This window comes from Natrix helvetica (genome assembly GCF_964273705.1).
Source record: "Natrix helvetica genome assembly, chromosome: 7".
Classification (NCBI taxonomy): domain Eukaryota; kingdom Metazoa; phylum Chordata; class Lepidosauria; order Squamata; family Natricidae; genus Natrix; species Natrix helvetica.
The window spans coordinates 20,680,112-20,752,200 of NC_138558.1; the positions used below are offsets into that span (position 1 = coordinate 20,680,112).

The 72,089-nt window shown below is 39.2% G+C and overlaps 3 protein-coding genes across 3 annotated transcripts in view; all 3 read right to left on the minus strand.

Annotated features, from left to right (window-relative positions):
• Positions 1–5,104: 5,104 nt before the first annotated feature.
• On the minus strand, positions 5,105–21,768 carry DNAJB14 (DnaJ heat shock protein family (Hsp40) member B14). Its single transcript, XM_081959598.1, has 8 exons — positions 21,280–21,768; positions 13,211–13,379; positions 11,155–11,300; positions 10,363–10,545; positions 9,689–9,783; positions 8,651–8,760; positions 7,165–7,337; positions 5,105–5,672 (listed from the first exon to the last, which is right to left on the minus strand). Exons 1-8 carry the CDS (start codon positions 21,410–21,412, stop codon positions 5,548–5,550), a joined length of 1,134 nt encoding a protein of 377 aa, XP_081815724.1. The 5' UTR covers positions 21,413–21,768; the 3' UTR covers positions 5,105–5,547.
• Positions 21,769–23,117: 1,349 nt separating this feature from the next.
• H2AZ1 (H2A.Z variant histone 1) lies at positions 23,118–26,503 on the minus strand. Its single transcript, XM_081959091.1, has 5 exons — positions 26,312–26,503; positions 25,680–25,757; positions 25,201–25,314; positions 23,973–24,102; positions 23,118–23,873 (listed from the first exon to the last, which is right to left on the minus strand). The coding sequence occupies exons 1-5, from the start codon at positions 26,312–26,314 to the stop codon at positions 23,812–23,814; spliced, it is 387 nt and encodes a 128-aa protein (XP_081815217.1). The 5' UTR covers positions 26,315–26,503; the 3' UTR covers positions 23,118–23,811.
• Positions 26,504–69,228: 42,725 nt separating this feature from the next.
• DDIT4L (DNA damage inducible transcript 4 like) overlaps positions 69,229–72,089 on the minus strand; it is a gene marked incomplete at its 5' end in the record, with an annotated part of 4,374 nt that continues 1,513 nt past the window's right edge. The window contains one exon of the mRNA XM_081960289.1: positions 69,229–72,089. This exon is cut by the window's right edge and continues 63 nt beyond it. Within this exon, the coding sequence (XP_081816415.1) occupies positions 71,668–72,089 (422 nt within the window).

Genomic DNA, 72,089 nt, shown 5'->3' on the forward strand with positions numbered 1-72,089 from the left:
AATCCCATTAGATAAAAGGAATCTGATTAGAAGAATAAGGCTTGTTTGCCCAACAGATTAAACTGTATTTGACAAACACGCTTATATTGACATAGTATGCCAAAACAAGCCACGTTAACTTGATGGGTTAAGACTTAGTTTTGGTTTAAACATTATGACTTGTAAATTCTGATTTAGGATTTAAGAGAATTTTACAAACAGAGTCTCTGTGCTGTTGCTTCCATGTACTGTGCTTTGTTCGGCTGAATAATTAGATACAATCTATTCACACTGAAAATAGTTTATTTTGATATAAGTCTGATATTAGGTACATTACAAATTAAAATTTTATTATCTTTATTCCTAACCATAAATGTACAGATAAATAAGATCTCTTTTGAAAGATGCCATTCTAATTTTTAAAGGATTTTTGTTACTGGGCATCTTTGACAGATTTTTAAAGCTTGATTTGAAAACATTATCAGGTCTTCCAAGAATTAACACTGAAGTTCATTTAGATTTTTAAAGCAGACAAAACAGGTCAAACAAATTCTAAACGTATTTACTTGAAAATAAATGTATTTATACTCACGAAGTACCTCTGCCAACTGAAACTTGCATATTTAATCAAGTTTTATAAAACCTTATGAACAAACTGCAGATTGTCAGACTGTTATGTGAAAGGTTAGCAAACAGTTAAGAAATGTCTTGTTAGTAAGACATCTCTATTATTTCACTTTATTCAAATGGAAAAATAAGTATAGCTTTTAGAAAAAAGCAAATCTACACAGGTTTAATTAATGGTAGATTCTGTAAGTACTACAAGAGAGTGAAATCCAAAGTTTCATGAGCAAAGGTTTGCTCATATGATCAAACTGTTTTCTTCCTGTGTTACATGAATATCTCCTTCAAAAAGTTTGTCTAGAGCAGATTTTGAGAGAAATTTAGGAGGAAAAGATAATTGACTTGCTCTTAGTTCTGATTGTTCTTCATCCAGAATGTCCTCCCATACACAAACATACAGACATTTGAATATATCTGAAAAACCTGAACTAGCACTAGAATTGGCTAATTACATGTTATGAAGCCACAGATAGAGGTTCTTATTGCAAACTATCATTATGAGCATAAGGAAATATTTACTGATGGATTTGCACACAACCTTTGCACTGAGCAATCCACCATTAAGGCAGTTTCGCTTTTTCTATTTTCTTTTTGCAAGTGATCAAATTTTTTTTTGCTCGTCTCCTTATATGCATTATATGGGAGCAAAGACATAAGCCAATACAGTTTCATTGCAGTGAAGGTTCAGACCTCACCTCTCAGGTAATCATATGTATCCTAACTGAAAGTGGGCAAGATTATCAAGGAAAGAAAAGGCAACTTCCAGGCAATTTTTGTTTCTCATGACATCCAAATCCCTACTACTTGTGCTATTCTCTGCACATATTTAGTCATACAATATTATATAATAATCACAAGTTGGAGGTATGATGCTAGGAAATACAGCAATACACAGATGCATACATACCTAGTCATTTATAAGAGCAGCAGTTCCCAAACCAAAAGACTTTGGTGCAGTGAAAAGAAATAAAGAAAACATATATGCTAACAAAAATAAATAAATATAAATATGCAACCTTAACATAATCCTTAATGTAAGGCATATTATTTTTAAATCAAAATTCTAACAAAGCTGGCATATGATCTAGAGACGTCCTGTTATTCTGCAAATCAGAAAAGCTGTTGTAATATTAGTAATACATGGGTTACAGATAATCTAAACCTTTGGGGCCCTAATTTATTAGGCACTTAGAATGGCCTATATTAATTCCCATGGGACTGATTTGGAAAAGCCCATCCAGAAAACTCAGCAGTTTCACAAAAAGTAATCATCCATGTTTTAGCACACGCTTAAACTTTCATGTAAGGTTGCTATTAATATAATTTTTATTCCTGTAAATGATTCTTGTACTGCAAGATCTGCCTATAATATCAAATATGATTGTCCCTCAATTCCATCAATTGCTCCATTTATTTTGATGGATTATTTCTTGACGTATTAGAAGAGAGATTTTAATATTTGTTTTAAATTATTTTGAAATAAGAATATTTTGTATTTTTTAATAGCGGAAGTCAAGTTTGGTTCTGCTAAGGATTATGGCTAGCTAAATGATAACATTGTCTGGTGCAGATTGTAATACATCCAACTGACATTCTAAAGAAAGAAAAAAACAGCTTGCAACTGTTCTTTTTTAATACAACAAAGCAACTTAAAAGAAGGCAGTAACCCTTCCATTCATGAAACATTTAGGTCAAAGGAATAAAAAAATGCCTTAACTAACTCTAAAGTCACCTGTAATATGGAAAACAGAACTGGACAAATTTGCAAGAGAACTATAAACATATCTTCAAACTTTTTGTTCATTCAAAAGAAGTTCATCTTTAGCTGGGATGGTGAAAGATTTTTTAAAATAATTTTTCCTTTGTTCTTTAACTTATCTAAACCGCTTTGTTTCTTCCAAAACTAAAGAAAAAGAAACGATTTGGTAATAAAATGAAATTAGGGTCTTCATGGAAATGATTTAATACTTTTGTACCTGGTAAAATTCTGTCATCAAATTTATAGTCCTTGTGGCTATTTTCAAGTAAAATTAAAAGGTATAAGGCAATTAGGTCGCAGCCCAATTAAATTGGTGCATTAAAGAACAGACTTCTTTAAATAATGAAGATAAAACTTTTAGTTATATCATCATAAATCCTGATTAAAATTATAGTTGAAAGCTATGTTTAAAGTGAAATACTGTCCATGTTTTCAGTTATTACTAATGCTATTAATATGCTTTCCACTTATTAATCCTAGAGGTATCTTCCTCTAGGATTAACAAGTGGAAAGCATATTAATAACTGAAGCTTAATTATATATCAATTTCAAGTATAGCAACTATTACCCCAATGCTAGAAACATAAAGGAAAGTATAATGCAAATAATCAACATAATTTTCTACATCCTTAACCCTGACCAGAGGGATAAATTAATGCAATTTGTAAGTATAAGCATTCTAGTATATCGTCTGCACGTACACTAATAGGGCTAATTAGTCTGTTATGAACTAGTAGTTCACCCTTGGAGATCCAAATCTCATATATTATTTCAGAAGAAGTTCCATTAATGTGTCTTATATACATTCAGCTGACTGGTTAAACTGCAGGCTTTCAAAGCTTTCTCTATCAATCAACCCTCACCCCCAGGTTTCTCAAGTTTGAACTTCAGTTTATCCCAGTTCAGGCTGTGGTTTCCTGGCCAGAGACTTATACAAATATAAAATGCTCCTAGAGCACCCTGACTTTCTCAATAGCTGCATATGCCCAAAGAGAGCTGCATTATTAAGTTCTCAATCATCAATCTCTGTGCAGAATCTGTTAAATTCCAGTACCATGAACACATTTAACTTTGGATTACTTGAAGATTTGTCCAAGTTTGCTTCATGATTTTTTAACATGTTATTCCAATATCAGCGAAATTCAAATGAAAATAATCATGTGTGGAAGTTATAAAACTGTATCTACACTTGTAATTATGAATTTATAGAAAATATTGAATTCATTATAACACATTTACTTGGAATTAAGTTAAGGAGCACTTCTCCTTCCTCATTCTGTGAGGAACAGAGACCAAGGGCGGTGCGTTCATATGGAATGTAAGGTTATATTGATAGCTGTAATTTCAGCACAAAATAAATAATAATAATAATAATAATAATAATAATAATAATAATAATAATAATAATTTTGCAACTCCTAAAGCCTGTGTGATCTTCAAAATAAGCTGAATTCATTAATGATATAGATAACTAAAATTACAGGGAATCTGTATTGTTTATTCCTCTATAAAACTGAAGACATAACTAAAATAGTTTGACAGAATCTTACATATACTATTTGTCCAACAATTTGATTGCAGATGAATGAAAATAGATTACAGTAGGCTTGCGTTTTTCAGCGAAGTTTGTAACTGAATTTCATTTTTAAACTAATTCAGAACAACGAAGAAACTTGCTATCTAAAAAAATGTTCTGATGGTAGTGTTCCCGGAATGCTTTTTTTTTAAACCCAAAACTCATTTCACATTTTTCTCTTGTTACAAAAATGTTGAAGTACTATTAAAATAGCAATTCTGAAGTAATGTGGCTTTATAATTTATCTGTTTAAAAGAAAAGCCGCTCACATATTGGTTAGGCTTTTGTTCCATAGCAGTAATAAAACTATTCATGTGACCTTATGAGTCAGTACTAAGAAATTTAAGTGCCACCTATGAAAAAGTACAAGTTTTCAAAGCTAAACATTATAGGCAGAAGACCACAATGCAAGTTGTTTCACTGAAATAAGTCTGAAGTACTATCTTTCAGTTAAAAATGGCATCTTTATATTACAATGATGTGCTGATTCACGTGAAAGCTACTTTCTAATCTATCCCACATTGGCTGCCCTTAGAACAAAGTATACAAATCAATAAAAAATAAATATTTTTCCATATTAGTTATATGGTAGCTTAGAAACATATAAATTCAGTTCTTATCTTCAGTTCTTCCAAAATCACATTACATTTAAACTGGCAAAAGTGATTATAGCAATATGTCATAAATGATCTTTAGAAGCAGATCACTTTTTTCGTTAGTGCTACCCTTCATATACATATGGCCTGAAGTTGCTACATTATGACTTTAATTAACATCCTTAAACAAGACCATGGCTTCTATTAATATTGATGACAACAATTCAGAAATAAGATGAACCAACTAACCACAAAACAAAGGCACAAGGCTGAACTTTAAGAACAATTTTCTTAACTGACAGCAAAATAGAAATTGGAGCTCCAAAATTATTGAATGATTATTTTTTAAATAAAAGTGAAATAAAAATCAAACTAAGGAGGAGTCTGAAAAGCAGCATTTGCTTAACTGATTTCTTTTGGAACACCAAAATATTCTGCTATTAGCAACTCAAGTACATTCAATATACAACATTTCTCTTTTCCAGCACAGATCTTAATTTTGTTAATGAGAAAAGAAAAAAGAAACATAAAACCTCCATTTTCTTTAGTTCCACATACCTGACATCTGAATAAGTAATAATGTAGTCATATTATTTATTCCACCTATTAAGATTGAAACTTTTAATATTCTAAATGCCTTCAGATGTCCATAACATTTTTATATACATATAAGTAATTGTCTCACATATATTTACATGGCAAGTATTTTAATAAGAGAACCACTTCATCTACATTTCTAGTGGAGCAGCTTGTCCAAAATGCTTTCTTTCTTGTGGAAAAGTTCACAGAGGTTTTGGGAGTAAAATATAAAGGACAATTCAATAATGTAAACAATCTTTGTCCTATGTTTCAGACTACATAAAGAGGCTATTAAATGATATTGAAACTTCAGGGTAAGGTTTTTGGAAATAGCTAGAGTGAATTTTTTACATCTCTCCTTTTCAGTTGTCATGATGAAACAGTATTTTTCTTAGAAAGCATGTACTTCAAGCAGTATAGGTCAAAAATTTAGCTCATCCTCCCCGATAGAGGGTGGTTAATCGTTCTAGCTCTTTGCAGTTGTCCATGGAAATAGCTTCTGCTTTCTTTCGTAGGCGATCATCCCGATAAACTTTTGCCGCGTAGAGTAAATCGGTTTCTTTAAAAATAAATGAAAAAAATGTCAGAAAATCAAATTTAAACAGCTTCTCCCTCAGTCTAGATTCTTCCACATATTGCCAAGTAACAAAAGGATCTCTTCTACTTCATAATCTATAATCTATTTATTTTTTAAAGTGAAATATTTTTATATCTGTTTTCATTAAAAATAGAAATGGAGGAAGGAAACATTATAATTCCATTAAATATAGCTTTTACGGAATTTGACAGAGAAAAAGATGCCCATCCAAATTATGGATAATGGAAACGTTGCTTTGATCTTAATCTTCTACATGTTGCTTTAAAGATGTTTTCACTACTTTTCTAATAAGACGCAAATTTACATATAGGTTTCTGTAGATCTATCAGAATCAGTTATTCAACTGAATACAGAAATTATCCATTTGCTTGGGCTGAACTTCAGTTTATATCTCCATCAACTCAAGCATATTAAGCACCAAAAAATTAGGGTTAGGTGTTATATGAAACCTCTGGTTGACCTTATTCAATAGTTTTATGTAATTATTAAAATGTGAATTTTAATATGTGATAGAATTCTGCAAACAAAATATAAATAAATGCAGGGAAATTGGTAGATGTTTTCGCTGGCAGAGGCACCACAGGGCGGTCCTTTTCTGTTTCCAGGGTGGCCCTGCGGGCCAGTTCTAAGCATCCCCCGGGCCGGATTTGGCCCCCGGGCCTTGAGTTTGACATTCCTGGTATACAAAGACAGAAAATAGAATTGCCAAACCAAAAGTGGCTAGTAAGGTTTCGCCAAGCATCTTGACTATACTTTTCAATCTAGAAGAAAAATGTCATTCATCAAATAAAATACCAAATGGGATTCTGTACAACTCTTTTCTTCATCATCAATCACTATGTTCTTCAAACGGTGACAAATGCTAGTAAAAAATAGCACCGAACTCTTACAATGACCAAAATGTTAAATACTAATCTGCTTGGAAGAAGTTAATAGATGACTGCAAGGATGCAATAGCAGTGAGGAAAAATGTTTCTTGGCCACCAATGCTGCTATGTTACAATGCTTCAGAGGAACTTGTATGACCTTCCCAAGTGTTTTACTCCATTACTCCATACTCTAGTGCTTTCAAAGAACCAAATTAATAAAATTAATAGAAGGCAGTTCTACACAAATTAACAATATACATAAAAGCTACCAATAGTAGTCCAACATTTTTATCCTCGTATTTTTTTTAAAAAAAAAAGGGGGGGGGAAATCAAGAGAATCATAAAGTAATCATGACTGAGGTAAAATACAACTGGAAATTTTGTAAATGATACATGGAAGTTATGTAACCCCTAGTTTTATATAAAATGCCAAAAAGGTAGTGATGGAAGAATTCCGCTGGTGTAATCTCTGAGAATTCTGGATTTTTCCTCCCGCAGTCCGGCCAACATTGCTCAGGAAATTCCCCACTCCCTCTTTATAGCTGTATTTGAGAAAGTGTCCAATGTCAGTTGTTAAAACTTACTTTGTTGTCTTTCCTTCCAACAGTTATTTCGAATATTTGAAACATAGTCTTCTTCTACACTCTTTTCCACCTTTTGCAAATTTGGACCTTTATATTCATTTTTAAAGTCCTTGCTGACATAATAAACAACACCCAGATTTTCTGTCTGCATCTGGATAGTCTGCCCTGAACTCCTGTAAAGAGATTCCATATCCATTGTCAGCATGGGTGCATATTTCAAAATCTGCACTTAGTAAAGAAAAGCAAGACAACTTTCAAATCTATAATGCAAGTTATTCATTTATTATTTAATTTCCAAGAAAACAATTATTGCTGCAAATCCAGAAATCCAGTAATATTGCCTTAGTTATTCACTGCCTCAATAATTATGAGGCCAGAGGCACTATCCCAGCATGCTACTGGAATTTAGTTTTTAATACAGCAACATTTGCCAATTACTGCTATATACCATTACATTAATCAAGTAGTACACACACTATCAGAAATAGCTACAAAAACATTGTTTAAAACAATCCAAATGAACAAGTTGGTTATTTCTCGCAAATGCAAACTTGCCCTCATTCCCATCACCCAGAATTCCAGTTCCAAAAATGGAACATTTGATTTTAACACAAGAGTGGTATGTAAACTTGGAGGTGCTCCTTTACCTTTTAAACTCTGTTTTAATGGGTTTTTTTTAAATCATGTCTTTTCATATCGTTTTATAGCTTTTACCTATAAACTGCCCAGAGTCAGATATTAAATTTGATAAATAACAAAATAATGGAATGTCTTTTGTAACTTTTCCATTTCTAATTTAAATCCTCCATGACATTTAATTAGATAGCATTATCTATCTCCATCATGGTGCTGAGGAGACCTGGATTTTCAATTAGTCATATCAGGTTTTTAGATCAATATCTACAAAAATGTACAAAAGGAAAAGACTGCATTCTTCCTTGTTACAAAATAGGATTGTTACTGATTTGATGCATACAAGAGAGAGAAAAATGTTGCTCTAAACCAGGGGTGTCCAAACTTGGGAACTTTAAGACTTGTGGACTTCAACTCCCAGAATTTCTGGGAGTTGAAGAATTCTGGGAGTTGAAGTCCACAAGTCTTAAAGTTCCCAAGTTTGGACACCCCTGCTCTAAACAATGTAGAACCAACAAAATGAATTTAAAATAGCAATTTTACAGACAATTTGCTCTTTTGAAAAAATGGGCAAAGATCCTTGTGTACTTAAGTATTTATGAATATATTTTTTTAAATAAAATATATTTAAAAAATATATTTTAGACCACAATCCATTTCAGGTTCATCAAATATAGTACCAAAAAATAAATATGCTATATACCCAGTTGTTATTTTAAGGATGGTGCCCAAGAGCGAATGGAAGGGAAGAATGGTAAAAGAAGATAAATGAGATAAATGAGAATTATTTCTAGAAAGTGACTTTTAACAAAGTAGGAGTGATAAAGATAATTATAAAAGTATCGTTACTTACGATCTTGGATATAAGGAATACGGAGGATTAGATACCATCAACTGGCTAAGTAAAGAAACGAGGATCAGCACAATAATTGGCATCAACTGAATGAACATGGAGAACCCCCCCTGGAAAACAAGAAGCAATCAATGAAAAGAATTGCAGGATATTTAGTTATTTTTTTAAAAAAAGTGAAAGGAAACTATCTAGTCCATAAAAGCTAAACAGAAAATGTATACCTGTAGCAGATTTCTATAAATGTATTTCTTAAAACCTTCTGAAATATGGGCATCTTAATAAATCTTGTGATATTAATATTCTGTTTTTAATTTTAATATTGTTTAATTGTAACTTACAAATGTTTAAAATCCATTACCTTGTGTTAAAATAGGCTTCCTCAAAATGTGTTTTAATTTCAACAATCCATGGTTTGCCAAGTAGACATACATAAAATGTTCTGAGTTCTAACAATTCCAAATTCAAAACACCATCAGACCATTTTGCAAGTCTTCTAAACCTGAAATGTTACGTTTCCTTGACATAATGGAATTTTGAAATCAGAACATTTGTTACGCCCATAATTAATGTGATCCAGGACTGAGAAAACAGTACAAAATAACAATATACAAAATCAATCTTGAAACTGATTCAATATCGTGTTCCCGTATCACTAAACAGCCACAATCCAGAATTATACAGCTTTTATCAGGCTGCAATATATTAAGATGATTAGACAAAATCTTTTAAAAATTGTTTGAAGGAAGGAGCGTAGTTCTGCAATAGAAATGTCCTTTTCAAATCCCTGTATTAAATGGAACTCCTTCCCAATGGCCTGTGGTACTTAAGGGCAACCCAGGTAAGCTTTATGCCTCAGAAACCACACATATGAATCCAAAATTGAGATTAAACTATATTAGCATTATTAGCATTTCATTTTTTATTGTTTATTTGAACATTCATTTATTAAATGTTATTTTTAAAGACGTTTAGAAAATTTTACATACAGAAAGGTATCCCAGATTAGATTGAGGAAATAGTTAGTCAGGAGAAACTTACATCACCCCTTTCCTCTTCTCTTTCATGTCCACTGTGACGATGCTGATTATGGTGACTATATCCAGACCGCCCATTAGAAAAAGAATGTACACTTCCTATAAACAAAAGCAAACAGAATTGATGAGAACTTAAATATAAAATCAATAAATTAGAAACCTTTCATTTGAATCTAGCAATGGTAACAACCCTGCAGAACCCCCTCCAAAAACATCTGTCAAACCCATTTGATGGTATTTAGAGGTAGAAGACATAGAAAATTATAGCATAAAATAGATTTAGTGTAGCATAAAAAGAAATTTAAAAAAATACTTAAGTTATCTTCTGTTCCTGAATTGCAAAGAAAACCCTGAATATGCTGCCATCAAACTGTATGACATTTCCTCATCCATTCTGCATGCAATCATGCACACTGCAATAAGCTTCTAAAAATGTTAATTATCCATCTCTATGGTTGATCAAAAAGTTGCCCATCCTTGCATGAGGCAATTCAAGAGAGTTCTATTTTTGTCCTAGAGCAGTTTTATAATTTATAATCTGTGAATACACATAGTATTTAATTAATTTGCTACAATGCTACAAATGAAAGCTATTTTAGGATAGAGATTAAGTCAATTTTATAGATAACAAAAAAGAAAGAAAGAAAAGAAGAAGTTATTTTTGTCAGCAAAACAAACCTGTTGGAAAGGCTCCTCCAAAGAACATGTTGAAGAGGTCCTCTGGGGTGATATCTGCTTCACATCCCCTGTGGAAGTTAAATCTACCATTGCCTGGCTGATTGCAGGGATCTTCGCTGCCTGTGAGATCGTACTGTTTGCGTTTTTCTGGATTACTTAACACAGCATATGCATTTCCAATTTCTGAAGATAGAATTTAAAGGGAAAAAAAAGGAAGAAAAAATCTGAAATGAATACCAATATGACTTACCAGCAAGTCAAAGTCAATATGTTTATATCAGAAAGCGAACATTCAATATACACTCAAGATAGCATGATTTGGAATATCCTTTTCCATACATCACAAGTCATGCTGCTGAAAATGCAATGTGACCCAAAATAAATGTTGCTGCAATGTGATCACCATTCCTGTTATCTGTTTTAAAAATCTCACAGCCTGAACTGCTTAGTTTTGTAATGTATACAAACAATCTTGAGATGATGGAAGTCCTATTTTGTAACAATTTTATATTGCTTAAACTTACTCAACTCTTTTTATTTATTTATTTATTTGAATTTTCCCCATAGTAAAATTGACAGGTCAATTGCCTCATCCATCTTGGGCAAACAGAAGAATGAAATTGGACTGAACTTTTATCCTCTCACAGATTTTTTTTTAAAAATTACCATTAGAATACATTTCTGGATATATCCTTCTTTAAAAAGATGTATGAGTAACATAATCAGTAGGGCAGCAGCAATAGTAAGTTCTGCCTTGGAGCATTTTCTTATAAAAGAATAATGAAATATTACTTTTAAAAGCTTCCGTTGCTCCTGGTGCATGATTTTTGTCAGGATGAAACTTCAGAGCAAGCTTTCTATAAGCTTTCTTCAAGTCTTCTTCACCTGCATCTTTTGACACTCCAAGGACCTCATAGTAATTCTTACATTTTTTTATGCTGCAGAATAACAAGAAGTAATTCTTCAGAGACCAAATTTTAATGCACATTAAATCTCAAAACACAACGTGAGTAGCTTATTGTTTAATTTTCAAGCTTATATAACTTACCTACTCTTTCTACAGCTGATATTTTTATCTTAGACTTAATGCTTATTTTACCAGGTTTGCTGTGACAGATATCTATAACACCATGATTTCAACCAAATCCTTATAACTAAGATGTAAGTGGCTCACAAGTGATTAACCAACCCCCCCCCCCCATTTTTCAGAGGTTCAGATTTGTTTATATATAATGATTGGGAAACAATTACCTTTTTTTCCCAAAGACTTGAAAATATTTAAACCCATACATAAAAGTATGTTTTAATATATTTAATTTATTTTCTTGATAGATTAAAGCATCTACAAACTAATAGGCACATCCAGATTCAGTCACTTGACAAAGTTACATGAGTTGTACTTTTAATATTATTCAATAATATCAATACTATTAGTATTATCTTCATTATTAATTAAAGTATTATCAGGCCAGTGATGCAACAAGTAAGAAAGATGTTTCAAACATTAGAGACTATAAAATAAAGAACTCCCAAGGGATAGATAGTGCGACTACTTTTCCAGAATGGACCAGAGAAATGAAGTCAATCCAGAAGGAAAGGTTTCATATCTTCTCCCTCAGTGAAAGAGCACTTTATCTTATTGTAATATAATATAACAAGACTTTGCTTTAGTCATAAAAATCAATAGATTAGGGAATTAGTTGAAGTCAGTGAGCAAATTATTACTATTTAGTTGTGGAGATGCTTTTTCTTATTAGAAAACCAAGCTAAATTTTTAGAAGCCTGCAAATGAAACTTAGCTCCTATGACATTATCAGGAGATTTCTTTTGCATAACCAAAATGAGCAGCCCTTTGCGCTCTCCTTATTCTTCGTGCATAACTGCTTAATACTTATGCAATCAGCAAAGAGCTATTGCATCTTTCCCAGCTCCCACTTGAGTCAAATGGTCACTGAGCAACACTCAGTTGAAGAGCTACAACAATCTGAAAGGGAGCACTGTCTCTTGTGTATACGACACAGAAGACAGAGAAGAAAACAAGCCTACGTTGGGTGCCTACCAACACATTATTAGAAAGGAGGAGAGCAAAATCGACTAAACTCGGGCACATGGAATTGATTAGCTGCCCTATTTTCTCTTACATTTCTTATTACTACCGTTCAGAGACTGAGCATAATGTGTCCCACGTATTGTTGAAATACTTCTAAAAATATTTTCCTCTTGAAAACAAGACAAACCAATGTTGATGTGGCAATAAACAGTGTTAGATTGCAATTGATAAATGTAAAGTAAAATTCCTACTCAGTTACGAAACTCACTGGATAACTTCATTCTGCTTACTACCATGTTAGTCAGGGTTGCTCTGACATTAAAATTATCATTGTAAGAAATATAATTTCCATAAAGGTGTTGAAAAAAGGTCAGAACAAACAAGGTATGAACAATGAAACAATTTAAAGCACACTTTCGAATGCCCCATTAACTTCCTTACCCCCTTTAGTTTAATTGCATTTTTCTTATAATGTATCTTTTCTGCTTTTACTTTAAAATGTTATCCCATACATGCCTACCTTCTTTTGAATGCAGAAATAATCCAAAGGACAGAGGTGATGAACAAGATTAAAAAAGAGCTTACTTAAAAGTATAATCAATTCATCCTAGTGCAGCATTTAGGTGATAAAAGTTTTCCCCCAAAGCCCTGACTTAAGAATAGCATAATATCTTGACTATATCAACTAACTGAAAACACAGCAGCACGGCTGCAATTGGGTACTTTTTAAATTACCGATAGGCATTGTTTTTTTAATTTAATTTTTAAACGAATGAAGAGTTATAGAGCAATCAATACCTTTGAACTCCCTCAATTTGCTCCTTGGTGTAAGCTTTTCCAATTTCACCTGATCCACTGCTGTCCTTCATGCTATTAGTTTTATTTTTATCATTCTTACTTGCTGGTTTTCGACAATGAGTACCACTTCCAGCTGCACTCCCATTCTTCATAATTGCCTCCAATAACACTAAAGAAGAAGAAAAGTGCAAATGAAACATTCAAATATGTTCATCTCTAAGATATGAAAGTCAAATGTTTGTATAGAAATGCACACACATACACACAGTACAGTGTGCTGTAGGTTATTTATAAATAAATTGAGAATGAAGGGTTTCCTGCTCCAATCTTCAGTAACGTAGAGATATACATTTTTTTAAAATCTGACTTTTATCTAATTATAGTACTTGCTTTTGCTAGCACAAGTCTATATTTGTTTACTCAAAAGTAATTATCACTGGGTACAATGAGACTATCCCCTGAGTAAGCATGCATAGATTTGCAGGCTTACTCTTTCTTGAAACAAACAACAAAGAATATCAGCCTCTTCTCTTCTGATAAATGTACTTACTGTCAATCATCTAGCAGACATTTGTAACATTTAATACCTAAATGGTTGCAGAGTCATTTCATATAGTCTAAATCACTGTAAGAGGTATATGATAATTTATTAGTGAAAAATAAAAAATGGCATTGTAAATATAATATATATAAAAGCAGCCCATATTCATCAAGCTAGAAATTCTGAGAAAGGGCATGTTGGAGAAGTTTTTCACATATAAGTAAGTGTATAGTTAAAACATTTAAAGTAATTGTCATGTAACTACAAGTTGAAATTAGGATAATAAAAGAAAACCAAGGCTAACTATAAAAATCTGTGCATATAACAATTTGAGTTAATTATAATTTATTATCTTAACATTAACAGACTTGTGTAAATGTATGATTACATGAATGCATATATGAATGAAATTTGAGATAATGAAGTTATTTCATTTAATCACATATCCATAGCCAATGCAGTTATAGAATTTTTAAATTTAATGAACTAAATGAAATATTCTCATTTCTATGCTTGCTATTGAGGTGTTAACACGATGGAACTCTGAAAATGAAGTACTATCTTCACAAGGATCTGAACTAATGAAAAATGTGGCAATTGTAATGTCACAGTCTTAACAGTCCCAATTTAAAATATATTAATTGTAAACTGTTTCTTATAGTAAAAAAATTAAGATACAATCTACTGCTGTACAATCAATGCCATACAATTAAGAGCTTATCAAATACATTTAGCACCATGGTGAATTTATCTTTTTCTGAACCTAAGGCAGATCATATATTTTTACCCATGCCTTCACCCAGTATGCAATTATTAGTTTGCTTATTTATGTGATTTCGATATACCACACAATTTATGCCAGAGGTCAAGATAGCAAACAGTCTTTTTCTACTTTTCTTCACACAGGTAGTCCTCACGTGGGTCTAGCCTAGTGGTTAAGGTATAAGGCTAAAAATCAAGAGACCATGAGTTCTAATCCTGCTTTAAGCATGAGTTCTAATCCTGCTTTAGGCATGAGTTCTAATCCTACTTTAGGCATGAAAGGCATGGGTGACTTTGGGCCAGTCAGTCTCTCTCAGCCCACAATGTCAAGCTTGGGCAACAAGATGATTGATCAATTTCCCACACAACCAGTAGATCAACAATTAGCTGATTAAAAAAAATTGCAAGAAAAACACTACAAAGGGAAAAGCTAGTCCTCACTTACAGACTTCAATTGGGATCAGCAACTCCAATGCGAAGTGATGTGGTTGTTAATTGAAAGTTCACATGACCAATTTACAACTGTGGTGGCTCTTAAGTAAATCACTGTGGTTGTTAATGGGAATGTCATGTGACCATGACTTGCAACTTACTGCTGGCTTCTGCACTGACTTTGCTTGTCGCTAGTTGTCAAGTGCTCCAATCACGTCTATGAGAACATGGGATGCTGCGACAGCTTCAAGTTCAAGGACTGGTCATAAACCCTACTTTTTCAACACTACTGTAGCTTCAAACAGATTCTGAAGAAACAGCTGGAAAACAAGGATTAGCTGCGAGGTGGACTGAGCTAAGAGAGAGTGACTGCTCCAAAGACATCCAGGGAGCTTCTGTGGTAGATGGTGGTTAGAGCTTGGTCTTTTGCTCCTACCTAGTTCAACGTGTTTCCCACTACAGCACACGAGACTGAATAAACTTTAGCATATACTATACATGATGATTTAAACCAAATTTCACTTTAGCTAGTCCATGTTTGAAACTTATAGGGCTTCTACTGATGTAAGGATAGAAAGAAAAAAACTCCATTTATAAACCACTTATAATAAGTGAAAGAAAACCTCACCATTTTAAATAAATCACTACTTTAAGTAGCAGCTTGAGATAAAAATGTTAGCTGGTTTTAATCATGATACCCTGAAAATCCTTACATGCTAATTTCTATCAATATAATTACTACTAAAAATATAGCAGGGCAGCTTACAATCTTTAAGGGAAGAAGCATTGTTGATATCTCCAAAGGTAACTCATGCTATTGTAATATGTTTGTCAAACAACTCAGAAAGTAAAAGTCAAATTAACAGGATTGAAATAATTACTTTAAACTCAAATATTTTTCAAAGCTCCAAATAACGATCTGAGAATAAAAAAAACAGTATCTGGAATATACCAAATATTTTTTTCTTAATAAATCATATTTACTTTTCTCCCTTTCCCTTTGCCAAGTAAAGATCATATAAACTATAATCAAAGAATAATACATTTTCAAGCAATATATTCTAGAATGAAGACTAGAATGAAAACTAGAAACTAGTTTTCTAGTCTTTCTAAAACTAGAATGAAAATATTAATAAAATTTTTAACTCCTATGATGTGTTTCAACAATTATATGCATTTTTAATTGTCAGCTGGTGAATTTGTTTGACTGTGAAATTGCAAATTAAATCATTTGTTTGGGTGTTGTATTATAGGACTTATACTAAGGTTTGGCTGAAGTTATAACATTTTCTTAAAGTCTATATTGACCTATATTTCAAGGTTGGCCCTCCAGATAAAACTGAGTACAAAAAAGAATAGATAACTCATCCTTCCACAGGAAGAACATTAAAAAAAGTGAGAAATGTGAATCAAATGAGCTTGAAAATATCACTGCAATTAAGGCCAATTGTGATATAAAAAGAATTTTTGAAATCCCATTAGCCTTTAAAACAAGTCATTCAGAAATGCAACTAGGCCACAGCTGTATATAAACCCCAAGAAATAAATACACAGATTACATTGCAAACCAGCTGTTTAAATAAGAAATCATTAACTGAAATTGCCAACTATTCAAGGCTTCTGCCATCATGTTTTTCTTCACCTAGAGTTCTTCAGCATCAACCATTTTAATCTGATCCTAATATATTTGTAAACATAAAACCTATGTGGATTTATTTCAAAGCTAATACAGCATGTTATGTTACATTCAGCTCAGCACTATTATTTGCAGAATGTCATTGTATAATTCAGACAGAAAGGTGTAAATATATCTAATTACTCTCTGAAACAATCCTATGATCATTTACAACTAGTTTTTAAAATCCAATTTCAGTTTACTGCAAATTGCACTATGGTTGTTGCTTAGGGCCACCAGCGTTAAGCAACATTGTGAAAAATAAATAGTCCCTCATGAATCAAAATAAGAAAATCACAGAAAACTTATAGGTTAAGCTAAAACAGATTCTTTCAAAAGATAACTTAGTCATCCACAATACCCCTGAACAAATTTGTTCATCTGAAAATTCAAATGTAACCTCTTCAGGAATTTTTAACTATAAGGCTTTATTTTAACTACGACATCAAATGAGTGTATTTTACACCAGACATCTTACTTAAATGGGTCCTTTAAACAAGGTTTGTCTTACCCTTGAATCTGTAGCATGAAAATATTAGGCATGCCTATGAAGTGAGCTGGTTTAACTTAGAGACAGGTAATGTTAAAAAGGCTTTTCTGCCTAGTTTCTGATAATCAGTTTGTTATTTTGAGGATATCTTGAAAAAAACATATTACATAGATATTTAATTATGAGTTACCTTAAAAAATTCTGAGGTAAGGCTGCTTTTGCTTTTTAAACATTATCAGCAAAAATCCTTGTAAAGCTGCAAGTATGTTGCACTCCACAAGTCACAGAAGAATTTAAAGATAAATCATTGATATTACTGTATAAATTTAATAATATGATCTTTGAATGATACTGGAAAAAGACATGACTGCTTTTAAGGATTGCAGGCTAAATGACTGCTTTAAAGGACTGTATATTTGCACTCCCAAGTATTGTGAAGCATCTCCTTAGGAATCAATTCTGAAGTACTGTACAACTCTAAAAAATGATAATTTAGAGCAGCGGTGTTGTTCCACATATCGGCAACAGCAGTGGCAGCAACCAAGGAAGAACATGGTTTCACATGCGCAACAGTTTTTCCATGCATGTTCAAATGAAGTTTCTCAAGCTCGTCCGCTGTTGGCACTACCTGGTTCCCAATAGGCCATGGACCGGGATTGGTTCACTGCCTGGGGTTTGGGGACCCCTGATTTAGAGTTCTATAACAAGAGATTTTATTGGATTCACGGCTCCTGCTTAAAGAGCAGGTGACAACTCTGGTTAGAAGGCCTTTTCTCAGCTACTTGTGTACCTGTTCCTAGACTGGGATGCTCTATCATGGTCACTATGTCCTGGTCATCTCCCAATTGAACTACTGCAATGCAGCTAAATGACTTACCACTATGCTTCGAAAATTAAATTGAGTTAGTTGCTACCTATAAAGTTCTTTGACATGGGAATGGCTCTGGGTTTCAGCTATTAGATAGTATCAGTGGGAACCAGGAAGAGAGCCTTTTCTGTCTTGTCACCTGGCCTCTGGAATATCATTTCCCTGGAGATTATATTTGCCCTGACCCTACAGGCCTTTAATAAGACCTTGAAAGAAATTTTGCTACCCAGCCTGGGGCCTTCTTAAATAATGTGGTTGAGCCTATAATATATCATAGTTTTGTTGTATTGGATGGATTTTTATCTCAGTTGCTGTATATAGTATTTATTTGTTGTGATGTTTTATCTTGATTAATTCATAGTTATCCACCCAGATTCATGCATTTACGATGGGTGGTTGCATACAGTAAACTGAATAAACAAATATTTTTTCATATATTGTAGTTCTGCACTTCATCTATTCAGCCAATATCCTACAGCCTATTTATATTACAAATCATGCTATTCTCCAAAACATTTCTTGAAATAGTTCGAAACTGACTTAAAGAATAGAAAGCCAATAGGAAAGGGTCATCAGATAGGAAATTAGAAATAAATCAGTAACAAACCAAGAACGTAGAAAACAGGATGCAGCATCAGCAAAGAAAACCGGGAAATTGCAATTCTACAACCACGCTGAAGAATGTGGCACTGAACATATTCATTATCTTAAAAGTTTAAGTTACTATTTTAAAAGAATAAAGTTTCCAGCATTAGGGCTACCAAAGATGTGCTTCAACCACATGGAAATCTATTTCACTGATTTTTATTCCCCCCCCCCATAACTAATTAAGGTGAAATATTGAAAAATACACATGTACATAAAACCTAGGCTGTCTTGCTGTAAAGTGTAGATCCCTGACTTACCATTTTTCTCACATTCATGGAAACTTTGAATGCCTACATTTCACTATCCTTTACCATTCCCCTCTACCAAACGCATAAAAAACTTGAAACCTCTTAACCAATTTTAATGCTATCCTAAATGCAGTTTTCTCTTTACTGTATCTAAAGGAATCATGGCTACATTTCTAAGATTTTGTCAACAAAACCATATTGGCCAAGGGAGTGGAGGAGCAGAGGATAGGGAGTTATGTAAAAATTAAAACCAAAAAGGGCTACTATAAGATTGTAGGACTAGTCATCCTGATTGGAGGGTAGAAAAGTTGCAAAAACATTAAAGTATTTTACACATAAATATAGTTCACTGAAACTGACGAGTTTGCATATTTACATCATCAGTGGTTATGCTCACATAAAATAACTATCCAGTTAATTTAATCCATTACATTATTTGCTGTAGTGGTTAAAATACTAGAGTAAGAAGCAGGGGAATGTGATTTCTAGTCCTTTCTTTGGCCAACTGGTTTGACCAGATAACAGGAGGTAGGAGCAATTATGTAGACCCCCTCAGTTGTATAAAATAAAGCTGTAATATAAATCTAAAAATAAATAATATGGTTTACTAGGTTACCCAAATTTTATGGGCTCATAAAACACAACATACCCCTAATTAACTAACAAACTGTCTTTGTTAGGTTACCAGCACTGATTTCACCTTTGTTAATGTAGCATTCCTTGCTAATATCAATATAATATTGATATTATCAATATCAACTATCCAAGGTAGTTTTGGCACATTTTGGCCAATATGCCACAACTGCAACCAAAGCCAAGTTTAACCCCAAAGTATGCTCACACTATTTTAGGCAAGCTATGACCTCTAAACGGAAGATTATTTTATAAGCTTTGGGCCTGCATTCTACCAATTATAAGATAAACACAAGAATACAATACATTTAGGATATAAATTTATGAAGAACAGTAAATGGGTAGACAGGAAGATGAGGACTTTAAAAGGGGGTGTTGAAATGGTATCTGGCCATAGTACAAGGAGAAATTGTTTACACTGAAAGTTATGGAAATGTATACTGAAGGATATTAATAAAAACTAGATTTAGCTACATCTCCCTTTATTTTTCTCATGGCTTTACTTTATTTGCTACAACTTTTTCATAACTTTCCTTACCTTAAAAGGGAATGCCATAATGAGCATGTATATAAATTATGAAATATCATATGACAGAATTTCTTCACAAAATAATATCTAGTTAAAATGTGAATTTACTATGCAGTCTAAGATGAACAGCTGCTTCAGCCTCCCTCTCCCTTTGGGATAGAAATTTAGTGAATCTAGCTTCAAAAATGTGCTTTGGAGCACATGGGATCATAAATACAATACCTGTGTATAACTCTTTAAAGCAATTATGAAATCCTGGGAAAAGATGTGGCTGCTTTAAAGAGCTTCAAGCAGACCCTGTGCTCTAAAGAACTTTCTGGAATAAAATCTGCAGCTATGCAAATCCTGTTAGAGATAGATCTCGCAAGGTCAGTCTAGCCACTATTAAAATAATTTTGTTGAATGTATTAATATTATCAGGAATGGTTTCCTCAAAAAAGATGCACTTGCCACCCTCAATGACCCACAGCCTTCTCAGAATAGATGGTAAATAAGCAGACCAACATATAATGTTCTGTATATGCACTCTGAGGGTCAATGGTAACAAGGCTGGGGTTATATACCTCATTAATAAAATAGAATAGAATAGAATTATTTATTGGCCAAGTGTGATTGGAAACCCAAGGCCTTTGGTGCATTTGCTCTCAGTGTACATAAAGAAAACTAAAATAGAATACATTCATCAAAAATCATAAGATACAAGACTTAGTGAGAGTCATAGGTTACTAATAAGCAATCTAATTATACTAGGAAATAATAAAACAATATAACATTTAAAGATACAGGCAAAGATAAGTGGAAAGATATAGGTACTGGAAAGATAGGTACTAGGAAGGAAGAGAATAAAGCAATAATTAATTAAATTAAATTAATTAAATCATAATATGGTCTGATTTTGGCTTACAGTATAGCCAAAATGTTGCTTTTAGGAAGCTATGGTTTACTTTAAAGATTAGGGGGTTGAATGAGGGTTAGTCAACATACGACAGCTTATCTAAGAACTTTGTTTAAGAGCCCCGATAGGGATGAAAGCCCCCACCAGAAGCTGCGGCCTCCCCCTCATCTGGGGTAAAGACCCCCAACCCCTATCCCGCCAAGACGGAGGAGAAGGAGCGCTCCAGGTCTCGGGGCCATCCCTTCACCGAGACTGACGTGTCTCAAGCGGCGGGGATGCTCTGCAAGGAAAGGGCGCCGGATGGCTCCTGCCGGCTCCCCGCTGGCCTAAGGGCGACCCGTGCCTTACCCTTGGCGGTCTCCGTCGGATAGAGCTTCTGGGCCTTATTGAGGAAGCGCAGCGCCCGTTCTCGGTTGCCCGTTTCCAGGGCATCTCGCGCGATTCCGATGCATTTTTCCGCCTCGTCCCGGTTCCCTTCCATGGGCTTTTCTTTCCGCCGCCTCCGCCCGCCGCAGCGCAGAGAAAAGGGGCCTGACGGGGCCAGAGCGGCGGGGCCAGCCGGACGGGCGCCGAGGGAACCGGGCGCCGGGGCTGACGCGGCGGCGACGACTTCGCTCGCACGGCCTTAGGCTCGCTTTAGGCCGCTGCCGCCGGCGCTCCTCCGGTACATCGTCCTTCCTTCGCCAGGAGCCGGTGGCCCCCCACAAACGTCGCGGCCTGAGACCCCGAAGCGCCTGGGCCGCTACAAACAGCAGAGCCGCTACTGCTCCTCTCGCTTCCGGGAAGCTCTGCAGCCGGTAGCGGACCTGCCTTTGCGCACGCGCCGGCACTGCCTGGATTAAAATGCCGGTTCTGCGCGCTGCTCGGTCGGTTTCATGGAGGAGGCAGCAGCAGCGCGAGCGGCCACGCAGTTACAGCCAGCCTTCCTCCTTCGGCCAGGCGTCCGGAGTTTTAATCTAAACCCGCTTTTAAAAGGTTTCAACGGCTCAATTTCTATTCGGTCAGTTTCTTGCTAAATTCTTAGGAGACTAACAGACGTGTCATTTTTACAATTCATTTTGTTCTTGAGGTATTTGCAAGCTGCCTTGAATTTGGTTTTACTAGCAGTATTAAGACGATGCCACTACCCAAACTTTATTTTTCACCTGGCCATTAAGTATCCCCAAAACTATTCCAGATGCTTGAAACCAGATCAGGGATACTAGGGAGCAACCTCAAGCAGCTTATTATCATTCTTCATGTTTCAGGACTCATAACCCATTTATTAAATTGGTAAATAGTGCTTTTATTAAATTAGTAAATATTAAGGGCCATTAGACCAACTCCCATCACCCAAAGACAAAATTAATATGGCTGATACATCCTTTACTATTTTTTTGGCAAGGCAGTTGGCATTAACAAGCCATGTCTAGCACAAGACTTATGACTCACTGCATGCAACTCAGTGCTTTCCCACATTACAGTACTGTATGCTGAAATCAAAGCTGTCTGCTTCTTTATCAAGTAAGCATCCCAAGTATTTTTCAGTAACTATTTGTACATTATAGATGATGCCCACTAGAACAGGTAATACCTGTTTATTTTTCCAACTCTAATTGGGGGTCAATACAACCATCATGGTTAAAAATCTTTCAGCAACAACTTAATCTAAACTAATTGATGCTCTATAGAAATACTTTTTTATGATCTGCTTTTAATTTAATAAACTTAGAATGTACATTTTTCTGTAAACAAATTAATCTATTATGACATACAGGGTTGACAAGGCAGAAATACAGTAAATTCAAGTAATATAGTTCCTCTTCCCAGGAAACAGGTCACAAAATGTCAGGTTTTTTTTTTTTTTTTTTTTGAAATTATACATTCTAAGGCATGTATTTTTAGGTGAGTGAGGAAAGGGAGGACAGTCTTATACTGAACATATTAAGTTCAATTGGAGATTTAAATTTTAGTATACTGGGAACTGGATGGAATTATCTAAGCAATGCTTATTTCAACTGGTAGGTGAAGCAATGCAGCTGCAAGTACTGAAGATTAATTTGAAACATTAGAAAAAGGCACAGCATGAACAGTACCCAAGGTCAGATGTGGCATACAAGTCACAATGCTTAGCTTTACACATTAAACTAAAACCATACAAGTTATATGGCTTAATGTGATTCCTTTGGCAGTGATTGGTCTTGGAACAGTTTTGCAAGGGTTTTAATCTATGCATGCTAGCACAGTGCATGCACATTAGCACATTAGTAAAATCAGCAGCTTCCATGAAATGGGGACCAAATAGTTAAACAAACAATATAAATACATAGCTTACTGTAAAGTACTTTTCAAGAACTTGACCTAACTAATCATACACATTTTCAGCAACTTAAAAATGATTCAAACACCTTAAAGCAATCCATTCATTTAACTCCTTCACCAGACTTAAAGTTCTGTACAAAGACATAGACAATGCTGATATTTCTCTTTTGGAACTTTTTGATCTTAACTACAAGAGTGACATCGAAGCTTTAGAATTCAAATTTTTATAATTTCATTTAATTAGCAATGTTGACGTCCAAATCTGTTTTAAATTTTCATAGTATAATTGAATAAATGTACTCAATGCATTAAAAATTACAGATTAGCAACAATGTCAAGAATCCCATTAAAATCCAACATATCTAAAACGGTCAAGAACCACTACAGACAATAGCTTCTCTGAAGCCATGTAACACTTAAATAAGATTAAGACTTCAATGCAGAATTTTGGTTAGAAAGCTTGATGGGCTCCATCTTCAAGATTAAAGAAAGGCAAAATTGTATTTCACAGATGAAGTCCACTGGAAATCCACTAAAAATGGACAACATAGCTTTTTGAAAGTTCTAATAAGTAATTCTTTAAACTGTTTTTTGTTGGCCTTTCTTTCCAATGAGAGATTTATGAATATGTGGAATTACACCTGAAAGAAAACAAAGGAAAGATTTATTCAAGTGAGGTGACAGAAGCACAGAATCATTACCAACTAGAGATGCCACAAAATAGTAAAATTAGCACATACCTCCACCAGCAATTGTTGCTTTGATTAATGAATCCAGTTCTTCATCACCTCTTATTGCAAGCTGCAAATGACGAGGAGTAATTCGCTTTACCTTCAAATCTTTAGATGCGTTCCCTGCCAGCTCAAGAACCTATAGAGATGAAAACAAGACAAATTGTTAATTGCAAAGCAGCCCATTTAAAATGCCAAACAGCCATACCTTCATTGAGGATACAATGACCTACGAAGAGGTAAGGAAGCTGGTCCCCACAAATGATGTCTTGACAGTCTATCCTCCTGGAACATATCAAAAATGCTGGAAAGGAACTTGGAGAATGGCACACTCCCCTTGAGCTATGGTAATGCAATCTGTCCACAGTATAGCATATGAATGTGCAGAACATCCTATAGAACAGTGATTTTCAGGTAGTGTTATGCCACATTAAAAATATGTTTTGAGTGTTTTGTTCTATGTGTACATAAACACAAGCTAACTATGGCTGCTTTGCTTTGGACAGCAGTGATTTGTAGTAGTAAAGAATGGAAAAAGCTGATGTTCAGTGACTGCAGAAGGAAACAGAAGTTCAGGAACAGAAAAGTCAGAGAATATGTTGAAGTGGGAGCTGTTGACACTAGTTTAAAAAATACAAGATGGCAGCCCTAAAGTTTTGAATAACCAAAACATTTGAAGCTTTTGTTCTGCAAACTGTGGCTGATCCTGAGCAATTTGGCAGAAACCCAAAATGTGAGGACCAAAAGTAACGGTCAGCCAACATCATACAACTATACATATATAGATCATAATCTCCAGTGCTTGCTGTGTCTATTTCAATTTGTAAATTGGTAGACAAACTACATCTGGATTTTAATAGCCAACATCAACAGTTTATGCTCAGTTACTGTTCCATACTTGAGAGTTCACATACAATAGTGTTTTTCAGTCCCCTTTTGTACTTCAATTTGGGATTTAATTTGTTTTTCCCACTGAATTTCTTCCTTTACCTCAACATATATTAGCTATGCTAAGAAAAAAATGCTTAGGGATCTTTGAAACAATATTTGTTTTTATTTGCATCAATTTATATTGCTTGTATGCTTCTCTAGGATAACTATAGCTTGTCTTTTGGAACAGAAAAATTCATTAAGAAATCTAATAAATACAGCTACTGTATTGGGATATAGGATGTTGTAGTATTTTATCTTTTAAGTCCTATAATGTAAAATGATTTTACCCCAACCAAGCTCTCACCTCAGCTGTGAGGTACTCCAAGATTGCAGCACTATACACAGCAGCTGTAGCCCCCACACGTCCATGGCTTGTTGTCCTCGATTTCAGGTGCCGATGAATACGACCAACAGGAAACTGTACACACAGGGGGAAAAAATAGCTCAACACCTAAATATAGTATTTACCACTGTTCATCTTTCAATTGTTCCTAAATACTTGTTTCAAATCTACCCATTTTTAAAGAAAAACAGCAACTAGTGAAGCTCTAAAAGGATTAATATTTTAACTTCCTCCCTTTTCCAATAAAGGCAAAACGTATTGATTCTGTAAAAGACAGATGACCTAAACCAGAGGTCTTCAAACTTGGCAACTTTAAGCCATATGGACTTCAACTCCCAGAATTCTCCAGCCAGCATAGCTGCTGGAGAATTCTGGGAGTTGAAGTCCACAAGGCTTAAAGTTGCCAAGTTTGGGGATCCCTTCTTAACACGCCTACCCACCTGTAAGCCGGCTCGCTGTGATCGGGATACAGTCTTGGTTTTCGTCTTTCCGGAGTCCTTCCCAGCTTTTCCTCCAGCCTGGATAAGCGAAAAAAAAAGAGGAAAAAATCACTTACACGAGAAACGTTAGCCCCTAACACACACCATATATTCTTTCCCATCCTTCCGCCGCTGCGGAGAAAAGGAAGGAGCCCCTTTCTAGCACCCACCATCCTTGCAAAGGCCGAAGATACGAATCACGCGGCTGTTCCTCGGAATTCAAACCGAGCCTGAGAAGCGCGGGAGGCGGGACATGCGCGTTGAGCGGAATCACGCCGGACATCCCCCCCGCCGCGGAAATAGTCGCCGCGCACGCGCACACCGCCCTCCTTAGCCCGGCCGTGGGCGCATGCGCCTCAAGAACTCAAACGCTCGACCACCGCAGTAGGATGAGCCGTCGTGTGTGTGCGGGTGTGACCGCGCCCTCTTTGCTTTTCCCCCCTCAATTCTTTCAAGTCTGAATTCTGTTGGGGGTACCCATACGTTACAAACGGCTTCATCAACGGCTGTCTCGTTTCTGAAGGGAAAAGAATCCGCCAGCTCAGCCGGGCGCTCCCCCCCCTTCCCAATTCTTCCTTTTAGCCACATCTTACCATTTTCAATGAGGTGATTCCGCCCGCGGGAGGAAAAACGAAGAGGATCGTCTAGGCCAATCGAAGACGGCTACTTTTTCGGTTATTTCGATTGCCGCCCCTGCTATTTGGCGACTGCTCCAGTTCAAAACTGCACCCTCTCCCGCCTTCTACGAGCCCTTTATATCCGTCTGTAACGTCTCAACATCCGGGAACCCTGCTCTCAAGGCCAGCCAATCGCCACAAATGGGGCGGTTCTTCCTGCGCTCTCCGTCGACCAATAGGAAGCGAGACGGAAAAAAAGAAAAAAAAAAGAACCCAGGGACTGTTAACTGTTCGGGGAAACTCGTGCGGAATCGCCGCTTGTGAGGCTCCGCCTCTTTTCCCAGATCCTCGCTGCTCGGTCTCTTATTTAGAGAGCTTGAGCAGCGTGGTAAAGCGGGTTGGTTTTATCCAGGTGTAAAATAACAGAATTGGAAGTCTGCTCAAACAGGACACCCTGTGCCATTCCAGGCAAAGACGGCTGTCCCGTCTTTTCTTTGGAAGCCTCCAAATGATGGGGCACCCACAACTTCTGGAGGCAAGCCGTTCCAGTGGCCAGTTGTTCTCACTGCTCAGGAAACGTATTAGTTCTATTAGTTAGATCGCTCCTTGATACGTTTACATGCTTCTTGTCCTCTTTTTAAGGTTCATTGCAGCGGGAAGCATTCCTCTTCTGTTTTTAAGCAACAAAACATAAATGGGCTCGCTCTCTCGCTCTCTCTCTCTCTCTCTCTCTCTCTCTCTCTCTCTCTCTCTCTCTCTCCCTCCCTCCCTCCCTCCCTCCCTCTCTCTCTCTCTCTCTTATGATTGTTGATGAATGTATTCTATTTTATTTTTCTTTATGTACACTGAGCATATGCACCAAAGACAAAATCCTTGTGTGTCCAATCACACTTGGCCAATAAAGAATTTATTCTATTCTGTTCTATTTTTGTAAAAGTCCTCCTTTACCATCAAAGAAAGTGACACGATTTTAAATACCAGTATTTGATGGGAATGTAAAAAACGAATTTTGTGAGCATCAAATTACATTTGTAAAAATAACAAAACACGAGAAATTCACTCTTTAAAAAAGCAAACTTGACAAAAGCAAATTATACTGAAAATACACCCAGTTCTTTTAAAATACTTTTTATCAACCTTCCCTTTTTGAATCAATGCTGTAAACATTGACTGTAGGGATGCTCCCCCCCCCCAAAAAAAAATATTCTTTATTCTTACTATTAAAAAGAGGCAGGATAGAATAAAGACGAAATGGAGAAAAATTTTACAGGCAAAAACAGCCCCAGTCTTTCTGCCATAGGAAAACAGTTTCAAAGTAAGAAGCTTGAAGAGGCTGACCTTTAGGAATGCAAATTTTGTATCCATTCAGAAAAACTGGGCCAATCTATTCATAAGCAAAACACCTTCAGCCACAGCTACAGTTTTCAGTGGGAGCTGTTGGGATTAAGATTTACACCCCCCCCCCCCACTCAAATTCTAAGGATAGGACATGACCTTTAGGACATAGTAGGATTAACCCAGCACCATTGAAATAGTAAAAGAGACAAGGCTCACTGGATTGCACAACCCACTGCAGCATCTAAAAAAAAAACCAGAACTCTATAAAGATCCATCCACTCACTCAGCCATTTTGTCAGCCACCCCAGAAACATGCTGCTGTTACTAAAGTTTCTGGAAAACAAGTAAACAGAGATCTTGTTTTCTTGTGGCTAGCCTCCATTGATTTTTTTTTCTCCTGCCTTGGCACTGGACTGGATTTCTCCCCCCTCCCATCATTCCTTTGAAGTTTGCATGTCTTACAAAGCTAAATTAAAATAGGGTTGGGTCATGTATGAATCAGCATGTCCTGGGAAACCCATCCTATATGCTTACAGGATATTGGTGAACAACAGGGAGAGATGTGTATGCTAGTCCAGGTTTTAGCTGTTTTCCTCAGAAGATAAATATCTGGAGCTGAGTTTGCATGACATACACTAGCCAGTAGCCATTTTGCATGTTTGCACAAATCCAATCTATGTACATTAATTAGTTGCTCTATGCTCAGTGTAGTGCTTTGAAAATAGATTGAAGGTGATTAGTTTAGAGCCTCTCTTAAAATATATATAACTGTAACTAGTTATAGTCATTAACTTTAGCTTGTCTTTCTCTTGAAAAGGAAACTTTATTATGCTTCTTGTTTGTGTTGAAAGAAATGTCCTTCTCCAAGTGGGGAAATAGACACTGGAGACATGGAGGCTGCTTGGAAAGATGGTTTAATGGTGGACAGGACCACATGCCTTGAGTCCTCAACAGAAAAGGTGATCACATGCTTCAATGTTGGGTGAGGAAGAAGAGAAAGGCCGAGGAGGGTCTTGCTGGGCTTTTAATAATCTGCTCAGCCCCAGCTCTCTCTTTCCTGTTCCTATAGAACAGCGATGGCGTACCTTTTTTGGCTCACGTGCCACGAGTGGGGGGAGCGCAGGGGGGTCGTGTGCGGGCGTGCCGCACCCATAATGCAACACGCGATACCCCCCCAGTGCGCATGCGCGCACAAAACGTGTGACCCCCCCATTTTTACATGCTTTTTTTGCCCTCCCCAGGCTCCAGAGGCTTTATAGGAGCCTGGGGAGGGCAAAAAGAGTCTCCCCCGCCCCTCCGGAGGCTTCAGGGACCATCCGGAGGCCTCCCTGAAGCCTTCGGAGCGCTTAAAACCACCCTCCGAGCAAACTGGAAGTCACTTCCGGATTGCTCAGAGGGTGGTTTTAAGCGTTCCGAAGGCTTCAGGGAAGCCTCTGGATGGTCCCTGAAGCCTCCGGAGGGTCTCCGGGGGGGGGCCGGGGGAGGCTCTTTTCGCCCTCCCCAGGCTCCTATAAAGCCTCTGGAGCCTGGGGAAGGCGAAAAATAGCTTTTAAAAAGGTGAACTCAGCGCCTCGCGTGCCCTGACAAATGGCTCCGCGTGCCACTTGTGGCACGCGTGCCATAGGTTCGCCATCACTGCTATAGAAGAAATATATTCTGATTGGTTGTCAGACTCCATGGGGCCACAGGGGCAACTCTCTAGGCTGTGTTTTGAATCCAGGTTTGGTTGAGTTCTCAGATGCCATGTGGTGAGTTGGGTAAAGGCTAATCATGTTAAGTCCTCGGGCTTACGACCTGGGCTGAGTTGAACCCGCCCGGGCTGCACTGATTGGTTCCAGCGCGCTTGGAGACAGGCGTGTTGAGTGTAGCCCTTGGATTGGCCAACCGCCTGACAGCGGTTCTACAAATGGCTGTCAAACAGCCCTTGTTGTTTGGTCGTAGTTTTACGTAGTTTGTTGATAAAGGTTTGACTGCAACTTGGCCTCTGGCGTTATCTTGGCTTGCAGACCAAGCAAATCATGCCTTAATCCCATCACCCTGGAGCTGAAGAGGAGAACTCTATTATGTAAAGGGCATCTGAATGGCCCATTGACAAAGGAGGTGGGGGCAGGAAGCTGCAGGGAGCTATTCTGTCTTTAAAACATGTTTCTCCCTTTTCACATCCAGGGAAATATTCTGCCTTTTCGATATTTCCTAGGATATTTCATTTTCCCTGTTTCCATTTTTTGCCACAAGAACAAAACCGTGAAGTATCTTTAGCTGACAGAGTATGCCAAAGTCATCCAGTGTGCTTCCATGACAAATGATAGGCATGCATTTCGGGGTCTCCCTACACTTAGACTAGTGCCTTAATCACTACACAACACTATGTCTTAGCACTGCTTTGGGTAAGGAAGGTTATACCTCAATTGTAGATTAATACACTTAGTGTCTAGAAAGATTCGTGTACAGCATCTGACATTTTCAGATAGAATCCAAAATGTCTCCTGGACAGCTGTGGCCAGTCGGAGCGTATCTATTTAACAGTCTATTTTATTCAGCCTAATGTCTGCTGGGCCTCATCTCTCATTCTAGCCATTTACACTCAGTATAGCTTGAAGACACTTGATTGAGAAGATTGGTTTTCGCACATGGCAATTTCCCACCATCTCGTTAAACTTCTCTTATAAGCAAATAAATTTAAATAATAAGTACAGGTAAGTTTATAAGGAAATATATCATTGTCTCAGCAGATGCATCATCTGGCTGACTTTGGGCCTGGAATCTAAGCAGAGTCAAACGTGGCAGGAGACGACTAGAAAATATCAGGGCTGTAAGATACCCCAAAGGAGAACAATGAGAAAAATAGGCCCAACGGGCCAACCAGAATTTTGGAAACAAATTTATGGTTGGCCTGTTGGGCCTGTTTTTTGCCCTCCCCAGGCTCCGGAGGCTTTCCTGAACCCTGGGGAGGGCAAAAACGGACTCCCTCTGGAGGGTCGAAAATCAGCTGGCCGGCACACGCATGCACCCCGGAGTTGAGAACTGTGGTGCTGGCAAATATGGTTCCGCTTGCCGCCTGTGGTACGTGTGCCATAGGTTTGCCATCACGGGTATATGGGAATAACTAATACTTAGATTTCACTTTTAATTTGGTGTAGCAATGCAATTAGAACCGTTGTATATTGCACATACATGCTTTTTAGAACTTTAATGGAATGGATATTATTCTAATTCAAGCCAAAGGAAAGCTTGCTTTTATCTTGATGGAAAACTTCATACATTTCTTTAAAATAGTTCACATCTTTTTTCATTGATATCTAATTAGTTATCATTTAATTGATTGCCTGGTATTTACTAAGAAATCAGAGTAAAGCTGAAAAATGCCTCACATAAACTTTTTTGGTTTAATAAATGATGATTTGCTGAAAGCAAAATGATCTCCTTTGTTGGAGAGGTCAGTTTGATTATTATCCCCATCGTTTTGCATTTATCTCAAGCAAGTATCCCCTGACAAATTTCCCCAAATCCAGAAAGTTTTATTTCCCAGGGATAAAAAAGGATAGGAACCTTGCTTGCTGGAAAGAGGGAAGTGATGAATCGGGTGTTTCTTTTGTGTCTACCTTGATGAACGCTATATTTTATTTTTCTTGCTGGCTATAAATCAGAGCATGAAGCGTTGCTAAAAGAGCAGGGATTGGGTATGAAGTCTGAATGGGAGCTACAGGAGGAGGATGAGACAAGCAGTGCTTCACTGGAGTAAAAAGCTGGCTAATAATAAGCATGCAAGAGCAGGGAGGAACATGAAATCAGCACCGGTACAGCGGAAGCAGACAACGGGGAGCCACGCAGGTCCTCGAGGGATCAATGAAGTTAATCTTCCCCAGAGAGTTAAGAAACCTTCACCTTCTAAGTGGAGCAAATGGGAGGTGAGTGACCTTTGTTGGGATTTGAGCTTGTGGTGGATATTCTAGGGGAATCTTTCTCCAAAGCCACCACATTTTTTAAATTATTTTATTATTCACTGGATTCCACTCAGAGAAATGGAATGGGGACAAAACAGCCTACTAGCCTGAACTTTGAAGTTTAAAAAAATGTCTCATATTAATAAAGCATTTGTTTTTAAGAATACTGAAGTTTTGGCACATAATTTGGGACACTATATTTAAAGAGTGGTCATTTTTATTGTAATTTGGGCTTCGGAGTTAGAAGAAATCCAGGCCTCTGTTGGTTCCTAAGATGGTTGTATTTGGCCCCGAAGTGCACGAAATGTTCAAGACAGAATTAGTGAATCTGATAAAACTGTATCCCCTATTTGGCATTTTTTTTTTTTATTCCTTGCCAAACCTTCCATTTTCAGCCATCCTCCCCCTCCTCCCGGTCAGCATTCATAACATAATAAGAATTGTATACTCCATTCATATTTGCAATTTTGACTAGTATTTTCTTTCATAATTGTCTGTTCTAGTCTTATCTACCTTATCTATCTGTCCATCTGTCTACCTGATAAATAGATTGACAGACTTTCAATTAGAAAACACATTTATAACTGTGTGTTGTAAATATTGGGTCAGATTGCCAATTATTAGCTAGCATCCATAATGGTCCTTGTGAGACACATTTCTCAAACCTGTCTCTACATGGGTTTGGATTAAAGTTCTTATCACCCAAGACAACAACCTGGTATTTGTGTTGGCGGAGGATAGAAGTCAGAGTCCAGCACACCCAGAGAATACAAAATAGAGAGATCTGATGTAGCTAAACCAGACCAAAGTCCTAGTACCTACTGCTCATAAGTGTAAGGCATTGTTTTATACCAAATCAGTCCATTGGTTTCTTTAACCCCCTCTGTAGAACCAAGCTCTCCACTAGTTTGTCAGATTAAGTTCAAATAATTAAATTTCAAAAAGCATTCACAAAAATCACAAAAATCTTACGAGCTCTTGACCTTTTTTCACAAAGTTTCAAAGGATTTCAAGAATGAAGATTGAAATCTTGCAATTTGGGAATCCTACAAGACGTTGGATATATTTTGGGGTGGGGTGAGGCTAGGGTATTGGGGAAGATTAATTGATGGTGCCCAGGTCAGAAAAGAAGCTGACTTCTGAACTCCATATTGACTAGGATTAATATTCTAGGATTTTCCAGCAAGAAGCTTTCTCAGTCTTCTTTAGAGATGCCAAAGCTTTGATGCAGAAAGATCAATGCTCAACCATAGAACATGAGTTTTGCATGCAGACAATCGTAGGTCCATGAGACTCTGTCTCTTTTCTGTTGAATGCTTCGGACCATCTTATTCTAGGTCATTCTGACAATGCTGTACCATAATGCTCCTAAACCAGAGTAACTATTCTACCTGTTCTCTCAGGCTTAAGGCTTGGGTAGCTGGAGCTCTTTGCAGGTATATGAATATTATTGGCTAGATTTACCATCTTGTACATTGTTTTTATTTAGATTGTATACAGTTGTTTATTTTTATTTTGTGAACCATCCAGATTCAGCTGGAATCAGGCAGTGTCCGTGTCAAGCAAGCAAACAAGCAAACCAACAAACAGAAAATATATTTCAAGCTATCCCTAGATTGAATGCATGTAAATATCTCAAACAACTTTCTGGAGGGATCCAAAAGTCGCAGAAGAAACATTACAACTTATTTTAAAGCATAGAAAAACCCTATTCAACCTGACATCTGTTCGCTAGGACAGTGTTTTCTGTTATAATAGGTCATTTGCTGATAACCAGACATGCGGTGATTAAAAAACACAACTTGTCAAACTTAAAAAGACAGCTGAATTTTATTTGGCCAGAGGCTGTCAAGTGGGTATTTAAACCATTATGGAAGGTGGAGATTTTCTAGCTGTTATACTGTTTGGCTTCAAATAAATTGTCAGCCGCTGCCTGCTAATATGTGATAAACTAATCTTATCAACAACCGTACAAAAGAAGTGTGAATGGCCCATTCTTTTATTACATGGAGAAAACAGATCACAGTTATTCTGCCTAAAACAAAACTATCCATCTATTCCTCCATTTGTCTTCCCATGCAGGAATACTTAAAAAAAACAAACCACTGTTTCATAAAGGAAGAAATAAAACCAAACAGATCTACAATAGTATTCAAAATTCTGTTCTGCATTTGAGAAACTGATTTCTTTGGAGATCTTCCAACCAGGACCCTTTCAGCTCCTATATACAATCCACTTTAAACAAATCTTTATCTAGCACGGCCACCATAAGGAGCAATTTCTTGAAGTATCCAATGAGAGGCAGAATATATATATATATATATATATATATATATATATATATATATATATATATACAATACAATACAATACAATACAATACAATACAATACAATACAATATATTTGATTATATATATATAATCGGCATTTAATTTTTGACACCAAGTACAATATTACTACTTGTGTGGGAAAACAGCAACCATACAAATATACAGAAATAGGTAATATTTTACAGATAAAAATATAACTTTAAAGGACACTACAGTATTAAGGTCAGCGTATCTCTTTTTAATTTGTAAAAAAGAGGTTCCTCAGATTATATACTACAGGCTGGACAGTCTCATTAAAGGTGCAATTGGCTTCTAAAGGTAAAGGTTCCCCTCGCACATAAGTGCTAGTCATTCCCAACTCTAGGGGGCAATGCTCATCTCAAAGCTGAAGAGCCAGCGCTGTCCGAAGATGTCTCCATGGTCATGTGGCCAGCATGACTAAACGTCGAAGGCACACGGAATGCTGTTACCTTCCCACCAAAAGTGGTCCCTATTTTTCTACTTTCATTTTTACATGCTTTTGAACTGCTAAGTTGGCAGAAGCTGGGACAAGCAATGGGAGCTCACTCCGTAATGAGCTGCTAGGGATTCGAACCACCGAACTACCAACCTTTCTGATCGACAAGCTCAGCGTCTTAACCACTGAGCCACCGCATCCCTCTCAATTGACTTCTAAAATATGGTATATATTTATATTCTTTTCCCTCCCTTGCAAAATGCCCACAGCAATTCCTGTCACTGCAAAAGTGTCATTGGAGCAATTGTAGGCTATTTCTGCTTCTTAATCTCTCTTGGTTATCCTCATCATGGCCTATCTAAATCCACCCAGTGTCATTTCTCCTGCTCTTCAACTCTCTGGCCTCCTCCACCAGCCAATTAGTGGGTGATTTCCTCCTAAACTTGCCTGCCTTTCTCCACATTGACCAATAAATGTCAATATTTATTTTCTGAGTTTTTTGAACACCCCAATGTACCCTCTCTTCTTATTAGCTGCAGGGAATGGGATTTTAGCTGCTTTCCTCCTTTCTGTGTCTTGCTTTAAAGCTTTGTTTCTTGCGCCTTTTGTATTTTTATGTTTCCCATTTCTAGGCTGTTTCCTTGAATTTTTGCTCGTAACTATTCTTCAGGCTAAACCTACCGTACTTGTTATTTTCCATGCATATCTACATCTTGCACCCACCAGTTCACAGCTTTTAATATGTTTCCTAACTCTGAATTTCATTTTCCCCACTGTACTCTGTGGGAACAGTTCTGGTTTAAAGCTGTTCAATAATATGTTTCTTCATCCTTTCTTTAATTTAAGCCGCTATTCACTTTATTTCCTTTGATTTCTTCCAATTAGAAATTTCTGCAACTTCCTTGCCCAATTTGCACCTGAGTTCAGTTCCTTTGTCTATTTTTCAACTGTTCTGTAAACCATATTGGCTGCATTAAGATCTCAAACCAGCATAGGGAGCCTATAACGCATGAGTCAGGATCTTCTCAGCCCCAGCCAGTTGGCCAAAAATCAGAGATAATAAAAAAAGCTGAAATTCATTGTGGCGAAGGCATCTATCCCTGATTCAAGGGAATCACTGCAGTTGCTGCCTTGTACAGTAATAAAATCAGGAAGCCTAATTTTGCTCTGTTCACACACAAGGAAATAGTAGTTTTGGGTAAATCATAAATTTTATTTTGTATCAAAATTACATTCTATTGCTAGACTGGAACCAGGGGTAAAATCCACTTGCCTTTGCTACCGGTTTGGTAGTGATGTGAGCATGCTCCCACTCGCATTCACACACACGCTCGCTTCGCTTGCTCATGCCAGCCCCGTGCACGCACAGGACTTCTGTGCATGCGCAGAGCGTGCCTGCAAAGATAAGCGAACAGCGAGGGGTTAGAATCCGCTGAACCACACAATTTAGATTAGCTAGAAAGCAGTAAATACTACTTTTGTGGCTAATACAAATCGTGTGTCACAGCTGATCGCAGGAAATACCGGTAGCATTTTTTTTACTACTGGTTTGGGTGAACGGGTAGCATTTTTAGTACTGGTTTGGGCAAACCGGTCCGAACTGGTAGCACTTCACCCCTGACTGGAACCTTGGATAAATACTATAAAGCAGTTTTACTTTGGGCCTAGAGATACAATTGCTTAGGACCGCGTTCTCAGTTCCTCAGGAGCTGTTGAGAGGAACTTTATGGTGGCAATACTTGAAGGTGGCAATTTATGCCTTGCTTAAAAAAAAGAAAAAGAAAATGAGAACCAGTTTGATGTAGTAGTCAAAACAGCACGGTAGAAACTAGGAGATGTTGAGTTCTAATCCTGTCTTGAATAAGATAACGGCAAACCACTTCCAAAAACCTTCCAAAGAAATCTTCAGGGACTTGTCCAGGCAGCTACCAGGAATCAGTTCTGTTTCAAAAGTACATACCAGTGGTGGGATTCAATTTTTTTTACTACGGGTTCTGTGGGCTTGACTTGGTGGGTGTGGCATGGCTTGGTGGGCATGGCTTGGTGGGCGTGGCAGGGGAAGGTTACTGCAAAATCCCCATTTCTTCCCGATCAGCTGGGACTCGGGAGGCAGAGAATAGATGGAGGTGGGGCCAGTCAGAGGTATTTACCGGTTCTCCGAACTACTCAAAATTTCCACTACCGGTTCTCCAGAACTGGTCAGAACCTGCTGAATACCACCTCTGGTACACACACACACACACACACACACACACACATACAAACACACACACACTCATTTTTCATGAACTTTGAATATCCTTGGGGACATATTTAGAAATGCTGTATTTTCACTGGAAATGCAATGCATCTCACCTTAGTTTAGAAGCAACCTTTGAATGGTGAGCTGGGTACAACTTCAAGTCCTTGAGATGGATTATTCTTTCCAGAAAAGTAGTCAATTGGCCTCTTCCCATGCTTTTGTGATATATGTATGCTTTTCCAGAAAAAGGAGGAAGAGAAATGAGAATATATGATAAGAATGAGAACAAAAAAAAATCTATAGAGGCTACTTCAATTTATTTTATTTTATTTTTTTATAGCTGATGGCTATTGGTGGCTCCATTTTCCTACTGCTTTATATCGTGCTGTGTTATGAAAATTTCCACTTCCATGTGGCTCATATGTATGCTCATCTTGGATATCCCAATGCCCAGCACATTGTGGGACAGAGATATTTGAAAGGTAATATCTGACTTGAGGAGTGACCAATCCTTAACCCAGGTTTTCAACCTTTGGATTTGTGAAAATGGTATTTATGAAAGATCTTCATTTCTTTATATAGAGGCTTGGCATGACCGAAATGTAAATTATTTTCACATCTAAATACATTCTGGAAAATTGGAATTTCAAATTCATTAATTATCCTAATTTGTGATTCCTGGTTTTCATGTATGTTTATGATTGATGTATGTTGGCTGTTTTCATATATTATGCTGAAACATAAATATTAAAAAGGAGACATAATTGTGAGGCTTATGGACCAGTAGGTGTATCTGAATTTCTCCTGTATGTATTATAGATAGATAGATAGATAGATAGATAGATAGATAGATAGATAGATAGATAGATAGATAGATAAATGGTGAATAGCAATTTAAGGCATCTGTCATAATATTATTGGCTGTCTTAAAGATTTAAGAGAATCATAGTTCCTGAAACTCATGGCAAGTGTTCAATTAGATGGGATTTATAAATTTTCCAAACACAGCATTATGTGAGAGATGAATACTGGTATGTACTTTCTATCATATATGGGGAAATTTAAGACAAAGACAAAAATGAAACTCATTAGATGTCACGGTTTCAAACCAAGCCAGCAAAACAAGAGGCCACACCGTGAGTAGAACAGGTCTCTTTACTGAAGTCTCAGCTTGGCACTTGGTGAACAAGAGTAAAAGGGTTTCTAGCCAGCATTACTGGCTTCTGCTAGCCAGCTGACTATATGGACTCAGCACGTTGCTCCCTCCTATTCCTGGCTCAAGCACCTACTTTTTTGGCCCGGCTCCATCAAGCACTCTTTGAACCTGGTTGCTCTGTGGTTGGCTCCAGCAAGTACTTTTCAGGCCTGGATGGCTTCTGAATTGACCGCAGCTGGTTCCTCTCCCACCATGAGTCCCATCACCTGACACCCATCTGTCGCCCCATGCATCCCCCCTCCCCCTACGTGTGTGTGGCAACTCCGAAACAGCGCATTGTGGCCACTTTGAATGGCGTGCTGTCTCGGATGTTGACGTTGCATTCATTTGGCTTACAGGCCTTCAGACGAGATTCTTCTCCTTTTCATAGCCTTCTTTTCCTTTCCTTGAGCTAAGAGCCACTGCTTCAAGTTGCTTCAAGTTACAATTCTTCTTTAAATGGAGGTACCAAAAACTCAATCTGGGACATTTTGCATGCAGAGACTAAACTATGCATGTCTTTTCATGAACCAGAAGATTTTAACATAGTTTAAGGATATCAGAGATGTTGCAGTTCTGATATCCAAAATATATCCTGAGTATCATGAGAGAAAGCTGGAATGGAGTCTTACAGCATAAAGTTACCAAAATAAACGGTTCTACAGAAATCTCTGGCAAGCTGAGTGCTGTATTATCATTGACAACTACCATAGGACAAGCTGTCTTTTTTCTTGCGGAAATGGATGTCAACATTTTGCATCTTAAATTTCACCAATCACTTTATCAAAGAACCTGGCTCCTATCTTACAGCAGTAAAACTTGCAGAGTTTCCAAGAATGCATAGCCTGCAAGCCTGTATTGCATCTAGACAACCTCTGACTCCTAAATTTAGCACACATGTTGTATTAGTATCAGCGGTCCAAGTAATGCACCCATTGAAAGTAGAACTTCGACGCAGATAGATTCCTCAAAGAACATATTTATTGAATACATCCTCTCAGCACAGACGGTAAAAACCAACTCTAAAAGTTCCCATGGTTTTCACCTAATAGAGTAAAACTCCCCCCTCCCCCATGTCATCAGTCACATTGTCCAATGAATATAGTTGGCAGGCTCCTCTCCTCCTTCACCAGCTACCTGTTACAATGACCTTGGTTCCCACAGGAACACTTTGACTATACTCTGAGCTATCTACTTCCCCCCTCCCTTCCCCTCTCAGGCTTTATGGCAACTGTGAGGCAGCTTCAGCCACATTTGCTTCAGCATTGACAATTAGTTGAGACCTGCTAATTCATAAACAGGAGCAAGAAACAGCAGCAGCAGCAACCACAGATTATTCTATTATTTCTGACTCTATCTCATTGCTAGGTGTTGGCGTAGAAAAGAATGAAGAGAAAGCCATGCAATGGTTTAGGTAAGTGAATTAAGGTAAATTTGATTTGCAATCTAATATTGCATTTCCCCCCTCAATGTTTACACCTAACTCTCCTGTAGGTTTATGAGAACAGATCTTGAAGAATAGACACATGGCTCCAAAGTGCTTTGCACCCACAATTCTCATTCAATTTTGACAGCATTTAGGGATAGACACCTTGAGGGAGAATGGGGAAGGTCTGCAATTTAACATTTATTCCATCACCATTTGAGAGCAGTTTAGAACTGTTTAACTGTACCATTGAAATAGCTCCAGTAGGAAGATGAGTTGCAAAGGAAGACATAACCCCTTTCCTTTCACAGTCTTGTATAGACAATATAATTTTAGTGCAGCAATAACGCTGTGGCAGATGTGTTCCTTCTTTTGTCTTGAAAAGTGTGAGGGTCTGTGACATAGAGGTTGGATCAACATTGTCATTTTATTGGCAGAAGATCTTTTAACATTCTTCAGGTATCCGTTTCCCTTGAGCCGGATCTGCAAAATTCTTTTTGTGCTGACGATCACATTTTCCCTTTGAAAATGGGGGAATCTACCGCAAAACGTGGAGATGGGGCTAGGAACAAAGTAAAATATGATTGGGTTTACTATAAATGTACACTAATTCAACTTAAATTGAAGGAATTAAGTGCAGCTAAAATTGCTGCTCCACGTGTATTTAATAATGTTGTCCTCTTAAACTTTACAATGGATTTGTTGGATTGTTTTAAGAATTTATGCTAGGCGTTTGGAGAGGAGATATAAGTGGCCCTGGACTATACATTGTGCAACTCTGCATTATGGGTTAAAAACTGCATGCAAGACTCTAGGACTACAATATTGCCTCTATTACAGTGGTGGGTTGCAGGTGGTATGCCCCGGTACGGGTGTACCGGTGCCTGCCCGGAGCACTGGATACAGTGCTCCGGAGGGCCCACCCACCCGCCCATCGTCATTATCTGTATTGAACTCTTTGGTGCTTACAGACATGGCGCGTATGATGCCTGCGCGATGCTCCGCTGAGCAGCTGGAGCATCACGGAGGTTCTCGGAGGTGTCGCTGGAGGGTAGGACACATGGGTGCGCTGCGCACGTTCATGTGGTGGATGCCGGGCCCATTGCACCATACCGGTTGCACCGGGATCCGGAAACCACCACTGCTCTATTACTGTCCTCGATTCTTCTTGACTATCCAGAGATGACAAGTCAGTGAGTAGAAACACAAAGAGACGTACAAAGAAATCCCGCTTCTTAGAAATAGGGGTTTAGATTGCCTCTCTGACTCCTCTTTTTCAGACAAGCAGCTGAGAAAGGCCACCCCCATTCCTCTTTTAATTTGGCTGTTGGCAAACTGAAGAATATGACAACTGGGCTTGAAGACAGGTATGTCTACTGCTTCCTGTTCTAGTGGGAGTTCTCAGAATTCTCAGGAACTACCTTATTTTTAGGAGTACCGTATAAGACGCTCTGGAGTATAAGACGCACATTAGTTTGGGGGGAGAAAAATAATAATGAGAAAAAAATTCTGCCTCTGCCTACCAGAATCCATGGTGTTCGGTTGACACATGGGTAACAAGGTCAGCCAATGAATAGGCATAGCAACTAAGTCAGCCAATGAGGGCTATTTGGACTCTAAAATTTGCTGTGTGAGAAACAAGGAGACAGGAAGGAGCCTGGCAAAGCCGAGAACTGAAAGTGAAACTGCTTGTGTTTTGCTTGTATTTACTGCTACCTTGGAAAACCTGCTTTTGGTATTGTGTTGTATATTATTATTATTTTGAATCCTACTGAATCAGTTACTTGTGTGTTTTTTCTGAATGTGATTGCTGCTGCAAACTCTGACCAGCCAGGTCAGCTTCAGCACTTATTGCAGCCTGATTCAGCACAGCTGATTGGCAGGTGGATCGAACTGCCGGAATACCCCCAATCAGCTGTTCTAGGCTGAAGGGATTTCCACAGACCATCGCTGTCTCCATGCCTCACGTTTTTGGCTTTTGGTGGGGGTGGGGCTACATTCGGTGTATAAGACGCATCCAAATTTTCACCCTCTTTTTTTGGGGAAAAGGTGCATCTTATACTCCGAAAAATACGGTTACGGCCAAATTGATATAGCATCAAAAATAAGAATGGGGAACCTGTTTTCCTCCCAACGGAGGAGGGAATTTCTAGAATGGAATCTGTGCCAAGAGTACACAAGGCTGAAGCAAATACAGAATACAGGTAGTCCTCAACTTACGACCACAATTGAGCCCCAAATTTAAGTTGGTAAGCGAGAGAAATTCATTCAGTGAATTTTGCCCTGTTTTACAACTTTTCCTGCCACGGTGGCACAGTGGTTAGAGTGCAGTACTGCAGGCTACTTCTGCTGACTGCCAGCTGCCTGCAATTTGGCAGTTCAAATCTCAACAGGCTTAAGGTTGACTCAGCCTTCCATCCTTCTGAGGTGGATAAAATGAGGACACCCAATCGTTGGGTGCAATATGCTGACTCTGTAAAACCGCTTAGAGAGAGCTGTAAAGCATTGTAAAGTGCTATTGTTATTTGTTACGTGAATCATAGCAGTTATTAAATTAGTAACCTGGTTGTTAAGTGATTTTGTTCCCCAAAATGCTGCAAGTGCATTTTTGTGAATGCTGAGTTTGCTAAGGACCAGAGGTTTTTGCCTTCTTCCATCATACCTATGTCACAGTGATATTCACTGTTTTTTTTGCCAGAACTCTACTATTTCCTTACAAAGAATATTAAAACAGATTATGGGCCGAAGGTTGCCCAATTCCCTTGTAGAGCGGCGAGGTTGGAAGGTCTATTCGGCATGGAAAGCTCAAAATGGCTTGATACTTCTAGAATAGCAAGCCTCAGTTTGACATGTATTTATACAACATTCAATGTATAAATAAATCTCATGTATAAGAGAGATATTGGAAAAACGTATATAGCTTTGGATGACTCAGACTACCACAGTACTGCTTTTCTCTGAATGTCAAGTGATACTTCTCAAAATATAGTAATTCAGTAGATAATGGAGACACAGGAAAGAGAATAGAGATGGGTTCTAGTATTAGAAATAATAAAGAAGCTACATCAGGACAGAATTGCTCATTTTCTGCTGTTCTCTATACAACTAATTTAATCTCTTCCAGGGATGTAGAAAAACTTCTAAATGTCGCAGCTGGTCAAGGAGTCCAAGAAGCTCAAAATCTTCTGGACAACATCAGGAATAGACAGCTATCTTGAAGACAAGAATCATTGCTTGCTCTTGTTCCCCCATTATATTACTTGCATGTGGAAATTTTTATTTGATATGACTTGGCACAGTTTATTATAGGGTACAAAAAGAAACAAAATTAATAAATATCCAGCTGTATTTCCATTTATGTTATTTAATGTGCTAAACATTGGTATTAAAATAAGACTAATGAAGTAGTTTAGGACTGAAGACTGATGTTTGAACAGTGCAGTTTATTAAGCATTTCAGTAATTGAATGTGCCAGAAGTAAACATGATATATCTTTACCATGCAATCCATAATGGACATTGCCTTATTTAGCATCCGCCATTGGTTAACCATCACACTATCACAATGCACAGCACAGGAGACACCAATTACATTGAGCAGAAGCGGCCTTTATGTTTGTAATACAGTATCTTCATTTTTATGTTTCCATGGGAGTAATGATGTTGTACAACAGGCAAAACTCTTGGTCCTAAATGTGAATACAACTCATCTGCCTGGAATTCACACTGCATATCAGACATTAATACAATCGAATGAGTCCAGAGATATTTCCACTCCTCTGCTCCCAACAGAATATTGTCAGTGTTCCAAATATCATGCAGAATTAAATCAGAGTCCAAGGCAGAGCTATCCTTATTATTCCAATTTAATAAGACAGACATGTTGGCACATCTGTGGAATCCCAAATCTAAAAGCTTCCTGGGATTCCACCCAGTTGAAAGTTATGATCTTATCCCCACACCCATAAATCCATCACATGGTCCAATCTTCTTTGGCCACGCTGCCATCTCCACCCAGCTGGTTCCGGTCAGGTGCAGAGGTTCGGAGACAAAAGATGTCCTTGGGCTTCTAGAAAGGAATGACAACAACACATTCCACAATTCTACTCCTTTCTATTCCCCCTCCCAATTACTATACTAATGAAATAGCATAATGAAATAAGAGAGAGTGTGGCAGGCCAAAGATCCTAAAAAGGAATGTAACTGCAGACCTGACAAATACCTTATTTCACCAGGCTTGAAATTTTGGGCTTAGACAACTTAGAACTACGCTGCCTTTGGTCTGACCTGAGCGTTATCTGCTAAAATTATCTGCTACAATGTCCTACCTGTCAATGGCTACTTCAGCTTCAACCGCAACAATACATGAGCACACAATAGATACAAACTTAAAGTAAACCACTCCAAACACGATTGCAGAAGATATAATTTCAGCAACAGAGTGGTCAATGCCTGGAATGCACTACCTGACTCTGTTGTTACATCCAGAGGTGGGTTCCTACTGGTTTGTAACCAGTTCGGCCGAGTTGATAGTAACTCGGCCGGACACGCACCCGAACCGGTTCTATCCTCGGGGCTGCCACCTTGATTTTCTGTTCTGCCCATGTGCAGAACAATCCATTCAAAAGTAATCCCCCCCTTTTTAATGTGCGCATGCGCAGCTCTTTTTAGGGGCAAATGCATACGTATGCGGAGCCGAACTAGTAGTAATGCCAGCAGGAACCCACTCCTGGTTTCATCCTCAAACCCCCATAACTTTAACCTTAAACTGTCTATTGTTGACCTCACCCCATTCCTAAGAGGTCTGTAAGGGGCGTGCATAAGCGTACCAACATGCCTACTGTCCCTGTCCTACTGTCCCCACTTATTCGTATCCAATTCCTGTATTCATAATCATGTGTATACTTATATCTGTTATTTTATACATGCTTGACAGCATTAAAAAAATAAATAAAAGCAGTCAGATTTGAAAGCTAAAGGAGAATTTAGTGTGATAGAGAAGATAGAAGTGGAGGCTGCCCTCTTTCCTTCCTCTATGCAACCAGGGTCAAGCCCAGTTCTGCTTGTTGCTAATCCTATCATACTCAAATTGATGCTCCCTGCTCCAAACAAGGCCCACTACAACCTCATTACGTCAGATAACAGATGTTTCCTCCCCAGCTCATATTAAGCCCTAATAAGGGATTGTAAACATAATACCAAGGTGAGAAGCCCCAATATTCCATTCTCAACTAGGGATAAATATCTGATTATCTCAATGTTGCATCTCTCCCTCATCTCTCCAATGGACTTCCCAGCTATGCTGTTCCCTTGAAAGAGCCATTTTACCCAATAACAGAAATAACCCTGGATAAAGTGATAATAACCTGCCTAGCTTCTTCCAACCTTGCTAGCAAATCAAGACCTATCATCTTGGAGCCCTCAACTTCTAGAAAAAGCTTTGATTTCCCAAGCTTTGGGGATCCATTTTCCTGTGAAATGGAAACCCAATGATCTCTGCCGTAAACATGCTTCTTCTCGGTGTTTTGTTTTGTGCTTCTAAATATTCCATGACACTCGAGGCAAAAAGTAGGATCACAGGATTGATCCTATGAGATCATATGCTAGATTACAGCTCTAAAGAACAGCTTTTTCTCAAGATTAAAAAACAGACTAAGTTACATTGGAACTTGAGGTAATTCCTTTTTCACTAGCCTACATTATTTGGATGCCCAACCATAGGGCCATTTTAGAAGCCTTAAAAATATCCAAGTGTAGGGAAATGTAAGTAATTTAGTGTTTTGACTGCTAGTCTTGCGGGACAAGCCAGATAGAAAGCACAACCAGATGTGTTAATTCTACTTAATTGTAAAACTACACTGATAAAAACCTTTCAAGTGTGAAGATACATTCACCCTGTGCCTCTTTTACTTCTTGAGAGATCAGGGAAGGTCCCTTCTGAGCTTCATGCCCCATCCACTATCCCAGCTGTAGGCAATGCTGTCCCTTTGTTGATCATTCCAGCGTCTCTTGGTCTGGTCTCCTAAGGTCACTCCAACATACCATTACAGGGTATTGCAAGATCCCTATAGTTTATTTCATTGTGACAGTAAATGAAGTGGAATTGAAGCTCCTGAAATAATTTGTTCAGGTTCATATAAGATACAGATAGTCCTTGCTGAATGACCATTCATTGAAGCGATGATGATGGTGAACAAAGGGTAGTTATGATTGGCCCTTGAAGTTACCCCTGTTGCAGCACCTCTACAGTCACATGATCGAAATTTGAAAGCTTGACAATCCGTCCCCAATAATATGACCGCAGCCTGCTCTTAATTCCCCCCGCCTGCCTGTATCTTCCATTCTCCATGCCCCCAGGAGCCCTGGTGGTACAGCTTAAATTGCAGGCTAACTCTGCCCACTGCCAATAGTACAATTCTCACCGGCTCAAAATTGATTCAGCTTTCCATCCTTCCAAGGTCGGTAAAATGAGGATCCAGATTGTTGGGGGCAATAGGCTGATTCTTTAAACTGCTTAGAGAGGGCTGTAAAAGCACCGTGAAGCAGTATATAAAGTGCTATTGCTATCTCTGCCCCTGTAGCCACCCTTTGCCCCTGCCACCCCCAGTTGACCTTTGCTGTCTTCCTTCTACTGCTTCTGAGGCACATTTGCTGCTGACCATTTGCAAAGCCTCCGTGAGGTGTTGCAAAAGTGTCTCAAGGACTCACAAAGGGCCAGTAGTGACCTCGGCTGGATGTGCCTCTTCAGCAGCAAAAGGAAGAAGAAGATGAATATTAGTTGAGGATGATGGCATCAGAGTGCAAGGTGTACAAAAGGTCAGAGGTGAGAGCAGAGAGGCGGATGGGAGGAATTGAAGTGGAGACAAGTCCAGCAGGGTGGAAGAAGTCTGGGGTCCTTGTGTAACAATGGCATGATCCTCCCCTAATGACTACAGTTGGGGCTGTCAGTGCTACCGATACTAAGCAGTCTGGTCACAAGATGCTTTGCCTAATGACCACTTCACTTAGTGACAAAAATTCCCGTCCTAGTTGGGGTTGTTCAGCAAGGACTATCTGTACAGCCTTCTTGGCTCAGGCAGAAAAACGGACAATATCTTATTCTTTAACAATCTGAATTGGTCTGTCCTTAGTGAAGTGTGCAAACCAGCATTTGTATTTCCTGTGTCGGATGGGGAGAGCACATCTCTCTTCTTCTGTCCTGTCTACTTTCTTTAGAGGCACAATTGAGAATATTTTAACAAACTGCATTGCTATTTGGTTTGATGGCAGCAATGTCTCAGATAGAAAGTCCATACAGAGAGTGGTAAGGACAACCGAGAATATTATAGGAAGCTCACTTCCTGTAATTCAGGATACTGCTTATAAGAGCTATGTGCTTAGAGCTTAAAACATAGTTAGAGATCCCACACACCAAACTTCACAGTCTGTTTCTGTTGCTCCCCTCTGGGAGGAGGTTTCGAAGTATTTCTAGCACAGTGGTGGGTTCCAAAAATTTTTAGAACCTATTTTGTAGGTGTGGCCTGTTTTGTGGGAGTGGCTTGGCAGTCATGTGACCGGGTGGGAGTGGCTTGGCGGTCATGTGACTGGGTGGGCATGGCCAAGTTGGGAAATGTGGTGAAACTCACTTAACAATGCTGTTGCTTTTGGACTCAATTGTGATCATAAGTTCTCTCTCTCCCTCCCTCCCTCCCTCCCTCCCTCCCTCCCTCCCTCCCTTCTTTCTTGTTTTTCTCTCTCTAACTTTCTTTCTCTTTCTCATTCTTTCTTTCTTTCTCTCTCTCATTCAGACACACACCATTTCCCTCATGTCTGCCACTGACAGCTCTCAAAGAGAAGGAAGGACTCCTGCCTTGGGAAGAGGTTGGACTAGATTACCTCCATGTTCCCTTGCATTCCTTTATGTTCTCTGTCCCATTTAGTCACAAACACCCCCATTCACTTTAAAGTTGGTCACAAACTCCACTCACCCTGTCTGTGCCCTTGTCCCACCCAAGGAGCAAGCTGTGGGGTGGGGGAAAGGGGGGAGTCTATGGCTCCATGTCTTTCGATCTTCTTCCCTGCCTTGGTTCTGTGGGTGGGAGGTGCTGCTGCTGAGGTGGTGCGGTGGCGGCGGTGGGGGAGTCGGGGCGCTGCCCACTACCCACAGTGAGTCCAGGAGCAGTAGCCACCACTGCCGCCAGCCGCTCCCTGCCACCATCACTCGCTACCCCTCAGGTCGTCGGCCGGCCACGCAGAGGGGGCACGGTGACAGTGAAGGCAGTCGAGCGGGGGCAGAGCTTTGGTGGGTGAAGAAGAGCCGAGCTGAGGGGGAAAAAAAGATCTGCCGGGCGGGGGAGCGAGGTGGGTCGCTCCATGGCGGGAGCCTTTTATTATTTTTTCCTCTTCTCCTCACAAAAGTCGCACCGACAGCAGCGGTGGCAGGAGGAGCAACAGCCTGGTGTGCGCTCCATATCCGGTCTGCCTGAGGAACAGGAGGGGAGTTCAGCTGTTTAAAAAGCCCCACATGTAACTCCTCTCCTGTTCTTTCTTTTGCTGTTTGAACAGCCATGTAGGGCGTGCTGCCTTGTCTTTCACAGCTCCCTCGTTTCCAATGGGGGGGATCCATGGAGAGGGATGGAAAAGATAGATTTCTTCTTCTCCCCCAATTGGAAATGAGGCTGCTGTCAAAGCAAGGGAACGTGCACCACTTGGCTTGTTCAAACAGAAGAAGAATTAACAGGAGGGGAGGATTCATTGGACAAGCCAACGGGCGCGCGCTGCTCTCTCCTCTGACAGCTGCCTTGTTTCCAATGAAGGGGGTGGGGAATCCATGCGATTTCCTACCTCTGCATGGATTCCCCGCCCTCACTCCGTGAACCCGCCAGCCAAAACCTCCCGGAAGGCTTCTGCTGGTGGGAGAGTGGGGGGGGAGGGGCAGGCCAGGGGAAGGACCATTCTGGTACCGGGCCCCCGGAAGCCCCGGTACGGGAAGGCACGCTAAATTCTTTCAACCGGTACGCACGTACCAGACAGAACCGGCTGAAACCCACCTCTGTTCCAGCATGACTACCAGATTCCGTAACAGCTTTGTTCCCTATGCTGTCTGTCTGGCAAACTTGCAAGATTTGTTTCTCTCACCATATACATGTATACATCTGAACTAGAGTGTGTTGTTTCTCTGTCATAATATATGTGGATATATATATAATTTTGTCTGTGTGTATGTATGTATGCATGTGTTTATTTATTTATTTATTTATTTATATGTAGTGTATTTTGGCAATGGAGAACATTTGAGAACAGTATGCAACAAAATTTCATTTTAATGTATGCTGCTTAGTGTACATTCAAAGTGACAATAAAGTTATTTTAAGTCTAAGTATTCTAATATGTCTATAGATAGATATCAGAGTCCTGCTTGATTAGACCAAAGGCCAACGTACTCTGTATTCCTAGTGACCAGAATTTGAGAGAAGAGAGGAAAAGGATTGTTCTGCTCTTGAGAAAACATGACCTCCTTTTGTGGTAAAAACTGTCAGAAACAAATGAGCTAACAAAGGAAATTAGCACAAATTAAAAACCAAAAAAAGAAAACGATTTTATGCCACTAGGTTACTGTTGTGGCCCACCAGTGGTCAGTGGAGCTGGCAGCATATTTAGACAGGAGATTGAGGAAGAATGTGGTCCAGTCCTGGAGTCTGGGGAAGGCTCGGACAAGGGCTCTGTGTTGGAGGCAGAGATGGGTCCAGGACTGTATGACAGTTATCAGCTGCCTTCGGAGTCAGACATCAGTGAGGCAGACAAACAGCTGGAGCCTGCTTCCAGTGTGCGCATGCACAGAGCTGCCAGACGAAGGGGACAGCTAAGGAACAAGGGTTGACTTGGGAGTAAGGCCACAGGTGGACGGTGAATGGCCCCTCCCATAGGGAATAAAAGAGGAGCGAAAGGGGAGGGGCGTTTTCAGGAGACAATTAGTTCATTCCTGAATTCTTGCCAAGCATTGCGGGGGTCTGAAAGATATCGCCCTGGCCACTCTCCAAGCCTGAAAATGGTTGATAATTGTGAACTATCTTGAAAGACTATGGGAGAGGAAAGACTTTGCTAGAGAGGAATTCACTGTAAATTAAATAAAAGGGGTTTATCAGGACGAGGACTTAGCTTCATGCTGCTGGGGAAACCTATGTCAGAACAGTTACACTGTTAGAAAACACACTGTTACACTTAAAAGAAGGAAAGAAGGAATTGTAAATTCTTTTAACCTGGTGATCCGTTGGCAATTATTTGAGCCTAAGACAAGTATTCACTATTACTGATTAAGGCCATGACATTTCATTTAATGGACACTAGGGGGCTCCAGCACACTGTCTGAACAATTGAATTCTTGTTCTAGGACAGTACTGGATGTACACATGCAATGCAATACAGCTTTTACATTTTGGTTTTACTGAAAGTAAAGATACAATTAACATAATTTAATGCTCATCCAATACTTCCGATATAGACTGTTCTCCCAGGAAAAAAATGTAGAAAGTTTATTCTAGGCTGATCAATGCGATTGTTTGACATGGGTGGATATTTTAGTTTTCCAAAATTCAACAGACTAACATTATGTTATAGTCATTAGATTTCAATGGATGCGGTTGACACTTACCTACTTGTACCTTGTTGCAGTGGTAACCTTGACTATTTAGCAATAATCACATGTTTTGTTGTTGTTAGTTGTGAAGTTGTGCCTGACCCAACGTGACCCCATAGACAACGTTCCTCCAGGCCTTCCTGTCCTCTACCGCCCTCTGGAGTCCATTTAAGCCTACTGCTTCAGTGACTCCATCTAGCCACCTCATTCTCTGTCATCCCCTTCTTCTTTTGCCCTCAATCTTTCCCAGCATTAGGCTCTTCTCCAGTGAGTCCTTTCTTCTCATTAGATGGCCTAAGTATTGGAGTTTCATCTTCAGGATCTGGATTTCTAAAGAGCAGTCAGAGATGATCTCCTCTAGGACTGACTGGTTTGATCACCTTGCAGTCCAAGGGACTCACAGGAGTCTTCTCCATTACCATAGTTCAAAGGCCTCAATTCTCTGGCGCTCAGCCTTTCTTATCGTCCAACTTTCACAGCCATACATTGCAACTGGGAAAACCATAGCCTTGACTATATGCACTTTTGTTGGCAGGGTGATGTCTCTGCTTTTTAGTATGCTGTCTAGATTTGCCATGGCTTTTCTTCCCAGGAGCAAGCGTCTTTTAATCTCTTGGCTGCTGTCCCCATCTGCGGTGATCTTGGAGTCCAGAAAAATAAAACCTGTAACCTACCTCAATGTTTATCACATGTTTAGAATATCTCAAAAATATAGAATTGCTTTCACTGTATTTCCATAGAGTTTATTTTCTTTCAATGAACTCATTTCTCTTACATACTGGCTGGGGAATTCTGGGATTTGCAGTCCAGACATCTTAAATGGTCAAGGCTGAGAATCACTGTTCCTATGCACAGGGATTTAAGCCCTTTTCCACTGTATATTAAAGTGCTATTTACCTTTCCTTCAGCTGGCACAAGAAACGTGGGTATAACATTTTCTGTCTCCAGTGTCTGCCCTGCTTTTATTATTTCTTTTCTGAGTTCCTGTGAAAAATGATGTCCCGATTTGTGAGTGTACCACTCATTATAGGTAAAATGACTGATGTTCTGCTTGGGATTTATTGCTCTTTCAGCTTTAGCCAACAGGCAAAAAAATCTACCAATCTGGGCACTGTAGCAAGAGGGAGTTTGACTTCAGCAGTCAGCAACCTGTGTGCCCATCTTTCCCACACATTAAAGCAAAACAAAAGGTGAAATAATGATATGAAGAGACATCAAGGCAAAAAAAGCTCCAAAGTGGAAAAGGATGGTCACGATTACAGAACTTAATTAGGTCCAAAGAGGGCAGAAGTGGAACTGAGTATCTTATTGGCTAGTTCCAACTGACAAATACAGAAAGGCTATTAAATAAGCAGAAATGCCTGCTTACTTTGTCTCCAGATGAAATAGGTAGGGGTGGTTTTATTTATTCTCAACTTGAAGACAAATTGGGGTATAACAAAATAACAGAGATGGAAGGGACCTGGGGGGGGTCTTCTAGTCAGGGGGTCCCCATTAGGTGTGGGAGCCCACCGATTTAACAACCGGTTAACTGAGTACGTGCTTTGTGTGCTGCGTCCGCATACACAGTTTAGAAAAGACTTACCTTCCGGATTACTCCTTGGGAAGGAAAACAGCTGAGGTGCAGCAATCCACTCAGCTGCACGAGTCAGCTGAGAAGATAAAGGTAAGTAAAGTGCAGGGGTGGGCAGGCAGGTGGGCCCACTTACTAGTGAGAGCAAATCGCTGATCTTCGGAGCTACCAGTTCGCCCAAATCAACCCAAACTGATAGAATCTCACCCCTGGTCCCGATTCCTGATACATGGACTGGGACCCGTCCGCGACATGCCAGAAACCGGTCTGCACAAACAAGCGAATCTCCATCCGTGGGATGCAGGCAGCATGTGAAACCCCACCCAGAGATGGGTTCCTACCGGTTCGGCCCAGTAGATAGTAACTCAGGCGGAAATGCGCACAAAACGGTTCTATCCTTGGCACCACCATCTTGATTTTCTGTTCTTCATTGAAAAAATGTATTTTCCCCCCTTTTCTAATGTTGTGCACATGCGCAGACCTTTTTAGGTGTAAATGCGCATGCATGCAGAGCACATTTTTTGTGTGCGCCGAACTGGTAGTAATGCCGGCAGGACCGGATGGATTACATCTTAGGGTTCTGAAGGAACTGGCAGATGAGATCTCAGAACCACTGAACTATATCTTTCAGAGATTCTGGAGCACCGGGAACTGACAGAGGACTGGAAATGAGCTGATGTGGTTCCCATCTTCAAAAAAGGAAAAAAAAAATAGATCCAGGAAACTACAGAACTATCAGCCTAACCTCAATACCAGGGAAGATTCTGGAAAAGATAATCAAGCAATGAATTAGCAAACACATAGAAGTAAACAAAGTAGTAGCCAAAAGCCAACATGGGTTTGTCAAAAACAGATTATGCCAGACTAATCTTATTTCATTCTTTGACAAAGTGACAAATTTAGTGGAGCAGAGGAATGCTGTTGATATAATTTACTTGGATTTCAGTAAGGCATTTGATAAAGTAGACCATAACCTACTACTAGATAAAGTAGAAGAATGTGGGTTAGACAACATCACCACCAGATGGATTCGTAACTGGCTGGCCAACTGCACTCAACGTGTACTCCTCAATGGAACTGCATCTACATGGAGGGAAATATGCAGTGGAGTACCCCAAGGCTCTGTTTTAGGCCCAGTACTCTTCAACATTTTCATCAATGATTTGGATGAGGGGATAAATGGGGAACTCATCAAATTTGCAGATGACACCAAGCTGGCAGGAATAGCCAACACTCCAGAAGATAGGCTTAAGATACAGAAGGATCTTTACAAAATTTAGCACTGGGCACTATCTAACAAAATGAAATTCAATGGTGAAAAAGTAAGGTTCTACATTTAGGCAAGAAAGACATAATGCACAGGTAAAGTATATATGGTACCTTGCTCAATAGTAAAAACTGTGAGAGGGATCTTGGAATCCTAGTGGACAACCATTTAAATATGAGCCAGCAGTGTGCAGCAGCTGCCAAAAAAGCCAACACAGTTCTAGGCTGCATCAAGAGAGGGATAGAATCAAGATCACGTGAAGGGTTAATGCCACTTTATAATGCCTTGGTAAGGCCACACTTGGAATACTTCAGTTTTGGTCACCACGATGTAAAAAAGATGTGGAGACTCTAGAAAGAGTGCAGAGAAGAGCAACAAAGATGATTAGGGGACTGGAAGCTAAAACATATGAGGAACGATTGCAGGAACTGGGTATGTCTAGTTTAATGAAAAGAAGGACTAGGGGAGACATGATAGCAGTGTTCCAATATCTCAGGGGTTGCCACAAAGAAGAGGGGGTCAAGCTATTCTCCAAAGCACCTGAGGACAGAACAAGAAGCAATGGGTGGAAACTAATCAAGGAGAGAAGCAACTTAGAACTGAGGAGAAATTTCCTGACAGTTAGAACAATTAATCAGTGGAACAGCTTGCCTCCAGAAGTTGTGAATGCCCCAACACTGGAAGTCTTTAAGAAGATGTTGGATAGCCATTTGTCTGAAACGGTGTAGGGTTTCCTGCCTAGGCGGGGGGTTGGACTAGAAGACCTCCAAGGTGCCTTCCAACTCTGTTATTTTATTGTATTAACCCACCCCTACCCTGCCCCCTCCAGTCCACAGAAAAACCTCTCTCCACAGAACCGGTCCCTGATGCCCAAAAAGTTGGGGGCGCTGTTCTAGTTCAACCTTCTGCTCAGCCAGAAACCATATACCACTTCAGACAAATGGTTGTTCAATCTCTTCTTAATGACTTCCAGTATTGGAGCATTCACAACTCCTGGAGGGAAGCTGTTCCACTGATTAATTGTTCGGTCTGTCAGGAAATTTCTCCTCAGTTCTAGGTTGTTTCTCTCCTTGATTAGTTTCCATCCATTACTCCTTGTCCTGCTTTGGAAAATAGGTTGAAATAAGTTGAAAAAAGGTAGGAAAGGGAAGTCAAGAGAAGGACTATGAAAGAAACATAGAATGGCAAATGCTGAGAGAACAACAAATATGGTGGAATCTTGATAGGAACAGGAGAGTGTGTGATAGTACTTTCCAACATTCCTAAAACACACCTCTAAAAGCAACATTTTCCTCCCATGTGATTTTCCAATGCAATTTGCAAAAACTAATTTAACAACACTACTGTATTTTTTGGAGTATAAGACTCACCAAGATTTTGAAGAGGTAAATTAAAAAAAAGTTTTTGCACTCTGCAGACCTCTGCACGCCTCATTTTTTGTGGGAAAAGCAACTGTGAAAAGAAAATGGCCCGTTTTTCGCTCGTTTTTGCCCTCCTCACACCCCAGGAGTACTTTGCAGGTCTCCCAAAACCTCTGCACATCCATTTTTGTGAAGGGACGGGGTTTTGGGAGGCCAAAAATGCTGTATTCAGTGTGTAAGACGCACCCAGATTTTCACCCTCTTTTTGGAAGGGAAAAGGTGCGTCTTATACTCCGAAAAATACAGTAATAATTCGCATTGGCAATGTGACTTTGTAAGTTTGGCTCCTGTTGTTTTGGTCTCTTCTGCTCTTGTTTGCTACTCACTGGACGTATTGACCAATCTGTGGACAAGGCCAGTGGACATGGCAGGGGATCCAATATGAGAGATCACGGTGACAAGTCCTTCACTCACTGCAGCCTTTAGTTTAGTCAGTTAATAACCATCACAGAAAAAAAAACACTCACATATTATCCATGATCCCTTTATGAATATTAGGCCCCTGCCGCTTAATAGTTTATTTATTTATTTATTTTAATTTGTCAAAGAGAAACGAAAACAGAAATAATATAAAAATACAATGACGGGCAACAGACACGTTACTGCACTTACGCATACTCCCTCTATGGACCTCTTAAGTATGAGGTGAGGTCCACGGAAGTCAATTTGTGACTAAAACTGTGAAAATATATAGCCGAGACAACTGAATCGGGTAGAGCATTCCAAACTTTGACAACTCTATTACAAAAATCGTATTTTTTACAGTCAAGTTTAGAATGATTTACATAGAGTTTAAAGTGGTTGTTCGCATGCATATTGTTACGATTAAAACAGAAGAAGTCATTTGCAGATAAAACATTGCTACGTACAATTTTATATGCGATACCTACAGCAAGTCTGACCACAAACGAAGCAGTTCCAAGTTATCCAAGCCAAGAATTTTGAGCCTAGTAGTATAGGCTCGTAGACATGATTATATTCTGTACAGGAGAGTGCAAAACCTTTCTCGTAAAATACTCCTGAACCCGCTTGATTGTACTCATGTCAGATATATGGTAAGGATTCCAAACAATTGAACAGTACTCTAAAGTGTTTTTCACCCTCTCCAGGCTCCAAAGGGTTTCTAGAAACCTGGGGAGGGTGAAAACGGTCTCCCCCACCCCCCGGGGCCCCTATGGAGGCCCGAAATGGCTCATTTTCTGACTTCTGGTGGGCTTAGTAGGTCCGTTTTTCACCCTCCCCAGGCTCCAGAGGCTTTTTAGGAGCCTAGGGAGGGCGAAAAGGGCAAACAGGGAAGCCTCTGAAAGGCAAAAAACAGCCGAAAATGAAAGCCGAAAATCAGTTGGCCAGCGCGCATATGCGCCCTGGAGCTGACAAGGCAACACCTCACATGCCCTCAGAAATGGCTGCGCATGCCACCTATGGCGCGCGTGCCATAGGTTCGCTATTACGGGTCTAGCGTAAGTTTTATAAGCTCTAGTTAGCAATACAATGTTTCCAGGAAAGAAGCTTCATAGAATTAAGTTTGCAACTCTTAGTGCTTTTAAATAAGTTTTAATTCAGTTTTAGTTCCGTTTTGTTCAAACCGAAATGCATCATAATAGACTTCTGTTGAGATAATTAGTGACTTTTCCTGTTCTCCTACTTTAGGTTCCTGAACCATGTCCCATTCATAGCCCAAGCTTATATAGAAGTCTACTCAGAAATAACCTCTGTTGCATTCACTGGGGCTTTATTCCTAGGAAAGTTACATTAGATTTGTAGCCTCCATCTCATCATGACAGCATCTTGGCTTTCAAAATAATATAATGATATCTAAGTCTAAGTCTGGAGAAATCCTATTTTAATTAGATTAATCTCCTGGGTTTTCTGCTTAGGTCAGTTAAAATGAGTTCAATAACGCTGGAGGAATAGACTCATGGCTCTTTCAGGATTCTGTGATTGCTTTTCCTGTCCTTGCAGGGTTACTGAGTAGAACAATTATAAGCGCATTGTGCTGGATTTGCCCCAGAGAGTTAAGCAATACAGAAGCCACTTCTTGGCTGAATTACTAATACCAATCAGCAATGGATGCCATTAACCTAAGTAAAAATTGGAAATAAATTGGAAATAAATATGAATCCAAAATACTTCAGAGAGAAGATATAATCTTCTTCATTTACACCTAACTGTGCCACAAACAACCAGCAGTCATTTCTTTGTTCTGCTCTTTGTAGCATTGCCTTCCTCTGATCCCCAGTCCAGGTCTGAAGGAGTCTCAAGCTACCCTTAGCTCATATCTGCGTTAGAGTAATATTTTGTCTCTTCTTTTAACATGCATTAAGTTTTGCCATTGCATGATGCAAAGTATGGTACACTTCATCAAGCACTCTACCTGGCAAAATCTCTTGACTTCTAGTGGGTGATATCAGCTCAGAATCTCTTGCCAAAAGATATGGGCTTATCCAGGGGTCGGCTGCTACAGGTTCGTCTGGGTTCGGGACAACCCTTAGCTAACATTATGGTGAGTTTGAAGAACCTCCAAATATCACCCATGGATGGTTCCTCCCACCCCACCCCTCTCCTCTCAGGAGTCTCCCAGGAGCCTCTGGAAGGGCAAAAATGGCCTCCCCAGCCTCGGGAGGTGTGTGGAGACTCCTGGGAGGGCCAAGGCAGAGCCAGCCAGAAGTGGGGTTTGGGGGTTCTCTGAACTGCACAGAATCTTAGCTAGAGGTTCTCCCAAACCCCTGCAAACCCCCAGCAGCCCACCCCTGGTGTTATGCCAAGATAGCACTATTCCAGAAGGCCTATTTTGGAATGGGAGTATTTCAGAATAGAACTGAAGCCAAGTTTAATTTCTTTTGATATCAGTTGCTAGTTGGACTTCTTTGAATTACAAATAAAACTAATTTGACAGATGACTAAATCTGCCATTCCATCTGTCAAAACCTAGCTCCCCTTCACCCTATCTCCACTGCATGTTAAGCCAATGTTTTCCACTTTGGCTGATGTCTATGGGAGTAGAGAAAGAGAAATAAAGTTGGGGAAAATCCACCAATTATTTTTCTTAACGTGATGTTTACACTATAAATAAGGAAAGCACTATTTGGTGCCATTGTATCTGCGATAAGATGAGAATCACCAAAAGACAGACAATAAAATTTATGCAGGAATGCATTCTGGTAGTTTAAGGACTAGAATTTAATAGATAGAATTACTAGATAGATAGATAGATAGATAGATAGATAGATAGATAGATAGATAGATAGATAGATAGATGATAGATAGATAGATAGATAGATGATAGATAGATAGATAGATAGATAGATAGATAGATAGATAGATAGATAGAATGGGACACGGTGGGTCAGTGGCTAAGACGCTGAGCGATCGGGAACATCAGCAGTTCAGTGATGCAAATCCCTAGCGCCGTGTAACAGAGTGAGCTCCCATTACTTGTCCCAGCTTCTGCCAATCTAGCAGTTCGAAAGCACATAAAAATACAAGTAGAAAAATACGGACCATTTTGGTGGGCAGGTAACAGCGTTCCGTGCGCCTTCAGCATTTAGTCATGCCGGCCACATGACCACGGAGACGTCTTCGGACAGCACTAGCTCTTTGGCTTTGAAACAGAGATGAGCACTGCCCCCTAGAGTCGGGAACTACTAGCACATATGTGCAAGGGGAACCTTTACCTTTACCTCTAGATAGAATTTTAACATTGCCATGAGAAAGAGTCCATGGGGATTTTATTTTTTAATCACTACATCACTTCCCTTTACATCTTGCAGCTTATATTTTCTAACATCTCCAAAAAAAAAGTTCTCCCTGGAAATGAGAGAGCAGTCCTTGAAAAGAGAACTTAGCACAGCATCTTAAAGATCATCTCAGAAGACAAATGCATAATTGGTAACATATGATTCTAAAGGACTCAAGTGTTCATCACACTCTCCCAAGACTTTAATTCTAACCCTTTTGTACTTAGAAAAACGAATCCCTGCAATTGTTTTGTGAAAAACAGTTTCCTGTTTTTAACAAACAGTAGCTTCCCACCTCTGTCTTTTGTGGCCTTATTATTATGGAAACTTTTCATAATCCAGTGTTAAGATATATATCAACTGTTCATCCTCTCTATATATTTACAGGGGAAAAATAATCTTGTCCTTGTCCTTGATCTATTCGTTTTAGATTAGTACAGTATACAATGTTCTAGGAGCATATGCTGCCCTTCCAAAAGATATATTTGTTTCATTTGTGTGTTCAAATACAAGGTTGTCTGGGAGGATCTGACCACAAAAGACTACAGTGCTGAACCTCTTCTGCAGTAAGTGGTCCCAAAATGTTTACACTTTAAATAAGGAAAGCACTATTCGATGCCATTGTTATCTGAGGTAAGATGAGAATCACCAAAAGAGAGACAATAAGTATCTTTGGACACTGTATAACACAACATAACATTGTACTGCCTTTCTCGACTCCAGACATTTATGACTGGGAATGTCTATGGAAATTCTCTATCACCGGTTTTATTGTATTGTATATAGTGTATAGTTGTCAGTTGAAGTTCTCATTCTGGTCCTCTGTTGGAGCGGGAAAAGTCTCTCTCCTGATTGGTTGTTCGGCTGATCAATTTCCTATAAAAGGAGCTCTGTCAGCCAGGGAGTTTTCGTTGCCTCACAGGCACTATTGAATAAAGAGCTGTTAGAAATAATTCTGGTCTTGCCTCCATTCACCGCCCAGAACTTAACAACTCACATCATGGTGCTTTCGAAAAAGGCAAGTGGACTTTCTTGATTCTTTCCTTGAGATGTTTTAAAGAAAAGAACCAAGAAATTTTTTTGAAAAGCACCTCTGGATCATGACTAGGAAGATGAATGGAGTTATATTCATCTGGATTCTTCCTACCACTATACTGTGAAGTTTCCAAAAGGTGCCCTATGTAAATTACGAGCCTCGAGACAAAGTTCAAAAGAAATCCAGTCATTTATTAATAATCCAGTCATTTTGGCATTTTCTTCTATTGCGGAGCCAAATCTGATTTCCGTTTAATGGCATCTGAACTTTACCCCTGTGTCTCCCCTCCCCTCAGTCTGTGTCATAAATCACATCCACCAACGAGGTGCTGCAGCAGGCTGTGAACTTTTGCGCCTCACACACCTGCTGTAGAAATCTGAGATCCGACTCTGGTTGAAGGTATGCATGGAATGCTCCCTTCCTTCCATGTTAATTTGATAATAGTCATGGAAACACTTTACAAGTTGACATATCTGAATTTAGAGCCTATGTTGTAGGCTCTTATATAAAATAGCAATAGCATTTAGACTTATATGCCACTTCACAGTTCATTACAGCACTAAGTGGTTTACAGAGTCAGCATATTGCCCTCAACAGTCTGGGTCCTCATTTTACCAACCTTGGAAGGCTGAGTCAACCTTGAGCCTGGTGAGATTCGAAATGCCAAATTGCAGGCAGCCGGCAGTCAGCAGAAGTAGTCTGCAGTACTGCATTCTAACCACTGCACGGTCACGGCTCTTGGCTAGCAATGGAGGCTGTACACAAAACGTCTTCCACGATCAGTGGAGCAAAACTAGCAAGTTTCCCCCAAAGGAAACTTTTGTCTTCTGGGATGCTTCCCACTATTACAGCTTTTGATCTGTGCTGATGGTGCTCGGGACACCTTCCCAGCTAAACCTTGGGCTGCATCCAATATAGATCATCCCGAGCAATATTACTTGATTTTATTGTGCTTCACAAACAACCCTGCTGAAAATTAAGAACTACATGTAATATACAATTATTTTTTTCTATCTCTTACTATTTTGGGAGCAATTGTGGGTCATCTTCCTGGTCCAGTCTTTGTAGCTGTAGGTACTGTAGGTTGGAAAAACATCTGAAAGGTCAAATTACCCAGCTGCTTAATGTTAACAATACTGGATTAGATAGGAGATAGTTAGATGCTCTGATACAAGATAAGCCAGTTTTCTGTATCTCTCATGCCAATTAACATTATGCTTCTCAGAGCTAGTATTTGCTGAATCAAAGCACCATCAGCTTAGCACAGGGGTTTCAAACTCAAGGCCCGCGGGCCAGATCCGGCGCACAGGGTGCTTAGATCTGGCCCGCAGGACCACCCTAGAAACAACAAAGGACAGGCCTGGGGTGCCTCTGCTAGTTAAAACGGAGCTCCATTTTCGCTTGCAGAAGGTTGCAAGAGGCTGTCACAGTCGAAAATGGAGCTCGGGAGGTCTCGGGCCACTACAGACGCCCCCGACATGAATGACATCAACCTGGCCACACCCACCCCAGCCATGCCCACTCCGCCCCCCCAGGTGAAACACAACCCTGATGCGGCCCTCAATGAAATCGAGTTTGGCACCCAAATTGTTTCCAAAGTTTGGGAAGGCTGCATCATTGGCAGCTGCACAGAGGCTACTGTTGGAAGAAATGTCCAACCGGGGTACAGCTCCAAGTGGGGAAAAAGACACTGGAAACATGGAGGCTGCTTGGAAAGATGGTTTAATGGTGGACAAGACCACATGGCTTGAGCTCCTGAACAGAAAAGGGTGGGGTGGGGTTTGTCACATGCTTCCAGATGTTGGCTAAAGAAGAAAAGAAAGAGAAGAAGGGGCTTGCTAGGTTTTTATACTCTGTTTGGCCCCACCTCTCTGTTTCCTGTTCCTCTCTAAGAAATGTATTCTGATTGGTTGTCAGACTCCCATGGGGCCATGCAGGGGCAACTCTCTTGGCTGTGTTTTGAGTCCAAGTTTGATTGAATTTCCAGATGCCATGTGGTGAGTTTCTGTAGAAGGCTAATCCTACCTTTATTATGTAAAGTAGACTCGCTCAGGCTTTAATGGCTCATTGACAAAAAATGGGAGGGGGGGGCAGGAAGCTGCAGGGAGCTACTCTGTCTTTAAAAACATGTTTCTCCCTTTTCACATCCAGGCAAATATAATGTTCTGCCTTCTTAATATGCCCCAGGATATTTCAGTTTTCTAGCAGAGGGCTGGGTTTTAACTTCCTACACTACTAAACCTTAAGGGAAAAGGTGTGGATCCAGAGCAGCCTATAACCTCCTCTTACTCCAGAGAGAGATTGGGGTCCTGGGTCCTGCATCTGGCTGCCAGCCTTGTTGAAATGATGTCTTGTTATAAAAAAAGGAACATTTAGCTCACCGTGGCTCTCAAGCCAACATCGAGTGCATAACATCTCAGAAACCCATTTTGGGTTTATTTGTCTGAATTTCATATAAAGCAAGGCTTCCAAATCTGTCTTCCAAGGTTGTTTTGGGGGATCACATTATCCTGGCTACAGAAGCTTTGCACACAGAGTGTTTTAGATGCTTTGATGTCTCAAAACAAGCAGCTGCATTGAAAACATTTCTAGGAATGACTGTTTCCTTTAGACCGTATATCTTTAGCTTGTGCTTATAAATCCCATGATTCCAGAAACTCTGCCACCGTATAAGGCATGGCACACAGCATCTTTTCAGTGAATTAGTTTCCCTTGGCTAAAAGAGACTTATTTTTTTTTAGAGGAGGACATAGGCCTATAAATGTTACATTCTGAAATGTTTGTAGCCGGGCAAACCCTTGATTATGACTTATAATTACAATCTTAGATAATTAATTGTGAAAATTGCTTTAAGGCCACAATCTCAGTATCAAAGGCAGATGCAAACACTTGCAATTATGAGATAAATTCCCAGTGTATATTCAGTTTAGTAGAATTTGCCCATTGTAAACAGGAGAGCTGTGTTGGCAGATAGGATTTCCTACTAATGGAGGTGATACGTATGTATTTTAAATTTGCCCTTTTCCAAATGTATAGCTAATGATTTGCCGTAAGCTTTAACCTTCAAGAAAACCCATGTTAGTTGGCCAGTGGAGCAGTACTACAAAAACCATATTGCAAGTAATACAAAGTGTGGCCCTCAATACCCAACTGAACCATGGAAAGTTTCCCTGCTTGCCCTCCTGCATTATGTTACTGTTGTACTCTTTATGGTTTGAGTCTGCTGGGATCTACTGCCCTTATCTGCTGTACAATAATATTGGAGGGAACGAAGGGAATCTATTTGCGAATTTATAAGCATTTCAAACTTTATCTTCGGAGTTTTACAGGATGATGCTACTGAAAAGGTACAGTTTTGCCTCTTGTGAAAGAAGGGAATGTGCAAGCAACATCTTCTCTGAAAAGTCACAGGTACATTGGCACCTCTATATGGATGACAGATAAGTGTTGCAATTAGCCTAGTTCTAATTAGTATTTCAGGATGATGAAGGCTTGTCTAGTATTTTTTGTTAAGGTGATGACGATTTAATAGCTGACCAATTGCTGTAAGGCTGTAAACTGAGATGGGTGACATGAGGATGAATCAGCAGGGTTACTGCCACTTTAAGAAGCTGTATATATAAGGGAGGCCATGTGAGAGCGTCTCTCTCTCTCCCTCTCTCTCTCTCTCTCTCTCTCTCTCTCTCTCTCTCTCTCTCTCCCTCCCTCCCTCCCTCCCTCTCTCTCTCTCTCTCTCTCCTTGTGTTCTATCTCCATTGTAGTTGATTGCTTGTTTGGTATTTGCCTAACATGTGTATGTATCAGAGGTGGATCGGGCGAACCAGTAGTGGCGGGAGGCTCTGCCCACCTGCCCGGATGCTTCTATGCATGCGCAGAAGCATTGCACAAGTGCACGCGCAAGCGAACCGGTAATAAAATAAATCGAAACCCACCACTGGTATTTATGTATATATGTCTTGCATATAAACCACTGTTTGAAAGACAAAACCTCTGTGTACTGTATTTTGCTCCTGTAGTCATAATGTGCACACTCTGACATTTTTCTACTATTTTGTTTTAAAATCTGCTTTGTGTGTTTGGGCAGCATGAAGAGGACCTTCTGGCATTTCCTACTCCTGTTCCTTCTGTCTCTTGAGGCTATTCTAGCAAGGCAACATCATGAAATTAATTTTTGTTACAGCAACAGAAAATGGAACATCCTTCCCGCATCTGATATCCTTTTTTTCTGAGCCACCAGAGTTTGCTCAAGGCACTTCCACACAGTCACATTTTCCCCCTTTATAATCATGCTACCATGCAAGTGCCCGCATGGTTGGCTGCCAAAGATCATGAGTTGACCAATAACCCTTTTCAGGTGCCCATAGCGGTGTGCAAAATTTAACAAAGCCTGTTAAATACCCTCATCCTTTTTTGTCATGGCTCACTACAGGTAGTCCTCAACTTATAACTATCACTTTTCTTTGCTAAGCAAGACAGTTGTTAAGCAAGTCTTGTTCCATTACTTTTCTTGCCACAGTTGAATTAATTGCTGTAAACTGATCATTTAGTAACACGATTGTTAATTGAATCTGGCTTCCTCGTTGACTTTGCTTGTCAGAAGGTTGCAAAAGTGAATCACATGACCCTAACACAGGGCAACCACCCTAAATACATGCCAGCTGCCAAGCTTCTGAATAATGATCACATGAACACAGGGATGCGGTAATGGTTGTGTGAAAAATGGTCTAAGTCCCTTTTTTTTAGTGCTGTTGTAACTTCAAACGGTCACTAAATTAATTATTGTAAGTTGAGGACTACCTGTATACAGTGGTACCTTGGTACTCAACGCTTTGAAACTCATTGCATTTGGTACTCAATGCATTTTGACGTGATATTTTTGTCCCAGTACTTATTATTTGTTTGGTACTTGATGCACAAGCTACAATTTGTTGGTGTCATCTGCCTTGTGACTCACTAGATAAAGGTAAAGGTTCCCCTCACAATATGTGCTAGTTGTTCCCGACTCTAGGGGGCGGTGCTCATCTCTGTTTCAAAACTGAAGAGCCAGCGCTGTCTGAAGACGTTTCCATGGTCATGTGGCTGGCATGAACAAAGATGTAGTCTCCCTGCTGATCATACAGTCAGGCATATATCGAGATCAAGTTGCTCAGCATTTTCTTACAAGTCAGAAGACCGTAGTCTAAATTTCAAAATCAGTTACTCAAACTGAAGTTTTTAAACAAATTATTTTAGGAAATTAGAATGTGGTTAAGGTAAAGGTTCCCCTCAAACATATGTGCTAGTCATTCCCGACTCTAGGGGGCAGTGCTCATCTCCATTTTAAAGCTGAAGAGCCAGCACTGTCCAAAGACGTCTCCGTGGTCATATGGCCGGCATGACTAAACACTGAAGGAGCACGGAATGCTGTTACCTTCCCACCAAAGGCAGTTCCTATTTTTCTACTTGCATTTTTACATGCTTTAGGACTGCTAGGTTGGCAGAAGCTGGGACAAGTAACGGGAGCTCACTCAATTATGCAGCGCTAGGGATTCGAACTGCCAACCTTTCTGATTGACAAGCTCAGCATCTTAGCCACTGAGCCACCGCGTCCCTATGTGACTCACTACATTATTCCTTATGGGAAAAAATTGTTTAGCATTCCTTGTTTTTTGGTACTCATTGCACCTCCTGGAACCAATTAACAATGAGTATTGAGGTACCACTGTATTAATTTTTTTAAGGAAGGGAAGAAAACCCAGCCAGCGTGTCTTCACCTTTTGGACTGACTGAAAATAATGTGCCAAATCATTCTTGACACCTCAACTTCTGGAGGGAAGAGGGAATCCCACACACCAGGAGACAGGAAAAAGCAAGAGTGTTTGCTGATGGGAAAGCAACTAACCCACAGCTGCAAAGGAAATTCTGTAAAACAATCTTTGTAGCTAAATGAGGAAGTTAATGAAGTCAGCAAAATTGCAGAGACTCTTTCATGTGCTGAAAACAGGCGTGTGGTGCAAGACTCGGGTTGCTGCAATCCTTTTATGTGGGGAGATACAATTTCCGGGGAATAAAGCATACTGGCAGGGGAATTCTGGGAACTGAAGTTCACACATCTTAAAATGTCTAATGTTGAGAAACACTGGAATAGAGCTTGGAAAATGAAGCTGATGACTCGAAAGAAACTTGCTTCTTTCCTTTGCGCCTTCTCATTCTATACCAGTGGTGGGATTAAATTGTTTTTACGACTGGTTCTGTAGGCCTGGCTTGGTGGACATGGCTTGGTGGGCATAACAGGGGAAGGATACTGTAAAATCTCCATTCCCTCCCCACTCCAGGGGAAGGTTACTGCAAAATCCCCATTTCCTCCTGATCAACTGAGACTCGGGAGACAGAGAATAGATGGGGGCACGGGGAGTCAGAGGTGGTATTTACCGGTTCTCCGAACTAATCAAAACTTCCGCTACTGATTCTCCCAAACTGGTCAGAACCTGCTGAATACCACCTCTGTTCCACACCAAGTTTTGCAGTCATAAAACCTATAATGCCATCTGGGTAGGATGAAATTGCAATATCTGTAAACATCTCACTGCTTTCTACAGGAGGATCACTTGCAGGCTGGAATCTCTCATTGGTCCAGCGAGTTGGAAAAGTACTTAATTTGGAGTGGATTCTGACCTGGCTAAATAATAGGCTGGTCAGATTTGTTTTGTTACTTGCTGACTTCAGCAAAAGAGCAAAATTGGCACAGAAATCCTGCAAGTAAGTAAGTAAACAAACAAACAATAAATTGGAAAACTAATGAAAAACAACCACGGCCCATATTGCGAGTCTTCTAAAGTTGCCAATTATGCTCACAAAGGCAGCATTCACGAAGAGTCTGTAGTACATGAATTACTTGGAAAGTTCTTTTAATAATCAGCCAGAAAAAGGCCACCCAGTAGACACAAGAGTTTTGTTCTCAAACACAACCACATCCCTAGAGGCTTGGAGAGCATTCAGCCTCATTAGAACCAATGGCAGAGCAATTAGCAGCAATATTCATTTGGATGAGGCAGTCTGGATCTTAAATCTGGTAGTATCCAAAGGAAGAATGCACATGTTGTTGTTGTTGTTGTTGTTGTTGTTATTATTGTTGTTGTTATTATTATTATTATTATTATTATTATTATTATTATTATTATTATTATTATTATTTTCTTCCCAGTTCAATAGTCTTCATTGGGAAAAACCCCTTTGCCTATCCTTCTCTTCCTTTCTGCATTTATTGACCAAAAAATGTTTTCCAACATTCCTTTATTTATTGTTCAGTATTTTTCATTGTTTTAATAGGAGGCAACATGGCAGCTAATGATCAAATATGAAAGAATGCAACACAATTGACAAAATAACACAGGCAGTAACAGTCAGCATGGACAAGAAGATATGTATCTCTGTAACACGCAGTGGCTCAGTGGCTAAGCTTGTCGATCAGAAAGGTCGGCAGTTTGGTGGTTCGAATCCCTAGTGCTGCGTAACGGAGTGAGCTCCCGTTACTTGTCTCAGCTTCTGCCAACCTAGCAGTTCAAAAGCATGTACAAATGCAAGTAGAAAAATAAGAACCACCTTTGGTGGGGAGGTAATAGCGTTCCGTGCGCCTTTGGCACCTTTGGCGTTTAGTCATGCCAGCCACATGACCAGAGAATTCTTCGGAAAGCGCTAGCTCTTCAGCCTTGAAACGGATGAGCACCGTCCCCTAGTCGGGAATGACTAGCACATATGTGCAAGGGGAATCTTTACCTTTACCTTAATATACACACATCCAGACACACAAACACACTGATACAGAGCACAATCCAGAACTCTGCTTCTGTTCTTCCAGGTTGCACAGCTAATAAGAATTCTACCTGGTTCTGGATATATTTTCAATAAAAAAAAGAGGGGCCATTGTAACAATTAATCATACACCAGTTGTTGAATCTTACCCTCTCAGCACTCTGCAGCACTGAATGATAGATGGAAATGTTTACTACGTTCCCCTTTGGACTCCAGAGAGATACAGAGTGGATTTTTTTTGCCAGCTTTCTAGAAGGATTTGGCTTAATCCCAAAGTGCACAAAGGGAAAAAAAGGGAAGAAAAATGCCCGAACTTCCTTTAGGTAGTGCTAGTTTTTTTTACTGCCTTCTCACGCCAATTAATTTTTTGGAAGCAAAGACATTAATGCCAAACCAAGATTTATTAAACATCATTTTGGAAGTTCAGGGCATTCAAAAGTAGTGCTGAGGAATTATAAATAGATCCCCAAAACTTAACATGTAGTTTTCCCTCCAACAAATTCCTGCACTTCATTCTAGTCCTCGAGCAATGAGTGCTGTCAGTTCTGCAGCCAAAACGGAATCACCTATTCAGAGAATTCCAAGAAGACGGTGTCAACATGGTTGAATGTTATTTTGGACAAAGATGGACAAAATGAGTGTGTATGGGTGTGCGTGTAGAAAGCGCAATTGAAAACAGAATGGGACGCTCTAAAATGCAACTTTTTTTTTTCACTTTCCATTTGTACAAGTCCTTTATCCTTGCAGTTGAAAAATGATGTACGACGATATATGAATGTAGTTCCGTTAACTTTACTACATTCAGTTGAAGGGAAAGGTTTGCACTGAATACAAAACAAAGTCCCTGTTTCAGTAAAAAAAACCCCAGCATGTGCTGATCCTTCTAAATATATGTATGATGGGGAAAATGTTATTGCCATCAAAAATTGGGAGTGAGAAAGTAGCGTAAGTACAAAAAAACAAGTATTCGCCCTTACCTGCCCACACACAAATACACAAGTGATATTGGCTGATTATAGTATTTTTCAGACTATAAGATGCACCGGTGTATAAGATGCACCAAGATTTCGAAGAGGTAAGTGAAAAAATGTTTTTGTCTTCCCTGGCCCCCAGGAGCACTCTGCAGGCTTCCGCAGGGCTGGGATAAGGCAAAAATGCCCCCGTTTTTCATCAAAACGGGGGCATTTTTCCCTTCCCCTTGCAAAGTGCTTCTGGGGGGGTGGGGAAGGTGTTTTTGCCTTTTTGGTGAAAAATGGCCCATTGTTTGCCTATTTTTCACAAAAATGGGATGCGGGGCAGGGCTTTGGGAGGTCAAAAATGGCTGTATTCAGTGTAGAAGGCGCACCAACATTTCCACGCTCTTTTAGGGGGGGAAAGGTGCGTCTTATACTCTGAAAAATACAGTATATATTGTCCTCAATCATAAACCATTGTAGCTCTCATTGTAGATTCTCACAATATTCTAAGCTGAAACCAAACAAAATATGAAAGCAAATATGTATGTCTCTGGATAATGTTGCAAGATCTATTTTGGGTCAGTCACCGGGACCAGGGGTTTCCTGGTTTATCAGAATAAACCTTTGGTCCCAGTGACCAACCCAGATTGGCTCCTGTAAATAAAACATATTATGGCTTGGAATGAGACCTGACATAGTTAAGATGTCACAAAACCCCCAGTAAACTTAATTTAGCATTTTCTCACAACTCTACTGTCTTTCATCTTTCATTATGTCCTTCTCCTGGGAAGTCTGTTTTCAATAAAATATAAAATCATCAAAGCATTGAAGGTTAAGTTCATCTGAGTGTGAAGATTTTTAGAAAAACAAATTCTGCAGAAAATCCTGCTCTTCTTTTGAGACCTAAACACAACAAGGGAAGGTTCCTATTGCTCCCCAGATAAAATAGTGAATAGGAAATATACTAGGAATTCAAATGCTTATTTTAGAAAAAAAATAAGGTAGTGTAAATGAGCCGTAGGTAAACATTTCCTAGGCTTAAACATATGCTGGGAATTCCTGTCGTAGTGATGTCCCAAATCACTAATACTTAAATTGAATTTTTGTGGGGGGCTTAGAATTTATCCCCAAATTTACTTTCAAATGTTGTTAATCCAGAGAAATTTCAAGGGATGATAGTAATTTTCAATTCAAGTGGGTTGGTTTTTTTTTTTTTTTGCAAATCATAATTCACAGGTTGACTTGTGGACTCAACCCAATTTATGAGAATAGCTGCATGTTTGAAGTAACATCATATTTTAAAGTCATTTTATATTTCTGTTCTTCAAAGAACTTTCCTATGCTTTTTCATTAGGATATTTGTGCCCACCATAGATGAACATCGTATTACTAAAAGGATTAGATATTAAGGGATGAGTGACTCACTATTTATTTATCTGAAAATCATCTCATATGAAATCTGTAACATTCCATAGAAAAGAAGTGCTGCATTCATACGCTGCTGTTATGAAAAATACCAGATAAAATATCTTTATGCTTTCAATGATAACCCGAGCACTGGGAATTAAAATAATTTTTTTTATTTAAATGGACTTACATAAGTATCACATTTAAGAACATTGCAATGACAGAAGTAAGGGAAAAAAAATTTCCTAACTCCACAACAAAGCCTGCTTGCATCAGTGCAATTCAGAACATATGTACAAACTCACAAAGCAATGATAACAACATTAGAAAATTTAAAATGTTGGGCTTCTAATGTTAACAAAAGCAATTTTTTTTTGCTGCCACAGCTGTCATTTTAACTATTCCTTGCCTCTGTTTGTCTCCTGAGTTTGCTAAGGAAGGTATCCTAAGCTTGATGAATCCAGATGCAAGAATCCATGTTGTAGATGGGCTATGACACAGAATATGAAACACTAGTTTATAAAGACCCAAGGCCAGGACAACATAGTCTCAGTTGACCGGCAGACAGAAGTGCACAACTTTCAAGTTTAAAGTCAGCTAAATATAATTCATAGTCTTCTGCATTTTAAGAGATTCCCCAAAACACCTGCATTAGACTACTTATGTTTTTATCATTCACATATTAAATTCAACAAAGCAAAAATAACCCTTACATACTTTACATATCAGTTTATCGTAATTTAAAGAGTTTATTAAAACTGATTTAAAGAAAAGAGTGTTTCACAAGAATAGTTGGATTTATCTCTCTTTTCCACTTCCCTGCACGCAAGGCAAGATGCAAGATCTACTACACAAAAACGAAACAAAAATCCAGTGGCGTTTTCATCTTCCTTCCCTCATTTCCTTCTGCTTGTACAATTTAGAGTCTGGTCCCCACTGAGATATTCTGGGGAAAAAAGACACTTTTTGTTTCTTTTAGAAAGGACATGTAATGTTATTTATTTGTTGCAACCCATGAAAGCTTAATGCTATAAAATATATTATCCTAATTCCTAGGAAGCAAGGATCTCATCTTTCCCAATGTTTACAGATTTTCCTAAAAGGTCAATAGTAGGTATTACATTTCTATATTTATTGCCACGAAGAGATGTTAGCTGGGGATCTACAGCAGCCTTTCTCCAAGATAGCGCTCTCCAGAAATAATGAGGCTGTAGTTCTCATAATTCATAGTCATTAGGCCAAAAAAGCTTGAAATTCTGGTCCCCCGTCTATCTAAATGGCACCAGTTTGACAAGAATTAGGATTCCCAGCTTTGCAATGTCAAGTATCAAAAAGAGACAAGATCTGGGACTTGTTCCCCATCCTGCTGAAGTGAGAATTCATCTATATTTGTGTATGAATATGCTAAGAATTATACAGTGTGCTTCTTGGATTATGAATGTGTATATGTGTGTCTAGAAGAAAGCTGGATACCCAAACCTTTCTTATCTTATCTTTATCTTTTCCATAACTGAGCCAAAAGTCACTGAAGGAAAGGAGTGGTATTTCATTGATTCTTTGTGGGAATCAGTTCAATAAGAGCTTCAAAGTTTACAGTGAAGCAATGGCTTCTGACATTGTCTATGACTATCAACTGGACATGTAGATTTTAGATTATTGCTCTTCACTTACAATAGGCAAAAAAATCCCAGAGACTGCTTTTACCTCCCAAATTGGGCATGTTAACAAAAATAAAGCATGACAACAATAAGCATTCTAATAAATTGACTACAAAGCAACACAAACCGTTCAAGGCCAAATGTACGTAAAGTGTTTTGTAGACTTCAGCACTATTGTACTTATAAAACTGAGTGTAGAACTCTAATGCAATGATTATTTGGGTAAGCTGCCTCCCTGCAAATATTTTAGCACAGAAGGCAAGTCAATCATGGCAGATAACTTTCTTCAAGATGGCATTCCTTACAAATGTTGGGACTTAAAATTTCCAGCCTTTGGTCCTGCTGGATGCGTGTGCCAATAGTTGTAGAGACAATACATCAAGAAGATACCAGGTTGCATGAAGCTAGGTAAGGCTTCTGAATGTTATAGAGGAATTATGACAAATGTTGTTAGTTAAGAGGATGGCCTTGAAGAAAAAGCAACAACAGCTTCAAAATCCCTCATAATTATCTTATGTCCTGTCTCTTTTGTTTGATGCTACCAATGCAGCTATGAACAGTATTTTGGAAGCATCATTCCTACCTCTTTGATATATTTAGTTCTAGAGACTAGTTTGTTTCTTGAAAGCTTATGAGAAATTTCCCGCAATCTGGATTAAAAACAATGTGAATCCAGAAACTCGTGTTAAAAATAAATATCAAAGAATGCCAAAGCATGTAGTTCAACTGCTAGCAATAAATAGCAATCCGTGTGGCTATTGGGCTTGCCATATCTTTGCTAACCAAGGAATGCTTCAAGTATCAAGGAGCTGCACTCCTTATTCTACATAGCACCAGATAGTTCTGAGACCATCGATGGTTTATTGTGCAAATATCCCTTCTATTTCTAAGGGCTGTAAGCTCAGCTCTCTTTTCCAGTACACTTTCTAGTACACTTTTCAGCATTCTTCAACCACAGTCCCAATCAAGGAGTATAATTTTTTCTTAATTAGACGAAACCCAGGGCTCAAGATCAGAGTCTGTTTATAGCTAGAAGTGAAACAAACTCTGGGGAATAAACTCCTGAAGCTAGGCCATGAACAATTGTCTTGCTTGAACACCAGCGTCAGCTCAAAAGTAGGAATGACGCTGGGCTCACAAACAATCTTATCCAGCTTTTTACATACATTTCCAGTTTCCAAGTTGACATGAATAATGCAGCCCCGCAAACCACAAGGCTCCGTAGAAGAGAGACGCAAGACATCTTGAGCTATCCTCCGTGTTAATTTCTCAGGGACTAAGACCCTAGAGCAATGCAATCTAGTCTGTTTTGATTTAGAGAGGCAGTTCTCCAGCATTCTAATTAGATTTTGACACGTTC

Bases quoted from the DNA above. Each gene is read 5' to 3' on its own strand.
- DNAJB14 (XM_081959598.1), bottom strand. From the start codon at position 21,412: ATGGAAGGGAACCGGGACGAGGCGGAAAAATGCATCGGAATCGCGCGA. The intron at 13,380-21,279 runs GTAAGGCACGGG...CTTCTTCTTTAG, and splicing joins TCCGACGGAGACCGCCAAGG to TGTTATTGGAGGCAATTATG. The intron at 10,546-11,154 runs GTAATATTTCAT...TTCTATCTTCAG, and splicing joins AGCAACGGAAGCTTTTAAAA to AAATTGGAAATGCATATGCT.
- H2AZ1 (XM_081959091.1), bottom strand. The intron at 24,103-25,200 runs GTGAGAGCTTGG...TCATCTCTATAG, and splicing joins TGGAGTACCTCACAGCTGAG to GTTCTTGAGCTGGCAGGGAA. The intron at 23,874-23,972 runs GTATGTGCTAAT...GTTTTCTTTCAG, and splicing joins AGCAACAATTGCTGGTGGAG to GTGTAATTCCACATATTCAT.